The sequence below is a fragment of the Anabrus simplex genome, chromosome 13 (assembly GCF_040414725.1).
Source record: "Anabrus simplex isolate iqAnaSimp1 chromosome 13, ASM4041472v1, whole genome shotgun sequence".
Lineage (NCBI taxonomy): Eukaryota > Metazoa > Arthropoda > Insecta > Orthoptera > Tettigoniidae > Anabrus > Anabrus simplex.
In genome coordinates this window covers 69149164-69213436 of record NC_090277.1, presented here as the reverse complement: position 1 = coordinate 69213436, position 64273 = coordinate 69149164, and the positions used below count along the sequence as shown (strand labels likewise).

Genomic DNA, 64273 nt, shown 5'->3' with positions numbered 1-64273 from the left:
CAAGATAGTAGCGGCTGAAATAGGACCTGGGTTTGCTGTAGCACCTATGTGAGTGAAGGGAGCGGATAACGGAAGAGGGGAGCAAGGGGATGGAATTAAAGGAATGCGCTTAGACCTGCTGTCGTCAGAAGCATGCCCTTGTTGTGTTAAAAGGTATGCCAACTTCGGAACAGAAAATTAAAACTAAAACAGTACTAACGAGAGGACAACGGATAAATACAGTTCAAGCAATACTGATCACTGGAGAAATAAAAGACAGTGCAAAGCTAATAACAATGACAGAACACACTACAAACAGATTATACAAGGTAAATCACACAAATTAATCTAATTTTAATTTAGAGGGTTCTAACTAGCGATGTTATACTTGGAAAACAGATACCTGATATAGTAAAAGATGTGATAGGAAGTGTGTTATGGGAGATTGATGAATGGGAGGGAGGAAGAGGAGAGAGACAGAGAGAGAGAGAGAGAGAGAGAGAGAGAGAGAGAGAGAGGAGAAAGAGAAAGTGAAACTTAACTGTAGTGAATTCCTACTATGAAAGCAAGGGAAGACAATATTTCGGTACTCACATTAAAAGCGAATGTAGTTCTGTACTGATGTGGTGATGTTTGCAGATTACAATCTAGGAATATCACACATGCAGTTGATACGACGCCTAGTACCATCTGCCAACTTAATTATGATATCCCCGTGATCAGTCCAAGTGTTCCTTAGTCCATGAACAGTGATGGCTGCCTTCAGAATTGCTAGACAAGTTGCAGTCAAGTCTTCTCGTATCGTGGTAGGTGTTCCTTTCAGTTGGCGCTTCCTTGTGAAAACCTCTTGCCTGGAGCGGAAGGACGTGAACTTCACAATGATGGGTCGAGGTTTTCCAGGCACCTTCAGTCCTACTCTGTGGCTCCTGTCAATGTCAGTTTTGGTTACCTTGGCGTCCAGTTTATTGCAGAGGCTCACAAAAATGTCGTCTGTGTTCTCACCCTCACTTTCATCAATACCAAACAGACGTAAACTTGACCTCCTTTGGTACTGTTCCAGGGAGTCGCACTTCACCTCAACTTCTTCTTTGAGATGTTTTATTTCTCTTTCGCGGCACTCGAGTTTTTTGTTTAGGTCATTCACCAATTCAGCATTGAACTGGAGACTACGCTCAAGTTCTTTCACCACAATTTCCGTCACCTGTCTTGCCACTGCACTTACAATACTTTCCACGAAGCGTTCGGAGAGCACGGCCTCGTCCAGTACCTTTCTCACCACCTGTTCGATTTCGTTGGCACCACTGCTGGCACTACCGCTGCTAGCTTTGTTAGGATGATGGCCCATTTTTAATATTAAGCTGATATACACAACGATATCGATTAAAACTGGTCTCAACTTGAACCCTGGCACAAGTTCGACAGATCTGCACTTTTACACACCACACACTGCTTCCGTTCACCTACAAAATTCGCTTAAACGGAGAGCCGATTTACTTGCGTGCTTCCATGAGCAGAATGAAAGACAACCCACTTTACCAATATCATTTTTAAAAAATGTTTAGTATAGATTATTTAGTAGTAAATATTTCGAGAAAACATTATTCTCTTCTTCAGCGAAAAATTACTTACCAAAATCCAATGACTTGATTTGAATGACACATTAATTTTTCTTTGCTCTTCAGTGCACGAGCATCTGTCACAAAATTTTTAGATAATTTCTTCCTTCATGTTGGCATTTCTGTTTTGTTTTTAAAAGATATTTGGCTAGATGTTTTACATAATTCGTTGCCAATGATAAATCACCACTTATATGGTATATGTAATGAAAAATAAAGTTTTCCTAGTAGGGGATAGCTGCACAACAGGGGAATTTCAAACTTTTGTCAAAATATGAAAGCTCATTTTACCTTACAATAAATAGCGTGAAAATTGGAATAGTACTAACCCCTTCTGGACTTGGCATTTTCATGCAAATATCTCCTATAGGTAGGAGATATCTGTACGATTCTTTTTTCTTTGTGCTTGCTTGAGCATCTCATGAAAAATATTGTTCGTTTCACGTCAGCTAGCATTTGAGATGTTAAAATTGGTTATATATTATATCATGTTCTGTGAATTTTAAAAAATCTGACAGTCTACTAAGTAAGTACCATTTTCTAAATTACTATTATATTCACCCTATTTTGATCATGTAACAAGTGCATTACAATTATAAAAAAAATAATGAAAATGATATAAACATTATAATTGTTCAAGAACAATAATAATAACAATAACAAAAATGGGAACTCTTATGAAATTTTATTTATATTTTTTTATGCGACGATTGTGTCTCGGAAGGTGATGTTAGCGAATATACTGAGAGTGAAGATGATACTGAAGGTATGTAATTATAATTTTATACACAAATGGAAATATTGACATCCGAATATGAATTCAAAACAGCTTCTTACATTTCATTGTGATAGGAATTTGTTTTACAGAATATGTCTACATATTAGTAAAGTTTTCTGTTTTGTTCCAGATATGAGGGATTACGATTACATAAAAAATCAAAAATATCACTGATCAACACTTGTTTGCCGCAAGAAGTCATGTTTTAGAGCACAATGAGTGACAACATTTACTAACGCACACTCACCGAAAATTTCATAAACTTCTCTGACTTAGACAAATAATACTGCCACCTGTTGAAATACTCTCATAAATAACACGTGGAGAAACACGATGTAGCCGCCAGAATGCGTGCATAGCTCGTTCTCCATTTTTAGTGAATTGTCAAACCTCACTACAGGCTATGCTCGCAGATAGACTGGAAAGTACATTACTATCCCTTTGATTCTGTTACCGTAGGGTACCGCTAGCTCTAGGGCAGCTATCCCTTGTGAACTTTCTCTCTCACCCTCAAGGCACATCATATTATCTCCCATTTTTCAGTGTAAAGAGATAGTCACTGTTTCATCACAAGACTTTGGACAATGCAGCACTGTGCAACCAGGAAATCCACGCCGCGCTACGTAGCAGTAGCACAGGTGCGGTGTTTAGTCATGTGACCAGTCAGTTGTGGTAATGCAGGAGGTGGTTGATACAAAACTGTTTAAATGTGCTACTATCATTTTTTGTGTAAATGAAGTATAGATTTAAATAACTAGCTTGTGTGTTGATTTAAAGACACTAGATGCTCCTTTGTCTGCTTCTAATCCATGCCAACCTAACCTTTATTATGTGAAATTTTCACCTATTAAACCCTCCCCTATTTCTGAATTTGAAAATTAGGAAGGTATGTTAGAGGTGAGTAAATGAGGTACAAGATGAACTACTCGCAATGGTAAATAAATTGTATTGATAAAATGTCTGCTCGTTGAAATTTAAAAATAATATTAAAAAATTACTTTAATTATTTATTTGTGTAAGTGCATTATGTGTGTTCATTTCATATGCAGGAGTAAGTATTTGGGATGAAATATGTACTTACTGATAAAAATTAACACTAACAAACTACAGTAGAGTCCCAAAAATTTTCAATCTCTGAAGTAGATCACACAATTTAAAAATCTGGCCACCTTCAACTTAGATCAATTGAGATTTTTCTTAGATATAAAATTAGTTTCATTTAACCTCAGAAAATACTCATAATTTATGAAAATAAAGCTATTATAATGAAATACATTCCAAGAGCTAACCTGCAACTGTTCAGAAGGACAAGCTGACACTTTGTTAGCAGCAATGATGACACTTAGAGAGTCCAAAACTTCAGATGCTGTCATTCGTTGCTGTGGTTCCAGAACGAGCAGTCGACGTACCAATGCTGTGGTGCTCTCCGATACTCGGCCATCACTAAAGAATATAGACAAAGTGTCCAATTATAAGGTTCGCACAACTATTAATTCATCACTGTCTCCATATTATCTTAGTATAAGAAATGGAAAGGAACAAGCCAAGTGTCAAATCAAGTCATTTACTAGTGTAAAATCAATGACAGGTCAATGTGAGAAGAAGAAGAAGAAGAAGAAATATTTTTTAAAAAATCTAAGACTTTGAAGTTAAAACCAAATTGACAAACCTAATCCATGAAACCTTAACAGACACCATATCGAAAGTGAAATTTATGGGTGAAATAACTGATCCAAACCTTTCAGAATACAAACAGGTGTAAGGCAAGGTGATGGTTTATCTCCACTCCTATTCAACTGTGTCCTGGAGAAAACAGTAAGAATATGGAATGAAAAACTGAAAGAATACAAGCTATCACTAATAACACTGGAAAGATGATGATGATGATGATGATGATGATGATGATGATGATGATGATGATGATGATTGTTGTTGTTTTAAGGGGCCTAACATCGAAGGTCATCGGTCCCTAACACTGGAAAGAAAGAACAGAGGTGTTGAAATAAACTGTCTAGCGTTTACAGCTGATATTGCCATACTTTCAGAAAACCTGAAAAATGCAACAATACAAGTCAATCTCTTGGAGAAAATAGCCAACAGAACAACAGGTTTAAGATTTTCTGTAGGGGAAAAAAAATCAAATTTATGACAAATATATAAAAAAAATCTCCAGGATTTCTAATGTCAGAAATTGGTTGAATAAGGAAAGTAAAGAAATTTAGATATTTGGAGGAAACAACTCAAGAAAATGGTTTGGAAAAGTCTGCTGAAAAAAGAAGGGATACACAAGATGGAAAGGAATATCTACAACAAAAAGTATTTATCTAAAAACCTTCAAACACAACACTACAACACGGTAGTCAAGCCAGAATGGCTATACGCAAGTGAATGCCTAGTATTGAATTACAAGCTGAATAAATTAGAAGTACTGGAAAGAAAAGTTATATGGAAAATACTCGGTCCACTAAGAACTACAGACCAAGCGAGTTGGCCGTGCAGTTACGGCCATGCAGCTGTGAGCTTGCATCCGGGAGATAATGCGTTCGAATCCCACTGTCGACAGCCCTGTTGATGGTTTTCCATGGTTTCCCATTTTCACACAAGGCAAATGCTGTACCTAATTAACACATTGCGGACGGGAGATGAGTTCACTCGTGTTTGGCTGGCCGAGCGTTGTGGACAGGATACAAGTTAACTCGTCTTTACGAGGCTTGTATGTTAGGTGACATCTGTCGAAACCTCTGACACTATCTGGCTGTCAAGGTTATTAAAATTTCAGCGTTGAAGCTTTTGCATATTCCATGCTAGCTTTGCTTTACGTTCTTCTTCTGTTTTATGATTCATTTGCCAAGTTTTCCGACCTCGTATTTACATCGTTCAAGTAGCCATGTGATGGGTAACATAGCGCTTCCCAGACTGAAAAAGAGCGTAGATGGAGACCAGATTTTTAATTAATTATATGCGGATAAGTATTCAAATTGCCCCAGTGATGTTGACGATTGCGAGTTCGATGTTGATAGCTATTCTGACAAAAGTGTCTCGGTTGATAATGATGTGCGCCCTCCAAAACAACGTGAAGTAGTGGTGGTCGAGAACGAGGCTGAAAGTGATGATGTGAGTGTAAATGGAAGTGATATGTCTATTTCTTCTGATCAATGAGAGGAGAATAATAGTTTGCCGACTTTGAAGGATTTACCAGGAGTTCCTGGCATAACGGTAAGACTTGATGAGCCTCAAAACATTGACGAAGTAGTAGGGCTTATTTTTTGTGATGATTTCTTTGAACTTGTTGCCGAGCAGACAAACTTGTATTCAGCGAACTACTTCATTACACAAAATATCCCCTAAGGGCTTGAAGTGGCCTGATGTAACTAGTTGTGTATTGCGAAAATTGCTTGCTTTGTTTATATTGACAGAACAGGTAAAAAAATCATGTAGAAAAGACTACTGGTCAACTGATCTCCTCAAAATTTGCTGTGTGTCCCTTCACGGAGGTCATTGCTACACAGTCTACCACACCAGGAAATATTATTAGGACTCTTACCAAAGGTCTCCAGTAAATTTCACCATAATCAGTAGAAGGTTAGTGAAGTTAGACTAATTTGTTAATGTGCATGCGATGTAGCAGTAAGTTACACAGAAAATGGCTGGGCACAGGGGTTGAGCATTGTGATGAGCACCTGGTCCGCAATGTGTTAAGGCCACAGCCACTTGCTTCCCACTCCTGGGCCTATCCTATCGTCGCCATAAGACCTACCTGTGTTGGTACAACGTAAAAAAAAAACACACACACCCCACTACAGAACTATGGAAATTAAGGAGTAATGACAAAATATACTGGAACATAGGAAACATAACATAAACAATGCAGAAGAGGCGATCAATATTTTTTGGACATTTATACAAATTGGATGACAACAGAGTAACCAAACAGATCTTCAAATATATTTGGAACAAGAAGTCGTCAACAACAACAACAACAACAACAACAACTACTACTACTACTACTACTACCACCACCACCTGGATTCATGAAGTCAAGAAGGATTTGGAAAGAAACAATATAAGAGAAGCAGCAGCAACAGGAAGAGAGATTTTTAGAAAGAAAGGGTTAAAAATGGAAGGATTCCAAGGTTAAGAGGGAAAGAAAACAGGCTCAAAAGGGTCTGAGCAGAGGAAAAGGAGACATAGTGAAGAGATTGAAGAAGAAGAAGAGTCTCTACCGGGATGAACCTATCGTTTGCTGGTATCTACATCACCAACTCTACTCAGGCTTGAAACTGGGCTTGATTTAACATTTCAGGATCTATACAGTCTTCACTACCAGAATTTGCATCAGCGGAAAAACTACTAGAAATTTTAAGCAACATACACAACTGACAAATAATTTACCTTTACAATTCAAGTGGATTAAATCGTGGTTAACGCATGTTCACTTGATGAGCATTTTACTGGGGATTAGGGTCGTAATGATAATACAGTATTACCCCTCTTTTTTAAACTTATCAAGGGACCCAAGGAAATCCCGTGTAAACAGGGGAAAAGTGTAAATCATGGGACACATATGTAAAAATACTATGGAAAAGGATATAAATGTTACACAAATGCACTTACCTCAAATAAAGGTCCAGTGTAAAATAACTGTTGATACACTGCCTTTGTAATTCTGTTCATCCATTGACCATGAGAAGGGTACCGCAAAGTAGGGAAAATTCATGAATGTTTTAGAAAGTTTAGAAATTTATCTTGCTCAAAAAAAATTACTTTGAATTAAGTTTAAATGAAAGAAGTACAGAAGAGAACCCATTGTATATAACTAGCGTTTGATCATTTAAGGAAGAGAAAAAAACTTGAGATCTTAAATGTATTTAGGTATTCTCATTCATCAAAATATTAAAATTTTATGTAATGATAATTTTCATAATATTTCTCACTGGTTGTTTTATTCATTGACATGGTGAATTAGGATACAATACTTCTTTAAATTGTGGTTTAAACAAAAGATAGTGTTATATTGTTTTTTATTCCTTGATTTGACTTCACTGATAAAGGGAATGCATATTGTTCCTGAAACATGTATGATAGAATAAATAATTTTCAATCAATAAAAGTGTATTGATAAGGTGGACCCAACATTATCCATTTTAAACAGTTTCTTTCTTTAATAGATTTAGACAAGTCAATACAGGATCAAATAAAATACCTATTATGGTTAAGTTCATCAACAATGCATAAGAGTAGATGCGAGCCCTGCGGTCCTCACTAGGCCTAAACGACATGCACAAATGGAGAGAGGAGGGGGGGGGGGGGCAGACGGCGTGTGTGTACGAGTGTGGGAGCGGGAGTGAGTGTGAGAGGGAGAGGAAGAGCGAGTCTGAGGTTGTGTGCGTAAATAGTGGGAAGCATAAAATGTTGCAAATGTAACTTTGAGGATTTTAATACATTGCAAGCTTAGGGAATCTGAGGGAACCAACAAAAAATTTGTCAACGACACAAAAACGTAAAATGCGGGACCATAAAAGTGGGGTAATACTGTAATAGTTAAATGTAAGAAAGGGCCTACAGCCCTATGTCTACCACAAGTGAAGAAGTTACCTTTCACCGATTACATCAAACTGTGTTTACTCACTTAGGTATGGTATAGCGGGCAGCCTTGATCTTATTGAACAGTTGAGTGGGACTCGAATCGTAGAATGGAAACTGGCCGTACAGCATTGTGAAGAGCACCACCCCTAACGCCCACATGTCTGAGGGTTTACCTGTTCACAGAGAATGAATACATGTCGCACACTATGCAAGTACCAATTTCATGATCATTAAGCAAGGACAAAAGAACAAACAACTGTCAAATCAAGTCATATATTGGCACCTAAGAATGAAAACCTACTATGTCCTGTTTAACTAATTTTACAGGAAAAGCATAAATGTTTTTCTTTAGATTTCAAAGTTTCTCTCAATAGATTTATTGATAATTAGGTTGCATAACATCTCAGAAACATTAATGTATTGATGACTTATAAAATTAAAAGATAAGAGTTTCATAGTGTTCTGTATTGAAGTGAGTTCACTATTAAGTTGAAAGAAAATATATGATGGTTCAACCTTTCAATACTATTAAAATAAGAAATTAAGTTTTACATTCCTACTTAATTATAATTGGTACCAGTTTTGACCAGTATTCTGACAGAATTATTTAATTTTCATATTTTCTTTACATGTGCATCATCTTTTATACTTATTTGTGATTAGCTGAAATTTCAACACACAGTGCTCCCTAAAGTGTTTTAGTGCTTCACAAACAGCAACTGACGGAATTATTTAAACTTCACATTTTATTTACCTGTGCATTGTCTTTTATACATATTTGTGATCGGGTGATGATGACCAAGAATAATGGTCGAAACCGGTACCATATTATAATTAAGTAGGAATGTAAAATTTACATTTCTTATTTTAATACAGTAGTATTTAAAGGTTGAACCATCATTTATCTTCTTTCAACTTAACAGTGGACTTACAAAATGGCATTAACATGAAAAATCTTTGTATATAAACATGATAGCTATACAACATTTATTCAAATCATGTAGTAACAACCCAAGTAACAGTTGTAACGGTTCCAAACTCAAAGCTAATTCTACTTGTTGTGGCTTTTCACAACTTCGTGACTTCTAATTTCATGTTCAGATTGAAACGCTTTCCCTTAGATGCCGCTCTTATGATATATCAGCAATACAAATGACAACTCTGAGCAAGCCGTTCACTGCCACAAGAGAGCCAACAATACCAAACTTATTTAGTTCTTTTTCCTGGTTGAACTATGATGTTGTTTTCTGTCCATTCCATGTAGTTTGCAGACATTTCGATCACATTGCAGAAATATGCATTTGCACTTGTTCCTTTCCATTAGTTAGTTATACTGACCCGTTGAGTTCCTTTTCTCCTTTTGTCTGCCCTGTGTTTGTCGTCTTTGCCACCTGTAAACTACTCTTGTAGTTTGATAGCTGCCCCGAGTAGGGGTATTTCAGTCGGCTTGACAAAGAATACTGCAATGTATTCAATATGTCAGCAAACTGTATAGAATGTACAGAAAACAACATGATTCGACCAGTAAGAAGAACTGAATAACTCTACACACCGTAGAAGGTTCACATCTGTCAAACTTATTGACAGTTATAAGCGGCAGGTCAAATAAAATCAAGCAAAATGATACATGACATTCAGTATGGCACAGGAACCTATTAAAAAACTTCTGCAGTCATGGAAACCATGCTCATTTTAGTGAGAGTGTTACAGTAATATTACTTGTTTTAACCCTACATTAACCCTTGCCAAGTAGATACATTTTTGTTTGTGAGTGTAATTTTTTTTTTGTAAAAATATGTTTTATTCTTAATACACATGAAAATGCAAATATGTAAGCACACTAAGGTTTATTAAGTCATTCATACCTGATTCCAGGAGGTCAACTTGTAGGTATCCATTTTATCTTGAAAAAATAAATCCTTAACTGCTGGTTATAGTGCAAAAATGGCACAAGGCACAACACAAAGTAGTCCCGATTAAGATCACTAAACAAGTGAGCTGTAATTCACTTTCTAACGTACTTCATGATTCACAATGACTACTGCTATAAATATTGAAATGGCAAATTCACTAATAAACATGTACAGTAACACTCTAACTAGTATTTACTGTATGAGACAATTTTATACACATGATGTTGACTCTTCCCTGACAGTTTAGAAACTTTCACTTGTGTGATACATTTCAAAGCATGTACCAGGGCGTATAACTGGCTTTGCTGTGCAAGGGTTACAATAATAAATAGTCTCTTTTCTTACTTTTTGGGCCTTACATATAACGTAGGCCATAGAACCCTTTTTTCATAGTCTGTGTCTGCTCTGTCGCTTAGATTATTTTTGCACTTTCTTGCAACGACTTTACTTTCCTCGCTTCCCCGCTCATTATCATTCATTTCCGGGTATTCAACATCACTATTTAATAACTGTGACTCTATTTCACTCTCGTTTGAATATATTTCCGCGACATTATGTATAGAAAAGGCAAAACACGAACTTTCACAATGTCAACAAACTTACATGAAGTACACCAGCATAGAAACCGTGCTTCGGAACAAACAACACCTGCCTTTAAATTCCAAATCCCCGTGTTCAGCCTAAATAGAGGCACTGTCTATAAGCACCTGGCATCTATCGGCAATAGGAAATATACGGTTGTAAATGCACATAACTAAAAAGTCCAGATAAACACGTCTTTCGCTCGCGCGGGAATAGACGGGTTCCGGATAAAGATGTGTAACACTTGGCTAAGGTTAAACCACGTACAGTATTTAGTGTTATCAATTTGCTGTCATTATAGCATTAGTCTAGCTACATACTGCACTTGTTTCATCATGGTTCTATTACTGTTATATAGAAAAAGAAAGGAACATCAAAAAGGACACATAATAGGAAAACCTCAATGACATGTCAGTATGAGAACAGGCAGAAACAGAAAGAAAACACATAAGGACACAGGCAACTCCACATTTTCAAACATTGCCGCCTTCCACCAGTTTGTTTCTCTCCTTAATAATCCCAGTTCTTCTATACCAGTTACTTCTCAGCCCCAGCTTCCTCATGAGAATTCAACACTCATTGAGGGACCATCTTAACAGATCTTCAGTCTTGATGTGGGAAGTGTGGGATAAGAAGAAAGCCGGATAAACAAAAGAAAAGGGAAGTGAGGAAGGATAAAGATGAATATGGGCAGCATAGGACAAGCCCTGTGGTGTACGGGTAGTGTGCCTGCCTATTACCTGGAGGACCCGGGTTCAATTCCCAGCCAGGTCACGGATCTTTACCTGGATGTGAGGAATGGTTCAAGGTTCACTGAGTTTACGTGATTACAATTGAGGAGCTATCTGACGGTGAGATAACGGCCCCGGTCTAGAAAACCAAGAATAATGGCCAAGAGGATTCGTTGTGCCGACAACAAGATGATTGCTTGGTAGGTTAAAGCCCTTATGGGACTGTTGCACCATGGGGTTTGGTTTTGGTTTTACAGGTGGCAAAGGCGACGAACACAGGGCAAATACAAAAGGAGAAAAGGAACTCAACGGGTCAATATAACTAATGGGAAGGAACAAGTGCAAATGCATATTTCTTAATTTCTTCTGCACACTGTCCACATTTTTAGTGCACAGAAAGGTAGCTGGCATTGAGTGTAATAAAGAAGCACAGATTTCAGTGGTAGAGACACATTATGAGAATGAACAATGAAAGACCTGCCAGAAAATACTTTAACCTTACTGTCCAAGGCAGAAGACCAAGGGGAAGGCCAAGGAAATGCTACGGAGAGCGGTCTCAATGAGATGTCCTGGAAGACATGATGTGTGAAGACATGGCAACTGCTCATACACCACAGCCAGAAAACTGGAGCTGGAAAATGATGATGATAATAACGATGATGAAGAAGAAATGCAATGATATTTGGAAAAATGATTAGCTCAGTGGCTTAGTTGCTGGCTTCCCACCCAGAAGGCTCTGGTTCAAATCCTGGTCAATCCTGAGTTGAGACTAATCATCATCACCACCACCCATTTCCCTCATCCAGCTCCTGCTGGATTGGGATGTTTATGGCATCTTTCCATCTTCCTCTATTCAACCAACATTCTTCCTCCTTAAATGTGTTCCAATCGAGGTTTCTTCTAATTATACTATTCTTGATCATTTTCAGCCACCTTAGCCTGGGTCTCTGTTTTGCCCTTCCTTCTTCTATCCAGGTCTCCATCATCCGCTTCAGCATCCTTTCCTCTTCCATCCTCTTAACGTGACCAAATCATCTAAGTTCACCCCTCCCCATTGTGTCGAAAAGCTTTTCCACTTCAATTTCCTTCATGACTGCCTCATTTCTTACTCTGTCCTTTCTCGTCTTTCCTATCCCACTTCTTAAAAGTTTCACACTGGGCAAGTTGGCCATGTAGTTAGGGGCGCACAGCTGTGTGCTTGCATCCAGGAGAAGATAGTGGGTTTGAACCCCACTGTTGGCAGCCCTGAAGATGGTTTTCTGTGGTTTCCCATTTTCACACCAGGCCACAGCCACTTCCTTCCCACTTCTAGGCCTTTTCTCTTGCAACGTCACCATAAGACCATCTGTGCCGGTGCGACGTAAAGAAATTTAAAAAATTTTTACTGGCCTGGATTTAATTCTCGTGTCTTTTGGTCAGTGGTGCCAGAAAGGGCATCCGTCTTTAAACCCCCAGCAAAAGGCAAAATGAGCCTAGGTGCTTCCAACAACCCTAGAAATACCTGGAATAAGCCAAAGAAAGTTTTTTAATCCAGGACAGGTGGCGCTCGTTGGTGCAACGTGAGCGGTGGCGTGGGGTACTTTGTGCCCACTATGACTGAACTAGCTTTAATAACAAAATTACTCATTTTTATTCATCATCATCATCATCATCATCATCATCATCATCATCCTTCCAAGTATTGGGCCATGTGTCCCGTTATGGTGTTGCATTTTTCTTTTTGCAAGACTTGAAAGCAATCAAATGTCCTTTCAATGGGTTGCTAGTATATATCACTAGTATCATAATATTGAAGTATTAGATTTATTAACTCAATAGCATGGTATTTTATCGAAAATAAATGTATATATCCAATATTAATTAGCATCACAGCATACAAAATTAAAAACTTGCCATGCTTAGGAATAATTTTTATTAAACACATTATCTTGCATAATGCAGCTGACATGCTTAGATCCTGCTAACTACGTAATGCTATTCCTGCAGTATATCCCTGGGTGGTGGGGAAGGTTTCTTCCAAAATAATTACGCTACTAGAAATAATTATCCTCTTCATGACAATCCATATCTTGAGGTTCGTACAGTGACAATGTTGTGGGTTCAAGTACGTGAGTTTTTAGCAGGAGGAACTTTTGTCCAGTTTGTAACATCATCCTTTATTGTTGTGGTACAAAACCATTGATAAAGATGTAAATAATTGTCACTAGTATTTAATTCTTCATTAGCGCTGTGTCGCGTATCACTGTTAGAGTCTTCTAATAAAAACTAATACTTCTAATAAATTCATCCTCATTCTCAATAAAACTTCCTCCTCCTCCACAAACTGTAAAAGACATAACACACTTGCCTCATACCCTTGATAAATAGTTTCCGCGATAAGGGATTGACTGAATGAATTCCTAACATTGTCACAAAATAAGTCACTGGGTACACTCAACTCTGCTGCTGCTGTACTTTCTACAAACAGGACTGGTGGTGCGGGGTCTAACGAGACACTTCATTGCACCGCTTGACAATAATCCCTCTTTCTAAGAATGGACACCATTCACTACAACACTACTGACCTCAGACAAAAGGCAAGGAGTGTGGGGAGAGGTATGTGGCACCCAAGGTCTCAAGTTTAAAAATAAGTGCAATTGAACAAAATAAGTTTGCGCCACGTCACAAAATACCCTGCACCACTATTCCCGGGTTAATTGCATGCATATTTGAAGCATTTTTAGTGCATACTTATGACCCATACTGTATTTACATGCATTTCATCGTGAGGTGACTCACCCAGATACGGCTTGCCACAGAGTACATCCGGAGAGATGTATGCCGGAGATCCTCGCTGGTCTTTGAGCAGATCGTTCTCGCTGCCCAGATGCTTGCCCAGACAGAAATTAGTGATGGTGACGCGGTGAGTGCCGCGGTTAAGTACCAGGTTACCTAGCTTGAGATCACGATGAACAATATTCCTCTGTTGGGTGAGAACAACATAAATAGTATTAACCTACAAAAACAAGTGAAGAAATATACATATCATATCGAGACATGAATGGGATAAGTTGCCAACAGAAGGAGAAGACATTTATGAACTACAAGAAAAGGAAAGGAACAACTAAATGAGTTATATGTGATGTTCTCCTGTGGAGGTGCAAGGGTTTCAAGACCAGAAATAAAAGAAAACAACTGTACCTCAAAGCAATGAGGTTTAGTACACAGTATTTTACAAAATAGTAAACATTATTACATATAATTTTACAATAGGAACTTTTAATTGCGACCATTTTCATTGACATGGAGGCTCTTTAACATAAAAACTTGATGTGAAGAGGTGGCTGCAGGAGAAACTTGAATCTGAAAGCTGGATGACTGATAGGAAAGCTGTTCATAAAATAACGACAAGATGGCAGCAGCGAGCATTGAATCCTGTATCAATTCGGTGATGTGAACGGAATAAAATGAATCGCATGTCCCATCACTATACAGAACTGTGTTCAATGAAATGTGGTGCTAGCTATCGCTAGGCCGCGCAAGTAGCTGCTAGTTGTTCCCAACCGCAGCTTTATAAAAATCAGCTAGCGAGTCCATTATGGATAAAATATGGCGAAACACGATTTCCAAACCAAGTGGTGTAGTGGAAAGATGTTCTACACAAACTTTGGGGCACCAAACAGGATGTAATTCATAGAGACGAGCTGGTTGTATTGTGTTGTGTTGTACTCTACGACATGGCACGCTAAACCAGATCTCTTTTGGGCGTCTATGGCTAAGTTTTAATGAATTTTGTCGGGTAAACACTAAATGTGTCACTTGAGATCTTTCATACGCTGACATCGTATGACTTGGAGGGTTTCATGGAGTTTTTCTCGTACTATAAAAATAAAATATCTCTGTCCAGTTCGAACCCGTGGCATTGGGATCCAGAAATCGATACTCTACTACTGATCCATAGAGGGAGCTAAAAGTTAAATTACTTGAGTCATGAAAAGAACTTAGAATATGTTGTTTATACAAATAAAATACAAAATAAGGCGCTGCCTACTTCGATGAGACAAAAACCTGCACGGTTTACTTGGAAGGACACAACTTCAATTCCCCATCAGGCAGTCAAAAAATTTAGAAATGAGATTTTTCACTTGAGCCTGCATGGCTAAGGCAGCAACGCACTGGCCTCTCACCGCTGGGTTTCGAGGTTCAAATTCCAGTCACTCTATACGAGATTTGTGCTGGACAAAGTAGCCGACCCCGTGGTTTAGGGGTAGCATGTCTGCCTCTTACCCGGAGGCCCCGGGTTCAATTCCCGGCCAGGTCACGGATTTTTACCTGCATCTGAGGGCTGGTTCGAGGTCCACTCAGCCTACGTGATTACAATTGAGGAGCTATCTGATAGTGAGATAGCTACCCCGGTCTAGAAAGCCAAGGATAACGGCCGAGAGATCAGTTGTGCTGATCACACGTCACCTCTTAATTTGCAGGCCTGTGGGCTGAGCAGCGGTCGCTTGGTAGGCCATGGCCCTTTGGGGCTGTTGTGTCATGGGTTTTTTTTTTTTTTTTTTTTCCTGGACAATGTGGAAGGCGGGTGAGGTTTTTCTCCAGGTACTCTGGTTTTCCCTGTCATCTTTCATTCCAGCAACACTCTACATCTCTCAGTCAGAGGAGTGCGACAGGCTTTGGCAGCTGGCACAACTCCTATCCTCGCCGCTAGATGGGGGGATTAATTCATTCCATTCCTGACCCGACTGAATGACCGGAACAGGCTGTGAATTTTCATTGACACAAAGCGGACATAAAAAACGTCCACGATATCCCTTGCCTGTGGGAAGAAGTAGCAGAAAGGAGAACCCAGAGGGAGTATCAGACAGGCATTGCTCTCACCTACTTGTACCTGGCTTCTCAGTGTCCTCTTTCCTATCAAGCTTCCATGATCAACTCTTGTTCTCTTCTGACCCTAACAGTTTGCGAACCCTAGGGAGTCTTTCATTTTCACCCCCTTCAAGGTCCTTCCGATACTTTCATTCTTTGAAGGGTCAGACTTCTTCCAGTTTTTCCTCCGAGAAGTATCCCGCCTCCAGTTTGTCCAGCACAAATCTCACTTGGAGTAACCAGGATTTGAATTACGGAACCAGCGATGAGAGGTGCCTGAGCCATGGAGGCTCTAAAGGGAACTGAGGCAACAGCACATGGTGTTCCAAAGCAGTCACCCATCCAAGTACTGACTACTCCCAATGTTGCTTAACTGCAGCGATCAGGCGGAACCGGTGTATTCACCCTGGCATGGCCTTCAACTGACAACATTTATCATTTGTTTATGACCCGGTTTCAAGATCTAGACAAAACTTGTCACAGTTAATGGTATGCATTTGAAAAAAGTGAACCGTGTTCAGTTTAGTAAAACTTGGGTAATTCACTGTGATACCAACACCACGTATCGACGGTGTAACTTGTATATATCTACACAAGCAGAGTGAAGGGTATCGTCATTTCTATTGCGATTGTGCGGAACGATGAGTATAAATGGCAATTTATCAGCAAATTTCTTTCTTGTAGTGTTAATATTAGGGAGAACATCACAGTTTGTTTCATAATAGGGTTCAGTTTATGTTGTCAATTAAGGAGTGCATCAGTGTGGATTGCTAAAGAATACTGCGAGTTACAATACCTCACAGTCAGTGTGGAGAAGTCATGTTGGATAGCTAAACTCATCCTAAAGTAAGGCCCAAAGGAAATTTACCAAAACACAGTAGCACGTACACATCCTGAGGGATGAGAAATCGAGGGATCCATTTTGAAAAACTGAAAAGTATGGTGAGAAGTTCAGCGCAGAGAAAAGCAGGACCTTGGTGATAACAATATGAGAAAGACAAGGGAAAGGCAATGTGAAAATTTATGGTCAAAGCCTTGAAAGTGTTGACAGTTTCAAATCCCTAGGGAGTGAATTAATGCAGAGTACAAAGGTGGCCATGGAGATTAGCAAGAGGGTGGAACAGGGCTATGCCTTCTACCAGAGTGTAAGAAACCTTGTCTGGAATAAGGAAGTGTAAAGAGATAATGTACACAATGTATTATGCATCCAGTTTGACTTATGCGGCTGAGACCTGGACTATGACAAGTAGGGACGAGAATAGAATTCAAGCCAGCGAAATGAAATACCTAAGAAATATAATAAGAAAGACAGAATGAGAAACAAAGATGTGAGAAAGGAGGTCGGAATGGAAAGCTTAAATGAGAGAATTGACAGGAGTACACTAAGATGGTTTGGGTATGTAAAGAGGATGGAGAAGGAAAGAATTCCAAAACAGATGAAGGAGATGAAGTTCAAGGGAAAGAGACTGAGAGGGAGACATAGAACAAGGCGGATCGATTCAATAAAGAGGAGTGCAAGAAGAAGAAACATGGACTGCGACAAAGTGATGGAAGAGGAATGGTGGAAGGAGAGAGGAAGGTGGAGAAGTGCCATGAACGCCCTGACCTGGCAGGAGCTGGCTAAAGCGAAAGGATGAGGATGATGATGATGATGTGCAACCACTGACACATCAAGAAAATAACAATGAGAATAGAATCATCTCACCTTGTGAAGACTTTCCACAATGCGCACGGTGTCGTAGAAGATGATGACCGTCTCAAGTTCGGACAGCTTCTTCTCCCTAATTACGTAATGCTGCAGGTTGATGAGATCGGCATTACGCGAGCAGAAGTCGTGAGCACACAGGCAGTCAAGAACCAGACAGAGTCTATGCTTCACACGACCAGTGTACACCAACCGCCCGTCTGGACACTGTCGCTCTTCCAAGGCACAATCCTGACAGAACATTCACTAAATATACAGGATGACTAGGTAAACAGACACAAAATAAGAGGTTGAAAACATACAGCTGAACCTGAGTTATAATGTACATCAAGGTGAAGAACAGATTTTACATATAACTAAGAATTATTTACAAATCAGGTCATATAAAGATTAAAATAATGTTCTCTATTTTCTATGTTTGTTGCCTGAAGTCCTAAGTCAACTTAAAGACATCATATTATGACAAGAAGATCATAACCATAATTTTTGTTATTATATTTATTTTAATTTTATAATTATTCCTGCAACATTGTCTTTGTGTGGTATAAATATGTTTTAGTTATCAAATAATTCATCCACTGACTACAATTCAAAACATGATGATGAAGAATGAATTAATATGAATTTTAAATAACCAGCAGATCGAACAGTGTAGGCAACGTGCGTCAAGATGAGAATGAAATGATGAAGACGACACATACCCCCAATGATGGTTAAAATTCCTGCCCCTGCCGGGAATCAAACCCGGGGCCCCAGTGGCCAAAGGCCAGCACGCTAACCATTCAGCCATGGAGTCGGACTTTCACACATAACACACTGGAAACCCTTCTCAAGCATTCCAGCCAAACTGGATTCTTCTTGAGATTAAACTTTTGAGATTGCCATTGTTGTTTATGGTACAGCCAAGGTATTTAAAAAAATTTAGTGCAAAAAGAAGTAACAATATGCTTTAAACAAGGACGACGGCACTACATAAAACGTTTGCAGACTACAGAACAAAGTTACAGCTAGTAAATTTCATTTTGGGTTTGGTATTGATGCATGTTGATGAGACTCAATTCTTTAAAATAATTTATTAAACAAGTTCCACCTACTGATCGTAATTAGTACATTAAAAATTCATTTAAAATTTCTAGCACATGTCTCAGTCTTTTGTGGCCACCTTGAGCTAAAGCCAAGATCATTTGGGTCACTTGGAAAACTGATATGTTATGAAAAAATTACACATTAAAACATACATACAGTCGAAACTGGTTAAGACGCACTTCTCTAGCACATTTCCCTGGTTATTACGTCATTATTCCTAAGTCCCAGTCCATGTCCTATTAAATACATGCTAAAGAAACCTGGATAGTACATTTACATCACTCCTTAGTTCATTCGCAATACCCACCATGAGAAATTTAAATTAGTGTTCCCGGCCACACTACACGCAGGACGGGCCAGCGACAACTGGCCAGAGTAAGGATTTTTTATTATTATTTACATTTTATGGCCTTCATTGGACCACTCTAGCCAACTTTATACAAAGAATTTTTCAGTTTCCTGTCAGCCCAGTACTTCTTCATTCTCTCTGATCTTATCCTTCTTTCTTCATCGGAAATCACCCTTCCTATTGTCTGTTTCTTGATTCTGATTTGCAGTCTGGTTTGTTTGTCTGTGAGTTTCTCGATTTTGTCGGTTTTGTTTCTTAGGTCTTCCACTGTAATTTGTAGTTCATCCATATCTTCCTTGATTTCTGTAATCCACTTAATGCTGCACTTACTATTCCATAATTTTTCTATTATTTTCCTGATGATCCTGTTCTCTGGTGTCCTGATTAGATGTCCAAAAAATGAAATGCGTTTCTTCCTGATTGTGCTCATTACTGGTTCTATTGCCTTGTAGACTGTTTCATTAGAAGCTACTCTCCAGTGTCCATCTTTTTGGTATGATTTGTTGATGCACGTTCTAATGATTCTTCTCTCTATCTTGAGTATTTTGTCTATTTGTGCAGTGTGAGTTGTTTTCAAGATGGTTTCGCTTGCGTATGTTATTTCTGGTTGAGTGACTGTTTTGTAATGTTTTAATTTTGTTGCTATTGACAGGCCCTTTTCGTTGTAGGTATTCTTGGTGAAATATTGTGCTCTGGTCAGTTTATTTATTCTGTTATGCCATGCTGGCTTTTCATTGAGGTTATATGTTATGATTTCTCCCAGATATTTAAATTTATCTACAATTTTGATTTCTTGGTTTCCTGTGGCAATTTTGTTTATGAATGGTGGATCAGTAAAAATGATTACTCTCTTTTCAAAAGATATTCCAAGACCAATTTTCTGTGCTATTTCCTGCAGTGATATAACTTGTCTGGTTTCCTGAATATTGTTGGACAAGAGAGCAAGGTCATCGGCAAAACCTAGGCAATTTAAACTTATGTTGTCTTTGGGTCTTCCAATTCGGATGTTCTTTGGGTTACTCTTGTACCATTCCCTCATTATATATTTCAAGGCATAATTGAACAGCAGTAGTGACAAGCAATCTCCTTGTCTTAAGCCTGTTTTTATGATGAATGGCTCAGAGAATTCCCCTCTGAACTTGACTTTTGATTTAATGTTGGTTAAGGTGAGTTCAATCAATTTGATTAATTTTGTATGGAGGCCAAAATTTCTTAAAATTTTCAACACTGAAGGTCTATGGATACAGTCGTAAGCTTTTTTTAAAGTCCTCGAAGGTTATTGCAAGAGGTTTGTTTTGCTTCTTATTATATGCTATAACTAATTTTAAAGTGATGATTTGTTCTGCACAGCTTCTCCACGGTCTGAAGCCTCCTTGGTATTCACCTAATTCTTCCTCTAGTTGCTCTAGTAACAACTAACAACGTACGTAAATTAGGCCAACTGTACTATGTATGCAGCTGACATGTTGGTGCTTAATTTTACGTTCGTAAGTGAACAACGCAATAAATTAGGCCTTTTGTACTCATGCATAGTGGTTTGCAGGACATTCAGTTATGGAGAAGAAAGCTAGACAGTTTATACGTGATGAAAAATTCATCATCATCATCATCATCGGTTTGCCCTTCCAGCGAGCCGGGTAGGGTGTTTGAAAACGAGCGTCTTCCAAAGTTGCCTATTCAAAAACATTTCGTTGTCCAAGACAGATTCCCAATTCCATCCTCTTCTCTCCACGTCTTCCCTCAGTTGGTCCATCCATCTTCTTCTCGGTCTTCCAGCTGGTCTTCTACCTGTTATTCTCTTTTCCAAATAAGCACATGGTAACCTTGTGCTATTCATTCGTTTAACATGCCCAAACCATTTAAGTCTAGATGACCTAAGTCTTTCCTCCATCGATTCATTTAGACCTAGGTTAGATCGGATCTCATCATTTTTCACATGATCAAGTCGGGTCTTTTGGAGGGCAGTTCTAAGAAATTTCATTTCACAGGCTTGAATCCTACTATAATCCTTTGATGTTAGTGTGCAGGTTTCCAGAGAATATGTAAGGATAGGAATGAAATATGACTTGTACAGGGTCATTTTTGTTCTTTGTGGGACTTTCTGATCCCATAGTAGGTGTCTAACGATGCTGTAAAAGTTACAGTTTATTGAGAAAGTGGACGCTAATCCACACATGAAACGTGCAAATCGCCCAGATGTAAGACCTTCCTATGACAACTGTAAACATAAGTGCGACGTGTATAGTTTGTGTTTCTAAGAACATTTTTCCTTAATTTTTTACTGTGTTGAGTGTTCTTAAAATGTATTATTTCTTTATTTATTTCATTAATTACAATTGTTTCTTTGTTTTTATGGTAATTATTTTTACGTTCAAATCTAACCTTAAATTTAACAGCAAAATTGCTTTTAATTTTTTAGTATGTTCCCTCTTTATGACATTATTTTTTTCAGTCCCCATAAAAACATCCTAACCAGTTTTGACTGTATTAAAAATGCACATAATTACAAATTAAAATAAAGTGCCACCTTTAAGACGTTGCTTGATGTTTGGTGGCTTGTTCACATCAGTTTTAATTTTATTTCACCAAAGAATATATTAGAACATTTTCTAAGTGTCCAAACAATTTTGATTTTAGCTGAAAATGGCCACAAAAAAGGCAGAAACATGTCCCAGAAATTTAAAATTAATTTTTAATATACTGTAATCATTACGATCAAGAACAGAATAGATGGAACTGTTTAATAAATTCTTTTATAGAACTGTGCCTCACCAAATACAGAACAAAGGTTAAAACATACCTTAAAGAAGCCATGATGGTGTATGATGCCATCTTGATTGTGTAACAAGGAGAGCAGTGAATACTCTGTGTGCAGGAGCATTTTACCTTGACGATCATCTTGTGTTTCCTCTTCTGGATCTTTCAAAGTGAGGATCTGAAACAAAGTGGTGAATATGTAAAACAAAACCTTCCTCAACTTGCAGATAAAAGGAAATGGGGGTGATGGTAGTTTATTTATTTATTTATTTATTTATTTATTTATTTATTTGTTTGTTTGTTCGTTCATTCATTCATTCATTTATTTATTAATTAATTTATTAATTTATTTATTGATTCATTCATTCATTCATTGAATGCAAATATACAGACATTCATCCAATTACAATATTTGCTCATAAATCATAAATCTGGATTGAAGGACATCAAGGATTAACCCATTCTAGCCTGGGCCTTAATATCCCCAACAAACTTTCTGGAGTGGGCATTTTGAAGGATATTTAAAACATTTTATCTCTGTACCTGTATGAGATATTTGCATGATTCTTTTTTCTTTGTGCTTGTTTGAGCATCTAGTTTTGAGAAATACTGTTTGTATTATGTCAACCATCACTTGAGATTTTAAAATTGTTTATATATTATACCATGTTTTACGAATGGAAAAAAGGTCTGACGGATAACTAAGCAGGTAGGCCTACAGTTTTCTGAAACACTGTTATATTTACCCTATTTTGCTAATATAAAATGTGCATTGCAATTACAAAACAACAATAATGAGTACGATAAAAAAAATTCAATAATAACAGTAATAATTACAATAATGAAAATAGAAGCTCTTATGACATTTTATTTGAATTGATAAATTTTGTCAAAAGTTACTCAAATGTAGAAATATTGTTCCATTTACCACAAAAGACTTCTGAGAAAGAGAAAATACAGTCTTCTAAACAGACAACTTTACTAATATGTAGATGATCTTACGTATTCATGCAAATTTGAAATACACGGGAACATGCACTAGGCCATAAAACGAACTCCAATCATAATGAAATGTAAGAAGTTGTTTCGAATTCATATGTCAATAATGTGTTCATTTGCGCATGAACTTAAAATATATCATAAAATATTGAAAATATCAGTTTCGTCAAGCACATGTTTGCCGCTAGAAGCCATGTATTAGAGCTCACTGAGTGACAACATCTACTGATGCATGTTGATCGAAAACATCGTAAATTCTCTGACTTAGACATATAATACTGCCATCTGCTTAAATACTCTCGTAACTAATACATGAAGAAACACGATGAAATCACCAGAATGCGTGCATAGCTCGTTCTCGCAGTTAGACCGGAAAGAGTTAATGGTAGGACTATTCCTTGATTCATTGGAATTTTTGAAAACAGTTTGGTTTAGTGTAAGAAAAGACCTAATGGCCTTAACTAACTCAATAAAGATATTTAATTTAGATGTTCCAGAACTGCAAACTATTTCTTTATTAGCTTTATTTCATTGTTCAGAAATCACTGCTACATGCTATAACTCTTGTAATTTAACCCTAGAACTGGCAATGTTAAATCTTGTGGCAGCTTTCACTTGTCTAAATAAAATAAATGAAACAAATGAAATGAAATAAATCTACAAAGTTTTATGTATCTATGTAAAGCGAATACACTGAGGATTGTCGTGGTGATGCGGATTTACATAAATGTTTTGACCAGAAAAATCTACAAGCAGTCTGTTCAAAAAGTGTAATTCCTAAATTCAAAATAGTAATAAAACTTCTGATCATATGTACACAAAACTGGAACATGTCAGAAACAAACTGAGATATACGGATTGTCAATAATGTAACTGTAATGCACTAGCAAAAGTTTCATCAATCTGAGATGTATATTCTTGAAAATATTAGGGAAAATATATTGACATGCAATCGTTTGGAGGCGTGACCTTAGACCACACTGTTATGATAGGTTGGTTTATGGGAGGTTCGTCATCACTTTCCCATATTGATGCAAAGAAACAGCCATTAAACATTCCAAATCTGACTCTGAAACTGTCAGTTCATTGTCACTAACCTCAAAGTCAGATGCGTCACTTTCATCTTCCAACAAATTTCGCACTACTTCATTACTCACTTTCCGTAATGAAGTGAAGATGCCATATTTAGAAACACACTGTACAAAAAATGTATATACTCAATCAAATAACAATTTATATATAAAGAAGTAATTTACACACGCCAAATGCAACATTACTAAATAAAATTAAATAGAATAGCAAAGCGGAGCCCGTGAAGGTCTGTTTACAAACACTAAATGGTGCTCAAAACATATTGGCGGAAAACTGCACTCATTTATTTCTGTAAAACTGCGCCCAAAGAGGTGGTAAATATGAATGAAACTGAACTCGTGGCTGTTGTGGACATTGAGAACAACAAGAAGTAGACTGCCATGACATCTGTTGAAGAAATGAAGAAATTGCGAGAAGAAATATGAACATGTCGAATATATTCGACAGTTGACAGTTCTAGGGTTAAGGACGTGATAAGAATAATGTGATCAAACAAAATTATAAATGTAAGCCACATTTCATTGTTTTTGTTATAATTTGTCCATTGTAGCAACCTTCAACTGAGGGAAGTTTTGTAAATAATAAAGAAATACAAAAAACAAAAATACAATAACAAACTGGTAACAAAAGGAAAATTCTGAAATAAATAAAATTTCCTCCTCTGCAAACCATGTGACCTTGCCACGGTGGGGAGGCTTGCGTGTCCCAATGATGCAGATAGCCGAGCCGCAAGTGCAACCATATCGGATGGGTATCTGTTGAGAGACCAGACTAACGAATGGTTCATCGAAAGGGGGGTAGCAGCCTTTCGGTAGTTGCAAGGGCGGCAGTCTAGATGATTGACTGATACGGCCTTGTAATAATACTCAACGTGGCTTAGCTGTGTTGATACTGCTACACGGCTGAAAGCAACCGGAAACTACAGCCGTAACTAACTCCCAAGGACATGCAGCTCTCTCTGTATGAATGATGTATTGATGATGGCTTCCTCCCGGGTAAAATATTCCGGAGGTAAACTAGTCCCCCCTTCGGATCTCCGTGTGGGGACTACACAAGAGGGGGCGATCATCAGGAAGATGGATACTGACATTCTGCGAGTCGGAGCGTGGAATGTTAGAAGTTTGAATCGTTGTGGTAGGTTAGAGAATCTGAAAAGGGAGATGGATAGGCTAAAATTAGATGTAATTGGTATAAGTGAAGTACATTGCCAGGATGAACAAGATTTTTGGTCAGGCGACTACCGAATTATCAACACAAAATCAAACAGGGGAAATGCAGGAGTTGGTTTAATAATGAATAAGAAAATAGGGCAGCGGGTAAGCTACTACGACCAGCATAGTGAAAGAATTATTGTCGTCAAGATAGACACCAAACCAATGCCCACCACAATAGTGCAGGTCTATATGCCTACTAGTTCAGCGGATGATGAAGAAATCGAGAGGATATATGAGGAGATAGAAGATTTAATACAATATGTAAAAGGTGACGAGAATCTAATTGTGATGGGAGACTGGAATGCAGTGGTAGGCCAAGGAAGAGAAGGTAGTACAGTAGGAGAATTTGGATTGGGACAAAGGAACGAAAGAGGAAGTCGGGTGATTGAATTCTGCACTGATCATAATTTAGTCCTTGCCAATACTTGGTTCAAACACCGCAAACGGCGGCTGTATACGTGGACGAGACCTGGAGACACTGGAAGGTATCAAATAGACTTCATTATGATTAGGCAGAGATTCAGAAACCAGGTGTTGGATTGCAAAACTTTCCCAGGAGCAGATGTGGACTCTGACCACAACTTGTTGGTCATGAAATGCCATCTGAAGTGGAAGAAATTTAAGAAAGGAAAGTATGCAAAAAGATGGGATCCAGACAAGTTGAAAGAAAAGAGTGTGAGGGATTGTTTCAAGGAACATGTTGCACAAGGACTAAATGAAAAGCCTGAAGGAAACACTATAGAGGAAGAGTGGAGAGTCATGAAAAATGAAGTCAGTAGGGCTGCTGAAGAAATGTTAGGAAGGAAGAAAAGATCAACTAAGAATCAGTGGATAACCCAGCAGATACTAGACCTGATTGATGAACGACGAAATTACAAGAATGCTAGAAATGAAGAGGGCAGAAAAGAATACAGGCGATTAAAGAATCAAGTGGATAGAAAGTGCAAGGTAGCTAAGGAAGAATGGCTTGAAGGAGAAGTGCAAGGATGTCGAAGGTTGTATGGTCCTAGGAAAGGTCGATGCTGCATACAGGAAAATCAAGGAAACCTTTGGAGAAAGGAAATCTAGGTGTATGAATAGTAAGAGCTCAGATGGAAAGCCACTTCTAGGGAAAGAAGACAAAGCAGAAAGATGGCAGGAGCATATCCAACAGCTGTAGATAATTTGGTTCTGGAACATGAAGAGGCTGTTGATGCTGATGAAATGGGAGACCCAATTTTGAGGTCAGAGTTTGACAGAGCTGTGAGTGACCTAAATAGGAACAAGGCACCTGGAATTGATTACATTCCCTCTGAATTACTGACTGCCTTAGGAGAAACCAGCATGGCAAGGTTATTCCATTTAGTGTGCAAGATGTATGAGACAGGAGAAGTCCCATCTGATTTTCGGCAGAATGATGTTATACCTATTCCCAAGAAAGCCGGTGCTGACAGGTGTGAAAACTACCGCACCATTAGTTTAGTATCTCATGCCTGCAAAATTTTAACACGTATTATTTACAGAAGAATGGAAAAACAAGTTGAAGCTGAGTTGGGAGAAGATCAGAAGAAACGTAGGGACACGTGAAGCAATCCTGACTTTACGTCTGATCTTAGAGGATCGAATCAAGAAGGACAAGCCCACGTACATGGCATTCGTAGATCTAGAAAAGGCATTCGATAATGTTGATTGGACCAAGCTATTTATGATTCTGGAGATGATAGGGATCAGATACCGAGAACGAAGAATTATCTACAATCTGTATAAAAATCAGTCTGCAGTGATAAGAATCGAGGGCTTTGAAAAAGAAGCAGCAATCCAGAAAGGAGTGAGGCAAGGCTGCAGTTTGTCCCCTCTCCTTTTCAATGTTTACATAGAACAGGCAGTAAAGGAAATCAAAGAGAAATTTGGAAATGGAATCACACTCCAAGGAGAGGAAATCAAAACCTTGAGATTTGCCGATGATATTGTTATTTTATCTGAGACTGCAGAAGATCTCGAGAAGTTGCTGAATTGTATGGATGAAGTCTTGGGTAAGGAGTACAAGATGAAAATAAATAAGTCCAAAACAATGGAGTGCAGTCGAACGAAGGCAGGTGATGTAGGAAATATTAGATTAGGAAATGAAGTCTTAAAGGAAGTAGATGAATATTGTTACTTGGGTAGTAAAATAACTAACGATGGCAGAAGTAAGGAGGACATAAAATGCAGACTAGCACAAGCAAGGAAGAGCTTTCTTAAGAAAAGAAATTTGCTCACTTCAAACATTGATATCGGAATTAGAAAGATGTTTTTGAAGACTTTCGTGTGGAGCGTGGCATTGTATGGAAGTGAAACATGGACGATAACTAGCTCAGAAAGAAAGAGAATAGAAGCTTTTGAAATGTGGTGTTACAGAAGAATGCTGAAGGTGAGATGGATAGATCGAATCACGAATGAAGAGATACTGAATCGAATTGGTGAGAGGAGATCGATTTGGCTAAATTTGACAAGAAGAAGAGATAGGATGATAGGACACATCTTAAGACACCCAGGAGTTGTTCAGTTGGTTTTTGAAGGAAGTGTAGGTGGTAAGAACGGTAGGGTTAGACCAAGGTATGAATATGACAAGCAGATTAGGGCAGAGGTAGGATGCAATAGTTACGTAGAAATGAAAAGTTTAGCACAGGATAGGGTGGCATGTAGGGCTGCATCAAACCAGTCTATGGACTGATGACTCAAACAACAACAAATAAAATTCAGTTCATTCAGTATTCTTGTCAAATGTATGAAGTGAGAGCTAGACAAAGAGGATGGAAAAGGAAAGTAAAGAGCAGTACACTTACCTTCAAAGTATAAAATTCATCAGTGCTCTCCTTCCTGGCCAGGCACTGCACAATACTTCTAACAGGAGAGCTACCTAGTGTCGGGCCTAGTAGATATGGCCCTGCTCTTTTGATCACCTTCGTCTCTACAGGAGTTCCTTCACCTGGAACTAAACACGACAGTCAACTCTCAATTATCCGTGCTAATGCCTGATATCAACCGCATGGATAAACAAAACAATTACAATTTGCTTTACGCTGTACCAACATAGATAGGTCTTTGGCGACTAGGGGATAGGAGTGGAAACGAAGCGACTGTGGCCTGGGGAAATCTGTACACAGGTGAATATAATTTTTCACCACTAGCTTAGTGTGTAAGATTCATGATACAGGAGAAATGCCATCTGATTTTTGGCAGAATGGTGTTATAGCCTACCTATTTCCAAGAAAGCCAGTGCTGACAAGTTTGAAAACTACCGCACCATTAGTTTAGTATCACACGGCTGCAAAATTTTAACATGTATTATTTACAGGAGAATGGCAAGACAAGATGAAACTGAGTTGGGAGAAGATCAGTTTAGCTTCAGAAAAAATGTGGAAACACGCGAAGCAATCCTGACTTTACGTTTGATATTAGAGGACCGAATTAAGAAAAACAAGCCCACGTACATGGTGTTTGTAGATCCAGAAAAAGCATTCGATAATGCTGATTGGACCAAGCTGTTTGAGATTCTCAAGGTAATCGGGATCAGATACTGAGAAAGGAGAATTATCTACAATCTGCACAAAAATCAGTCTGCAGTGATCAGAATCGAGGGCTTTGAAAAAGAGGCAACAATTCAGAAAGGAGTGAGGCAAGGCTGAAGTTTGTCCCCTCTCCTTTTCAATGTTTACAAAGAACAAGCAATAAAGGAAATCAAAGAGGAATTTGGAAAGGGAATCAAAGTCCAAGGGAAGGAAATCAAAACCCTGAAATTTGCTATGATATTGTTATTTTATCTGACTCTGCAAAAGATCTAGAGAAATTGCTGAATGGTATGGACAGTTTGGGGAAGGATCACAAGATGAAAATAAATAAGTCCATAGAACAAATGTAATGGAGTGCGGTCGAGCGAGGTCGGGTGATGCAGGAAATATTAGATTAGAAAAAATGAGGGAAGTGTAGGTGGTAAGAACGGTTGGGGTAGACCAAGGAACGAATATGACAAGCAGATTAGAGCAGATGTAGTAGTTATGTAGAAATGAAAAGGTTAGCACAGGATAGGGTGTTACAGAGGGCTGCATCAAACCAGTCTATGGACTGATGACTCAAACAACAACAGCTTAGGAGATTTTTATTGTGTTGTAGTTAGTGATGATATCTATCTGTACTGACTTCTGGAAGTGACATCACCCTGTATAATTCTCAGGCAATGGCAGTGGCTACTGCGCCAGTGGTCACACGATTTACAATATTATGTTATAAAATTAAACATATTTCGGGGGGGGGGGGGGGGGTGCTCGGCCTTGACAATGAACACACCACTCTCTCAGATGTTATGCGGCCAAGATCATCTAAAACCAAATTGATCATAAAAAGAAAGGAAAATTGAAAGGATCACAACAGGAAAAACACAATGACAGGTCCGAGTGGAAAAAGGGAGAAACAGAAAGAAAACACAGAAGGACAAGGACAATCTCCACATCTTCATATGCCGGGTGCTGTCTCCTCATCAATCCAAGACCTACTCCAATCCTCAGACCTCAAGGGTCTGTCAAACAGGAAGCGGATTGTGCATGCGGACTGGTCGCTTTCATCCGTGCAGACTCTGTACACTGTGATATTACATCATCCTGGTAGCTGCCCCTGTGGATCAGTGGTGGAGTGTCGGCCTCCGGATCCCAAGATAGCGGGTTCAAACCCGGCAGAGGCAGTCAAAAGTTTTGAAGGACGGAAAAAACTCCATTTGACATTCCACGTCGTATAGTGTCGGCTTGTAAAAGATCTCTGGTGACACATTTGGTTTTGAACTGACAAAATTAATTAAATCTCAGCCATAGACACCCAAGAGAGCTTCGGTCTACACAGTCTGCCATCTAGTGGGCCTAGAGTAAAACGGAACGTCAAAATTGATAAGAAGACAGCCTGATGTCATCAAATTGAAATGTCTGCACATGGTAGTTGAGGCCATATTATTTTTATTTTTTTTTATTTTTTTTTTTTTGCTAGGGGCTTTACGTCGCACCGACACAGATAGGTCTTATGGCAACGATAGGATAGGAAAGGCCTAGGAGTTGGAAGGAAGCGGCCGTGGCCTTAATTAAGGTACAGCCCCAGCATTTGCCTGGTGTGAAAATGGGAAACCACGGAAAACCATCTTCAGGGCTGCCGATAGTGGGATTCGAACCTACTATCTCCCGGATGCAAGCTCACAGCCATATTATTATTATTATTATTATTTTTTTTTTTTTTTTTTTTGCTAGGGGCTTTACGTCGCTCCGACACAGATAGGTCTTATGGCGACGATGGGATGGGAAAGGCCTAGGAGTTGGAAGGAAGCGGCCGTGGCCTTAATTAAGGTACAGCCCCAGCATTTGCCTGGTGTGAAAATGGGAAACCACGGAAAACCATCTTCAGGGCTGCCGATAGTGGGATTCGAACCTACTATCTCCCGGATGCAAGCTCACAGCCGCTATTATTATTATTATTATTATTATTATTATTATTATTATTATTATTATTATTATTATTATTATTATTATTATTATTATTATATATAAGAACATTATAAGAAATCTTTCTCATTAAGATACTTTTATGGTGTAATTTTTTAGCCAAAACAACAATCTATGGTACAGAAGGTTCAACAGCTATGTACTATTCTCAAAATATATGTAACATTAGAATTTACGGGATAATCTCACATGTTGTGTAAATAATTCAGGGCCCTGACCTAAATTTTAAAAGGTTAAATTGGCTGATGATGCTGGCAAGGACAAGTGAAACATATACCATAACAACTAATGTAAAATAATTATATCCTGAAAATAAGAATTATCTAGTATTGAAGAGATGGATGATGATAAATTACTTTTTCATTTAATGAATGCTAAGCAGTCTGTTGTGATCCCCTTGGAATTGGTTCCTATTCTTAGTGGACTGTAGTTGGTTTCCTGTAATCTCACCCGCTAGGTTCTGATGATCTTTTCAAGAACGCAGTTGAAGTGTATCGGGGATAGCCCATCACCTTGTCGGACTCCTGTTTTGATGTCAAAGGAATACGAGAAACATCCGTGGAACCTCACCTTGGATTTTGTATCCGTCAGGGTGGCTCTAATTAATGCCAACAGTTTCAAATCAACTCCAAATTAATTTGTTTAGCAGGACTTCCTGGTCAATGGAGTTGTACACTTTCTTGAAGTCCACAAAGACAGACATACACTGCTTGGACCTTAGTGTACAATATCTGATGATCGTTTTGAGATTTTGGATCTGTTCGGCTGTTGAGCGACTTTTTCTGGACCCTCTTTGGTATTCACCTATTTGATGTTCGATTTGTGGTTCCAAACACTCCAGGATGGCAAGTGATAGAATTTTGTAAGTCATGGATAGCAACGATCTTCCTCTGTAATTGTTGATGTTCTTCATGCTACCTTTTCTGTGTAATGAATGGATCAAAGCTATTTTCCAATCTCCAGGTAGGTCTCCTTGCTCCAAATTTCTTCTATTTGCTTTTGCAAGATATCATGTGATTCCTCAGGGGCATATTTCCATAGTTCTGCTACCACTGAGTCTTCCCCCGGCGCTTTGTTGCTTTTGAGATGGGCAATGCGGCGCTTGATTTATTATTATTATTATTATCATCATCATCATCATCATCATCATCATCCTAGTCAAACAGAAGGCGGCCTACCGCAGCGGACCAGACTAGTTTGCAGCGGACTGGCGTACAGCTGTAAATTTTCAGAGAGTTCACGCAGCCAACACTGGACAATGTCTCCAGAAGATACAGAGAAATCAGCTGATCTAGTGCGTGAGACACAGCACATCGATTACAAAAATCACAAGTAGTCTCATGGTTCTAATGTCATCATCCCTTGGTCGCCCTTTTTAGTCGCCTCTTACGAAAGGCAGGGGATACCGTGGGTGTATTCTTCGTCTGCGTCCCCCACCCACAGGGGTTGGTGGACATTTGATTTAAACAACAAAATGATAACACCAGTTCAAGAAATTAAAAAATTGAGTCGGTACGCATTTGATTGCGACTGCTTTCACACTGGTTCGCCCTGACTTGTGAGCATTCTGTGTGACTACCCCAGTCCACTTCCTGTTTGACAGAAACTTTAATGCCACTCTCGATCGTTCCAAAATGGCTAATTGAGAAGCCGGGGATGTTCGAAACGTGGGTTTGTTGTTTCATATGCAGTCAGTATAATTTCATGAAAGCTGACGATAAATGTTAGTTTCTTTGTAGAATATAAGTGTGCGAAGACTGAGAAGGAGAAGTTAGATTTTACACCGTAGACTGAGCATTTTAGTGGAATAAGTGAAAAGGCTGAAGGAAACACAATGGATGAAGAATGGACAGTTGTAAAGAAGATCAGTAGGGGCTGCAGAAGAAAGGTTACAAAGAAAGGAAAGATCAAGTAAGAATCAGTTACAGTGAGGTGTGAATGCATGGTGTGGTATACTGGGTGATCCCAACATTGGTTCCCATTTCCTTGAGGGGCATTTGATGGGAGATCGCTATCTATGGTTCTCATTTCACATTTTTATGCAAAAATATCTGATAACCTTACTTACGTTCACAAACCTATGTGGATTCAGCAACGTTTGAGCTATGCATGCATACCTTGTTTTCAAAATTGGAGCAAAACCACTAACTTTTACAAATAAATAAAGAGAGGAAAGTGGATTAGGAATGTACATCGTGACTAATTTGAATTAGATGATAAAACAGTAGTATGCATTTCATCATTTTGATCTTCTGATTCATGCTGTTGTTAACTGTTATGAAGCAGAGTACATCAAACTGAAGTTCGTCCAAGTAGGTTAAAGACATCAGTGGTTAGAGTCAATAGAGTTTTTGCATTCATGTACCTTAAGGGGTAAAGACCTATTATATCTTTATTGTCTGAACGTTTCATTACTAAGTTTACCATCACTGCGTGAGGTGCTGCAATGACATATGTCAACATATGTTTTGAGAGTTTCCAGAAGGGAAAGCTTAACATCGCCAGGGTCATTAATTGTTTTAGCTTCATCATTTCGGGTGTACTTTCCTTTCATAACGTGTTGAACTTCAGAAATTGCCCACCACTTTGAAACTAAGCCAACATGTTATGTTTTATAGTTCTCATGAGGCTGAATACATAGGAAATTCGCACCTTCATTTATGTTTAAACATTTAAAATGATGTTGTAAATATCATTTTAACAGTTTTATCATGTATTTCCATCAATTCAGTGATGTGAAACCCAAGAGAAAACGTTATTTGACTAAGTGAAATTTCTAAATAATCAGCTTTATGTTCTCTGTGGGGCTGTCCATCTATTCTAATAGAATATATGTTATTCCAGTTTATTATATGTGATCGGTAATTGTTGGCGAAACGTATACATATATGCAACAGTGATTTTCCTTATGATGTTACATTTATCATGTTAAATTACTGCCAATGGTATAAGTTATGTGATATTTTCGTGTTAACCAATACCAGCTACTTCAGTCGCCATATTTTTTATTATTTATTATTATTATTTGCTTTACGTTGCACCAACACAGATAGGCCTTATGGCGACGATGGAATAGGAAAAGTCTACGAGTGGGAAGAAAGTGTCCGTGGCCTTAATTAAGGTACAGCCCCAGCATTTGCCTGGTGTAAAAATAGGAAACTACGGAAAGCCATCTTCAGGGCTGCCGACAGCGGGATTCAAACCCCCTATTTCCCAGATGGAAGCTCACAGCTCTCTTAGTCCAACCCTTCGTAAGGGTGTAGTGGCATCACGCAACAATCCTTTTGGTGATCTTCCTCCAGGAGTCTCTGCTTTGGGCATGGTGACTTGCTTGCTGTAAGCTCATCCTGGTCAAGTTCTTGATCTGGTCCATCCATCGTAACGGTACACGTCCTCTAGGTCTTCGGCCTTCGACTTTTCCCTCTATGATAAGTACCGTATTTCCATTGCCTCCTGTTTTCTGGCAATATGACCAAAATATCCGAATTGTTTTGGGTTGATAAGGGTCGACAGTCTTGTTCTGATGCCGAGCTGTTGCAGGATCGATTCATTAGTACGGTGTGCTGTCCATGGTATTCGCAGTTATCTCCTATAGCACCACATTTCTAGAGCATCAATCCTGTGGCGATCCACTGTCTTCATCGTCCAAGTTTCTGATGCATAGGTCGCGATAGGGAAGATCAGAGTTTGCATGAGGGTGAGCTTTGTCTTGGAAGTGATTGAGGTGTCCTTTCAGATGCGAGTAAGTTTTGCTGTTGAATATCTCGCAATCGCAATGCGCTTGCGGATCTCAGGTTCACAGTCCCCAGTATTTGTGACAATAGATCCTAGATACTCGAAGCGACTGACAACCTCACAATCCGCAATTCTTGTTATGGCAGGTCTGTTGTTATTAAAATGGTCTACAATCATCACTTTGGTCTTTTTATTGTTGATTTCAAGACCATATTCTCTGCTTCACTTGTCTAACCTCCACATGATGGTTTCTAGTTCTTGATCATCTGTTGCAATAATCACAGTGTCATCTGCATATCTAAGATTGTTAATTTTCCTGCCACCAACTGTGATGCCGTCACTCCAGTCGTCGAGAATCTCCCTCATAATATACTCACTGTATACATTAAATAGGAGGGGGAAAAGAATGCAACCTTGTAGCACTCCAGCACAAGTAGAAAAGACGCCTGAGAGGTCGCCATTAACTCTCACTGTCGCAGTGTTCGAAGAGTACAATTGTTGGATCAGGTTTTTTCTGTTATGGTCTGTGTATTGGAGTCTGTCTTGATCAATCCTGGTCCTCCTACATCCATTTCTTCCAAGCCCCTTCTTAGGAGTTTCCTTCCAAGGTCACAAACCCTCCAAACATGTATGTATGTATGTCCAACTTTGACCAGTTAATCTATGAGGTCGGGTATGAAGCGAGATTAATTTTGCAGCGAGTTTTTTTTGACAGGATACCTTTCCTGACGTCAACCTCAACTGACGAGTTAATGAGATGAAATGAATGATGTGTTACTTGACAGTAAGAAGGGAGAGGGTGAAACCCGGTGCTGGCACATAGCCTACTCCTGTTCAAAGCTTAACGCCGCCATCCAATGGACAACTCACCATCAACAGCGACATATACCTTCACTTCATATGAACACTGCGGAGAGGTTTGGAATTGAATCCAGGCTTTAGGTACGCAATCTAGTGATTAGAAATTGTATATCACCACCTCTCCTACCCTGCCGGTCAACATTCTGATGATGTCAAAATCAGCTGCATTTCTATGTAAATGGAAGCCCATCAAAAAGTTAACTGAAATTTCACACTCTGTTCCAACACTGATGACCGATAGTAGATGACATTTCTATTGTAAATAGTCTACCTGATTTCAACGATATTCCTCCAGCCAATCACTTTTTCACATGTACAGATAATCTGTATATGTGTAATCTGTCAATACGGAAATTAAACTCATAAATAAATAAAAACCACTTTTTTATTCAACTCTGGACTTATTTCTAGTCAAGTAAGTACTAATTTTAATCACAGCAAGACTGGAAAATTATGAATATTCTAAACCTTCTTCCTCACAAAACTGAGTTTTTATTTTATACTGTAACATTATCTTTCTCATTAGTTCTATTCTTATGTACTACTGTTTTATAGATATGGCTTATTTCTTGTATAACAAACTGAAGATGACCTTAACATAGGTTGAAACATGTCCTTTAGACATAATGTTTACACAGGCCATTTCATTTAAGTGGTTAATATTTTATTGTACTGAACAGGCAGACAATGTAAATTTTTACTAAGAATTTTTAAATATATCAAAAAAGCACATGTCGCTGAGGAAGACCTCCCTTACACTATTTATTGGTGCCATGGTAAAGCTTTACAAACGGAGGTGCAAAAGAAAGGTTAGAAATCCATCACTGCGTAGCCCGTACGATGCCACAGCATGCTACACAAGCCTGCTAGATGTAACAACTTAGGACCGGCTAGTGAGAAAACCACTGATCTAGTCTGATTTGGTAACATCACTGGCTAGTGACAAGACCGTTGGCCTGTGGACAAGTAAAGGGGGTTTGAGCCACAAAGTGGCCCGCAGTCCTTTAGAATCCCCTGCAACAGCAGCTCGTTCTATGTTCGACAGTGGACAAAACTTAACAAATAATGAAGAAGTATCCCCTGGGAAATTAGCACATTCTATATTCGGCAGCAGGCTAAAGTTGACTTAATGAACAATTATTCAATGTTAACACTGATGCTTTCACAGGCCGTACTTGTAGACATGATATGGGCCTTTGCGCTTATGCCGTGTTAAGAAAACAAGGTGAAACTCATTATGTTTCACAGAGAACTTTGCCTTGCATCTTCAGAAGAAAATCTTGATTGTAGACTAGGAATTCTTCTGCAATAATGAAGGTTTGAATTTAAGATTGGGCGAAAGTTGACACTGTGCAGCCCAAAGTTTGTAACATTATAAGGAAATGAAAATAATCCAAATTTACTTGGAATTCCTTTTAGAGCAGAGATGTGTTCATTGCGATGTCTAGGGACCCACCATCCCGCCCCCAGAAGTACATTTACTTTTATAACCTAGTAAAGAACAGCACCCACCATCGTCCATGGCTGAAGTTGCTACTTGCATTCCTATTGGTCAATTTGAACAGAATGTGACATCATTGCCATCAATGCTGATAATTAAATTGCAATACCAACCCCGGCTGAATAAAAGGACAAAGAAAAAACACCATGTAAAGGCAACAATCGCTTTGTCACTAGCCGGACCTAATCAATCCAGACCAATCGCTTTGTCACTAGCCGGAGCTAATCAATTCAGACCAATCGCTTTGTCACTAGCTGGACCTAACCAATCCAGACCAATCGCTTTCTTACTGACCCAAAATATAAGTTATTTCATCTTTTGCACACTGTCCAACATAGAATGCGCTGAAAATGAAATGAAATGGCATATGGCTTTTAGTGCCGGGAGTGTCCGAGGACAAGTTCGGCTCGCCAGATGCAGGTCTTTCGATTTGACACCTGTAGGCGACCTGCGTGTTGTGATGAGGATGAAATGATGATGAAGACGATGCATACACCCAGTCCTGGTGCCAGCGAAATTAACCAATTATGGTTAAAATTCCCGACCCTGCTGGGAATCGAACCCGGGAACCCGGTGACCAAACGCCATTTAGCCATGGAGCCGGACATAGAATGTGCTGTTATTGCCCTACAAAACGCTACACCTAAAAGCCGCTTTGCGGCCCCCACCAGACCCCACTTGCTCGGTCACAGTCCAATGGTTCTGTCAATACCCAGACCTAACCAACTGGGTTGAGCAGGGTCAGCTATTGATTGTTTTACCGTTGGAGCTACAGTGATATGCTCGCTCATCACCAGGTGGCTCCCTGTATGCAAGCACAGCGCTCCAAGCGGGAGCTGACGACAACATTAAGCTCCAATTAAGATGTTCATCACACCCTGTGTGAGGAGGAGTAACAGACAGGACATCACACAAATCAGGGACGAATATGGTGGAAGAAGTAAATAGAAACTAATAAAATAAAATGCAATGAAAGACACCAGGATAGAATAGAACAGAGCTGAAGAATGAAAAGAAAGTAGGCTTATGTGGAGAAAATAAGAGGAGGATAATGATGTGAGACGGTGTGAGAGGCAGGGGAGCATACAGCTGTGCTTGCATACAGCGAGCCACCTGGTGGCGAATGAGCGTACCACTACAGCTCCAACGATAAAACAATCCTAAATTCAAACCCTCATTATTGTATTCCTCGCATACAGTCAAGATTTTCTTCTGAAGATGCAGAGCAAAGTTCTCTGCGAAACGTATAGAGTTTCACCTAGTTTTCTTGACACGGCATAGGCCTAACCCCAAATACCCATATCATGTCAACGCTAATTTACCTTTAGTATGGCATTACTTATTAAAAAATTGGTGAAATTAATTTGTTCCGTACTTAATATGTTCATGCTGCGGGTACAGCATTTGCATCCGGCACACGCCATGACACTTCCAAACTTCACGGTTCATTAATTTCATCAACTGTGGCAACCCTGCAGTCAGCTATGATGCAAGCTCTATTGGAGAAAAGAGCAAACTGCTCTTCATTACATGCCAGCCAATACAGCTAATAGAAACACAGAAAATGGCTGCATTTTGCTGACTTACACAGTCTCCACTTTAATTTTCCTATGTAAGTAAGAATGCTTCCAGGGGATGGTTGATGGGTGCCTGGCATGCATAAAAGAAGGTTCTCTCCTCTATGCTACTTCAGGTATCGTTTCACATCATTTTTACATACTTTTATCGTTGATACATATGCAACCATATTACAGTTAACTGCTACTGAAATGAAATGGTGTATGGCTTTTAGAGCCGGGAGTGTCCGAGAACATGTTCAGCTCACCAGATGCAGGTCTTTCAATCTGACTCTTGTAGGTGACCTGCGCGTCGTGATGATGATGAAAACGACACATACACCCAGCCCCGGTGCCAACCAATGATGGTTAGAATTCCCGACCCTGCCAGGAATTGAAGTCTGAACCCCGGTGACCAAAGGCCAGCACAGGCCAGAACAGGTGTTACACTAAGGTGTAATATTTAGACAAGTTAACCTGGAATCCACACATAGAAACATAACCCAGGTTAAGAACCTATTATATGCATGCAAGTGGGCAGTCGGGACAACATGGGGTCTAAAGTTGGCAATGGTAATGTGGATATACACAATGATCATTAGACCACTGATGACCTATGCAGAATGTGATATAGATGTTGATTCCCATAGGGAACCTGAAATATTTGTCCTGAATGAGTAAATTTATAATATCCGTTATTGGACATTATAAATTTTCCAGCCAACTCATTCCCGGTGGCAAGCAATAATTGCTTTCATCCACCAAATGAGTGCTGCATAGGTAATACCAATATAAATGGTCCGTTATTGGACATTATAAATTTTCCAGGTAACTCATTCCTGGTTGCCAGCGTTTCACCCCCGTGTGCTAAGATGGGCTCATCAGTTGGTACTTAGCACACCCACCAAGATGCGTGGCTAGTGCATACCGTGGAAAATTTATAATGTCCAATAACGGACCATTTATACTGGTATTATAAATTTACTCATTCGGGACAAATATTTCAGGTTCCCTATGGGAATCAACATCTATATCATCGGATGAAAGCAAATCAAGGAAAAGTCAATAGCAAACTAAATAGCCTTCAGAGAATGGCATGCATAGCCATAACTGGGGCAATGAAAACTATGCCGACAGAAGCCTTGAACACTCTACTAGATCTCCCTCGATTAAGTAACTTTATAGAGAGACAGGCTAGAATGAGCTCATATCGACTGCAGCAAAATGGTTGCTGGAAGGCTCCAAAGCCCAATCTTGATCACTGTAAAATTAACAGAGTAATAACAGGGGAAGATTTACACATGCCAGCTGATTATATGATTCCAAAGTATATCTTTGAGACACCACTTGAGACCCATCTGAGGATTGAGAAGGGAACAGGAGGAGGGATCAACGGGGAAGACCTGAGAGATCAATCCAAATGAGCCTAGGCAGACAAACTATAGTTTTCCAAGCTGAAGTGATAGCCAGCATTACATGCCTTGAGGAAAACCTGAAAATGAACTACATAGATAAGAAAATTTTCATATTTACAGATAGCCAAGCAGCCATTAAGGCACTTGAAACTCTCCGGGTTACATCCAAAATTGTTTTGTATTGTCATACACTTCTCCTGAAGCTCTCAGAGTACAATGTTGTTAAAATAATATGGATACCTGGGCATGCAGACCACCCCGGTGAAAGTCTAATGGGATTTATGGTTCCAATCTGTAGCTATCTTCAAGTAGTTTTCGTCCCCGATTTTAGATGGCGCTGGAGGTCATTCACAACGTGTAGATAGTTGTAGACAGGTTCTGTAGATGACACGCAAGTAGGCATGAAATGAGCGATATCAATAATTATAGGCAGTTTGCCTCGAAGTGAAGTATTTCAAGTCAAACCTCGATCAGTGGGCACTTCCGACAAAGAATTAGTCGTATCATGTCAAGTATTATGGAGATAATATTGCTGGATTGCTTTGAATCCGACTTTACCCAATCGATTGACCTTGTTCGAACTTATATCGATTTTAAGCGATAGTTCCCATATTCTATCCTCTTTGGTTCCCATGATGCTATGCTACAGTATTTGTGTTGTTTGAATTCCAAGTGCCCATGTGCTTGTAAAGTAAAACTTTGTTCCTTGGGCTTGTTTATTAGAAATATACCTTCGCCATTCCGCCTGAAATCCTGTATTTCCTGTTTGAGTACACCTCAGGGGCTGAGCTGAAAGCTGAATGGTTCTGTTAATGTAGTTCTATATATTTCCTGTCTCAGTGCATTTAATTCTGTTATTTTTATTTTCGTGTGGTACTTGGATATTGATGTGATACCCCATTCTCTTGCATATGGTGTGCTGTGCTGTCTTGCTTTTGAAGGGAATTTCTTATTTGTTATAATGTCAGCTTTGTGTTAATGTGTCAATCATTCATTTGAAGTTAAAGCTGCTTTGAGGTGGGAGGTTATGTTCTCATTAACATAGTATGCCATACGAAGTAGGGGTATCAGATCATTATTTACAACATAGTAAGTAGGTACTTGGAAATACAAATATATGAATTACAATGTATTGGGCATGGAAGTAGTAGAACTGCATTATAATCGATAAGGAGGGGGGCAAGGGAAAGGAGGGGCAAGAGGGGAGGGGGAGCTGTAAGCATTAATCGGATGTGCGTCACTGTGCCGGATGTTACTTCGCTGCTCTATCTGTTGATAATACCAGAAGGTATTGCACAAAATGCGCACTGTAGCACTATCTCTGATCGGGGACTGAAACTACTAGAGCCTAGTGGCTTGGTACCGAAATTTATTATTGAGTTATATCTCTATTCTATTCTATCCTCTTTGATGCAGACATAGAAGATAAAGAAAAAGCAGATAAACACGCAAGAAAAGGGTCAGAAACACCTTTTGTGGGCCCAGAACCAATATGTGGGATCTCTTATAGACAAGCCCGCATCTACATAGGTAAATGGGTACAAAAGAAACAAATGGAAAACCGGAATAATGCTCCAGGATGCAGGCTTGCAAAAGAACTAATAAAGAGCCCAAACAAGAAGCATACTACGGAACTGCTGGAACTTGGCAGAGAATATATAAGATGAGTAGTAGGACTACTGACTGGACACTGCCATCTTAAAAAACACCTATAGGCTATAGATTTGGAGTAATAAGAGACAATGTATGTAGGAAACAACGATGCAGAAGAATCAGCTGAACACACACTCTTTGAATGTGTGGCACGGGGAAGAATTAGGATTTCCACACTGGGATTACCTGGTGAAGAGAGAAGAAACATCCGAGAAGACACAATAAGGAGGACCTGCAACTTTTTCAAGGCAGCGGGTATAACTAGGTGGAAATGAAGGTAAACACATGGTAGCAAAAGATCTTCGAGGTCTATGCTAAAAGGGACTTTTAAAGAGAGATCGTAAATAAAGGAGGAACAAGAAGCAGAACTTCTCCAACAAATTTAGATGAAAGACAAAATTTAATTATACAGTAACAAACGAGCTTCTGAAAGTTGCAGCAATGATTCTCCCACTAATATAGGCCTATAGAGTTTGTAAAAACAGACAGTAAGTTACGTTTTACAGATCAATACCACTGAAATCCCAGATTAAATTTCTGGAACAATCCAGCTCATTGGCTGAATGGTCAGCGTAGTAGCCTTTGATTCAGATCGCCTCCAGTTTCAACACTGGCCCGGTCGGGGAATTTAATCTTAAATGATTAATTCCATTAGCTCGGCGACTAAACGTTCACACTGTCCCCAGCATCCCTGCATCTTGCACAGCACATGCAACACTGTCCTCAATCACAATTACATAGCACTTCCTATACACAACAGATGACACTCACCCTTGCCTGAGGATCTGCCTTACAAGGACTATACCAGACAGGAAATGAACATGAAATTATTGCCATTGATGCTTTCATGGCCCATACTTATAGACATGATACTGTATAGGCCTAAGCTTTTGGGCTTATGCCGTGTAGGAAAATAAGGTGAAATTCTTTACATTTTGCAGAGGCTTTCTTCTGATGACGCAGAACACAGTTAGTTCTCTGTAAGAAGCCTTTCTCGTGGACAGTCGAGATTTTCTTCTGATGGCGCAGAGCACAGTTTTCTGCGAAACGTAAAGAATTTCACCATATTTTCTTAACATGGCATAAGACCAAAAACCTATACAGTATCATGTCTATGAAATTATTATTTCTGTTACCCAGTAGGGCAAAAAATACAGTCGTGAATAACAATAATGTTATTCATTTCATATCAATTCTAATAACTAACAGTCTTGACACACAGCATCTTAACAGCTTGAGACAAATTCTCGGTAAATCTGTTCCAAAGCAACTCAATTCATCAGAGACTTTATTCCTAATCCATGATTTAATTGGAGACAAAACAGCATAATTTTTCACGTTAATTTTTATGCAAGAATGTATATCCCTGATAATAATCACATGCTATTGAATCTCTCTGCTCTTCGATGATTATTTACCTGTCATTTCACCTTTCTCAGACAATCAAGATTGAATGTTTCACTGACTATTACAACTTAAACTCATATGGTTGCACAACAAGCAAGTCAAAGTGAAATCTAAATTTTATTATCTAACAATGTGCAAGACCATGCAAATATATATCTTACAAATATTATAAGACACAGTGATTACTTACTTTCATAGGAAATTTTCTTGTTTTCCTTAATTCTGTAATCTGCTCGGATATCAACTTTCACCCGCTTAGATTTTGGGTGGTATTCTTCTTCATTCGACATCTCACACTCCGGCACCTCCTGCATAACTTCAGCTGATGAACGAGTTTTGAAGGGAAGGATACCTTTGTTATGTACTTCTTGAGATCCTGAGTAAGTGGCATTTTCACCCTCTTGAAATGTAGAAAGAATAAAATTTGTACCCTGGGTTGCATGTGATGAAAAGTTTTCCGCATTTTCTTCTGCAGAAGAACAGTCCATTTGTACTTCACTTTCTTCTATACGGACAGACGAAGAGGAAGACGAACCACCCTCATTATTCATAGTGAGGTTAAAAACTAATAAATTACGAATGAAATGTACTTCTACAAAGGTCACAAAATCATTGTAGCGGAATAATATTTTGTTCAATTATGAGTAATTTAAAATGTCTAATACATTGTAATAATCAAACACGCCTATCTACCCAAATTATTGATATTTAAACGAAAATATAAAGAAATGTTTCTCAAGTTGCAAGAGTTGACGACACGAACACAAATCAAAATAGCAACATTAGCGAGCAGATGCGGGTCATAAAAGACCCAATACGAAACCAATAAACATAATGTTAATAACCAAAAGGATTAACACAACTTCATTCAGAGAATTTCCCACAAAATTTGTTAAAAGATAAAACAATAACAAATCATAAGAGGTTATGAGCGATACATGACAACATGAAAGAAAGAACCAGGAATCGATATGTGTAGGAGTCGATAGTAAACTGAGCCATTCATAATCCTTCGCGGAAAACTACGCGATGACGAAGCATTATTTAGTTAATTATGAAAGATTTCACCATTTAGGCTCATATTTCTAGTAATAAAATGGTCTTTGGCCAGCAGAACAGGAGTATTTCTGGCTATTCAAGATAAATCGCCCTATCTCGAGAAATTTGGATTCGTAATGAGATACGATTTCGGTTTATACTTCGATTGCAGAAGCAGAAACAAGAGTTGAATCGAAAATATTCGATAGAAGCTAGAAGAGCCAGACGCCCAGACAGAAGATCAGAGTCGTCAGAATGAGGGACATTTACCACGGACGAAAGAAAGATCGACGAGATTTTTTTACAAGTTGCTTTACGTCACACTGACACAGAGAGGTCATATGGCGACGATGGGACAGGAAATATATATCAATATCAATCAATCAATACTGATCTGCATTTAGGGCAGTCGGCCAGGTGGCAGATTCCCTACCTATCTGTTGTTTTCCTAGCCTTTTCCTAAATGATTTCAAAGAAATTGGAAATTTATTGAACGTCTCCCATGGTAAGTTATTCCAATCCCTAACTCCCCTTCCTATAAATGAATATTTGCCCCAATTTGTCCTCTTGAATTCCAACTTTACCTTCATATTGTGATCTTTCCTACTTTTATAGACGCCATTCAAACCTATTCGTCTACTAATGTCAATCCACGCCATCTCTCCGCTGACAGCTCGGAACATACCACTTAGTCGAGCAGCTCTTCTTCTTTCTCTCAATTCTTCCCAACCCAAACATTGCAACATTTTAGTAACGCTACTCTTTTGTCGGAAATCACCCAGAACAAATCGAGCTGCTTTTCTTTGGATTTTTTCCAGTTCTTGAATCAGGAAATCCTGGTGAGGGTCCCATACACTGGAACCATACTCTAGTTGGGGTCTTACCAGAGACTTATATGCACTCTCCTTTACATCCTTACTACAACCCCTAAACAGTCTTGCCTAAGCCACGGACGAAGGAGGTCGCAGTGAGCTGTGGGTCCCAGGAGGGGGAGTGGAGTTCGAAAGTGTGGAGTGCTGGAAGGTCGCCGAGAAGTGGGCCGACAATGATTGGCATAGAGCAGTACAGAGTGACGATAGGAAGATGGCAGAGGAGAATGAAGAAAGAAGAAAAGAAGCCAGGTGGGTGTAAAATGGATATGGAGAGGAAAGGAGAACTATTGTTATCGGCAGCAGTGATTATAATTTTATTATGTATTGGGGGGGTCGAGTTGAACCCAGGCCCGTCATCTGGTAGAAATGAGGATAGGGAAAATATGGACGCAATCAAAAGAGCTGTAAGAGAGGTGTTGACAGAAGTTTGCCCTTTCGGGCAAATAAAAGAGATGATTGAAGAACAAACCAGTAAGATTGAAAAAATGGAAGTATGGATAAGAGAAAAAACGGACGACATAGTTGCACAGGCGAGAAATAACACCGAGGAAGTGGTAGCATTAAGGGAAAAAGTAGGAAGACTTGAAGAGGAGAATTGCAAGCTGAAAGCAGAAGTGGAAGCAAATACTTTATACAGAAGGAAGAAGTGCTTGTTTATTTATGGAGTGCCTGAGGAGTCGAGAGAAGGCAAAGTACTTACTACTTATAAAGTAGTGGACCTTATACAGGGGAAAATGAAAATAAATTTTAGTGAAGTAGATATTGACGATGTGCAGAGAGTGGGGAGAACTAGAGGCAACAGGCCTATAAAGCTACAATTGTTTGCAACGTTGATGGCGGATGTTGTGTTAACAAATGCGGGAAACGTCCAGAGGGAGAAAATATGGATAAAGAGAGACGTTGGAAGTGACGCGATCAGAAATGAGAGGATACTCAGAAAACACAAGATACTGGCTGTAAAACAGGGGCTGAGGGCAACTATTAGAGGTCAAAATCTAGTGGTGTCAGACAGAAGCTGGAAGAGGATCTGGTCTGCGGATAGATTGATGGATTTAGAGAAGTCAAGACAGGCCGAAGAAAAAGAGTGTAGTGCAGCGATTAGTGGAGATGATAGGCAAAATACCAGAAGTAACAGTGTACCGTGTGAAGAGAGGCAGGGAGAAATGCCAAGTGCTAACGGCAAGGAAAGAGCAGTGGACGGACAGTGCAGTGGAGAGGCTGAAGAACAAATGGGTGATGGGGACAAGAAGAGTGAGCAGCAAGAAGCTGAGAGAGCCGAGTGTAGTGGTGTAGTAAGGCAAGATCAGGGTAAAAAAGTAAGGTCAGTGTTAACCCGGGAGATTTTCGAGCAGAATCAGAGTTTTAGCGGAGGGAGGAATAGAAGCTTAAGGGACATGTGGAGAGTTGCGAAAAGTAATGAGGGTATTGTAACAAGAAGCAAAAAACAATAATATAGCGAGTAAGTAAATAATGTATGTATGAGTATATGGTATTTGTAGATGGAGATTTATTTGATGGTAGACGAGTGTGTGCTAGGGCTGAAATGTGGTGTTGGAAGTAGAGGTGGTATATGTTGAAATGTGGTGTTTGAAAGGTATGGAGAAGTGAGGGTGTACTCATGAGTAAGTTGTATCTAATGTGATGGTATATGAGTGGGTGGTATTTGTAGATGTTGAAATGTGGTGTTGGAAAAGTATGAAGATGTAGTGATGTAATTTGGCTATTTGTATGTGGAGTTGGTGTTGTATGAGGTGTTATGTGGTGTGGGAGAAGTGGTGATATAAGATAGTGGAAGGCAGAAGGTGAGTGTAATTGTCGGAGAAGTAGAAGTGGTATATATAGAAATGAGGTGTTGGAAATGTGGTTATGAGGTGATGTATGGTTTGGTATTGAGATGGTTTATTTGCGGCTGAATTCGTAGGAGTTGGGAGGTGGTATTATTGTATTGGTGTCTGGTATGAGTATTGAATTTTTGGAGTTGGAGAGATATGATTTTATTATCATTTTGTAAATTTTGGTTTGTTTGTGTGGAAGGGACGAAGAAATATGATGTTGGAGAGGTGTTGGTATATGATTGCCGAAATTTTTTGGAGATGGAGAGGTAATTTTATTATGGAGTGTTATGACGGAATGAAATGAAATGAAGCAATGTTACCGAGGATTTGTAAAAGTTGTGGTATGGTGGATTGGAATGTAATGACGGAATATTGTTGTTATTATGGCTGGTTTGGTATGCAATCGTGTAATGTTGCTGAGGTAGTTTATTTTGGAGTAGGTCAGGGAACAATAAAGGTGATGAAAATGCTGAAGGTAAACATAGGCATGGTTGGCCTGAGCACACCAAAGCAGAGTAGGTCAAACAGAAAAACAATGGCGGTGTGGGAATGTGCTGAGTAAGAAAGGACAGTTGGTGGAAGGTGTAGTCTTGCTCCGGGATCGCATATGTGATATTTTAAGTTTATTATTTACTGCAAGTAAGGCAAACGGTTCATAGAGGGAATCTACCGTTGGCCAGTTGATTATTAATATTATTATTACTTTATTATTATGATTATTACCATTATTTTATTATATTATTATTATTATTATTATTATTATTATTATTATTATTATTATTATTATTATGATTGACATCACTATTATTATTTTATATGGGGGTAGGGGGTATTTTATATTTAGTTATTTATTTATTTATTCAAATAATTATTTATATGACGTGATAGTGTAGAGTGGCTTAGGAATTGAGTATTTTTTAGAAGGGAAGCATGGACGTGCCATGGGGAAAAAAGGATGGCTGCCGTGGTGACCTATATTTGAAGGCACGTTTCCGGAGCATCTGATGGACTCCATGGCGCGCCCAAAGGAGTGCAGGATGGCATGTGGTTTTCTCTCCCTAGTCATGTATAAAGACGGAGTGGGGGTGGGCCCATTCCGAATGAAGAAGGGGGTGGGAGGGGCCCACGCAGATTAGAGTTAAGAAGATAAGATGGGAATAGAGGAATAGGAGAAGGGAGCGGCGCCAGTTAAGTGGATGGGCCGCATTGGATTGGTGAGAGGGAATCACATTGTCATCTGTGAGGATTATGGGGGTCCATAGTTAGACCCCAGGGAGAGGGCCGGCCATGTCATCGACGGGAGGGTGGCCTTTCTCTCACCAAGGGTGATGACATGGCCGGACAGTAGTAGTAGTAGTTAGTTAATATTATGCTCTATTGTGAACATGTATTGGGGCTAATAGCCTGTGTTGTTCATTAATAAATACTAATACAACCCCTAAACACCCTCATAACCATGTGCAGAGATCGGTACCCTTTATTTACAATCCCATTTATGTGATTACCCCAGTGAAGATCTTTCCTTATGTTAACACCTAGATACTTACAATGATCCCCAAAAGGAACTTTCACCCCATCAACGCAGTAATTAAAACTGAGAGGACTTTTCCTATTTGTGAATCTCACAACCTGACTTTTAGCCCCGTTTATCAACATACCATTGCCTGCTGTCCATCTCACAATATTTTCGAGGTCACGTTGCAGTTGCTCACAATCTTGTAACTTATTTATCACTCTATAGAGAATAACATCATCCGCAAAAAGCCTTACCTCCGATTCCACACCTTTACTCATATCATTTATATATATAAGAAAACATAAAGGTCCGATAACACTGCCCTGAGGAACTCCCCTCTCAACTATTACAGGGTCAGACAAAGCTTCACCTACTCTGACTCTCCGAGATCTATTTTCTAGAAATATAGCAACCCATTCAGTCACTCTTTTGTCTACTCCAATTGCACTAATTTTTGCCAGCAGTCTCCCATGATCCACCCTATCAAATGCTTTAGACAGGTCAATCGCGATACAGTCCATTTGACCTCCAGAATCCAAGATATCTGCTATATCTTGCTGAAATCCTACAAGTTGAGCTTCAGTGGAATAACCTTTCCTAAAACCGAACTGCCTTCTATCGAACAAGTTATTAATTTCACAAACTTGTCTAATATAATCAGAAAGAATGCCTTCCCAAAGCTTACATACAATGCACGTCAAACTTACTGGCCTGTAATTTTCAGCTTTATGTATATCACCCTTCCCTTTATACACAGGGCTTACTATAGCAACTCTCCATTCATCTGGTATAGCTCCCCTGACCAAACAATAATCATATAAGTACTTCAGATATGGTACTATATCCCAACCCATTGTCTTTAGTATATCCCCAGAAATCTGATCAATTCCAGCCGCTTTTCTAGTTTTCAACTTTTGTATCTTATTGTAAATGTCATTGTTATCATTTGTAAATTTCAATACTTCTTTGGCCTTAGTCTCCTCCTCTATCTGGACATTATCCTTGTAACCAACAATCTTTACATACTGCTGACTCAATACTTCTGCCTTTTGAAGATCCTCACATACACATTCCCCTTGTTCATTAATTATTCCTGGAATGCCCTTCTTGGAACCTGTTTCTGCCTTAAAATACCTATACGTACCCTTCCAATTTTCACTAAAATTTGTATGACTGCCAATTATGCTTGCCATCATGTTATCCTTAGCTGCCTTCTTTGCTAGATTCAATTTTCTAGTAAGTTCCTTCAATTTCTCCTTACTTCCACAGCCATTTCTAACTCTATTTCTTTCCAGTCTGCACCTCCTTCTTAGTCTCTTTATTTATCTATTATAATAAGGTGGGTCTTTACCATTCCTTACCACCCTTAAAGGTACAAACCTGTTTTCGCATTCCTCAACAATTTCTTTAAACCCATCCCAGAGTCTGTTTACATTTTTATTTACCGTTTTCCACCGATCATAGTTACTTTTTAGAAACTGCCTCATGCCTGCTTTATCAGCCATATGGTACTGCCTAATAGTCCTACTTTTAAGACCTTCCTTTCTATCACATTTTTTAAAAGAGCTTCATGATCACTAATACCATCTATTACTTCAGTTTCCCTATAGAGCTCATCTGGTTTTATCAGCACCACATCCAGGATATTTTCCCCTCAGGTTGGTTCCATCACTTTCTGAATCAGCTGTCCTTCCCATATTAACTTATTTGCCATTTGTTGGTCATGCTTCCTGTCGTTTACATTTCCTTTCCAATTGATATCTGGCAAATTCAGATCTCCTGCTACAATCACATTTCTTTCCATGTCGTTTCCCACATAGCCGACTATCCTATCAAATAATTCCGAATCCGCGACAGTGCTACCTTTCCCAGTCTGTACACTCCAAATATATCAAGTTGCCTATTATCTTTAGAAATGAGGCTTACACCTAGAATTTCATGTGTCTCATCTTTAACTTTTTCGTAGCTTACAAATTCTTCTTTCACCAGAATGAATACTCCCCCTCCCACCATTCCTATCCTATCTCTACGATACACACTCCAGTGCCGTGAGAAAATTTCTGCATCCATTATATCATTTCTCAGCCATTATTCAACTCCTATTACAATATCTGGTAAATATATATCTATTATATTACTTAATTCTATTCCTTTCCTTACAATACTTCTACAGTTCAACACTAACAATTTTATGTCATCTCTACTTGATTTCCAGTTCCCTGTTCCCTTATCACCGCTCCCTAGGCCATCCTGTTTCCCTGAATGTACCTCCCTATTACCCTTCCAAACAAATTCCCTAACTTATACGTACCACTGCGGTTTAAATGAAGGCCATCTGAGCGCAGATCCCTATCTCCTACCCACCCATTAGGATCTAGAAATTTCACTCCCAGTTTTCCACATACCCACTCCATAGTCTCATTTAAATCCCCAATCACCCTCCAGTCAGTATCCCTTTTACACAGTATTCCACTAATAACAATCTCCGCTTTCTTAAACTTCACCCGTGCTGCATTTACCAGATCCCACACATCTCCAACTATGTTGGTACTTATATCAGCTTACCTTACGTTGTTGGTACCAACGTGAAACACTACCACCTTCTCCTTCCCCTCCTCCCTCTCTTCTACTTTCCGCAACATCTGCCTCAACCTAATTCCTGGATAACACTCTACCCTGGTACCCTTTCCTCCACACACTTTCCCCACGTGTCTAACGATGGAATCCCCCATGACCAGAGCCTCAAACCTACCCACCTCATTTGATCCCCTCCCCTCCTGGTCAGCCCTATCTTTCCTGATAGCTGCAGAAGATACTTGCTCCTCCCTTTTCTCCTTACCATGACCCTGTTCCACCTGTCTTTTCCTATCCTATACTCTACATTTCCCTTTCCTACCTTTTCCCTTCCTCCTACTTCCACACATCTCAGAACAGTTCCCTGTCCCTCATCTTTCCTCTGGAGTGACTCGTGCCGATTTCGCACAGACACCTGTCCTGAATTCTGATCCTGAATAGAGACCTTAGCCTGCAATCTCCTTCCCCTTAGAACATTAGACCACCTGTCTTCTACAACTCCCCCCCTTTCCTTCCCCTCCCTCTTGTACACCTACTGTAACCTGTACATTGTTTGAGGGAGTCCTATCTTCCTTCCTGTCTTCTGTGAGAATCCTAACTATCTCCCTCAAACTCTCCAACTCCTCCCTCATACCCCTCAATGCCTCGCCACACCCACAGTTCGTACAATCGCGCTCCTTAGCCATTCTTTACGGAAAAGTAAAAATAAAATAACTTTATTTGCAAAAAATAAATGAACGGAGGGATATATTGTCTGGGATAGTACTCACACAACCATAAGGTAATTAATATACGACTACACTACAATACTACTTAGTCGTACACTATTTTTTATCCTACAACCCCTAACAGGATAAAAACTGCTGTTAATTACTGAATATCGAAAGTAATACACAAGAACTACACAATTCCAAACTGCAATTAAGCCTATCCTAATTACAACGACAGAAAACTACTTTCAAACGTATCCTAATTACGATACTGGTACCTTATGTCACTACTAAGCACAAACAGAAGTGAAATTTGGAAGAATTACTCCTACTCAAAGATTACCAACAAAGCTAAATGCTTAGAATTTTTTGTATTAATACTACGCTCTAATAGATACACACGTAAGATAACACACGAATATAGCAGGCAAGATACGGCACTATCTAAATGTACTGTATTTATACTACAATGTATCTACACTACAATTTTCAGCTGAAGTGTGGTTATATGAACTTTTACCGCTGGTGGATTAGTATTATTTTCCCTACTACGCGGGACGGAGAATAAAAGTGTCCTCAAATGCTGAGAATAAGATGTTGTCTACTATAATTTCTGTCAAAACCACGCCGGGGGTTTGAAGTGCAATATTATTGGGATATAGGAATTTGATTATTAACTTTTACTCGATGAATAAACGAAGGTGGAAGTACAAAGTATGCAGGGAACTAAGACTACAAATTATCGGAATAATGAATCAGCTGACTTTGTATTTATTTACACTACTATCATGTGCATGTAGCAACAAACGTCAACAATCAAGAAAACTGTTAAGTACCGTAATTATCCAGTGAAATTACCGTGAATTAACTTCTCTTTAAATCGATGTATCAGGCTTATCGTGTTATTTATTATTACCTTCGTGATAGTTTGGACGGATATCTGTACGAAATATCGGAAAAGTGGCGGCGGAAATTACAGTGAGTTACAACACCTTATGATAATCTGCCTTTGTAAGTATAATATCAACGAACCTATAGATATTTAAAAATATTGTTTTAAAAGTTAATATTATTACCTAAAGTATTTCCTAAACCTAAATTCGAAACAAACTACACCTAGCTAGCCTACTTAACCTAGAAAACGTAATCTACTGAACACCAAATGGATTACTTGTTATAAAATACAAATAAAATAACACTACTCCCAATTTCTACCAACAACAACAAGCACTAAACATCAATATACAAATAGCACACGCACAAAATTTAAATTATTTCAATAGATTTTAACTACTTTTTCACTACAATAATGCAAGAGCTCTCTCAACAGCCGAAGTGGCTGTGGCCTTAATTAAAGTACAGGGGCCAATGACCTTGATGTTAGGCCCCTTTAAACAACAACAATCATCATCAATTAAGGTACATCCCCAGCACCTTCCTGGGTGAAAATAGGGAACCACGGAAAAAATCTGTAGGGCTACCGACAATGGCGTTCGAATGTGGAAAAAGGGGAACTTTAAAATTGAAAAATGTTTGTAAAACGAGGATAATTCAATATCGCCGCTCTCGAGTTACATAAAATATTACTTAGTTTACTAATATGTTAAGTCAAATGAACTTCTCTTAAAATGAGAGCAATAATATACGTCCTAGTATAAAGCCAAACTCCATGAGCCTTGGCTTTCCAAGCCACCTCTGCTCAGCCTTAAGGCCTGCAGATGACGAAGTGACGTATTGTCAGTAAGACGAATCCTCTCAGTCATTATAAATCGTTTTTAAGATTCAGGGTCACCATTTCACCGTCAGATAGTGCCTCAACTAACCGTAATAGCGTAGACCTAGTGGATCCAACGCAGCGGTCCACGTAAAAATCCCTGATCTGAAATCGAACCCGGGGCATCAATCATCAATAATCGGCATTAGGGCTATCAATTGTTTACCTAGCTTTTTCTTTTCTTAAACATTTACAAAGAATTTGCAAGTTTATTGAACATTTGCCTTGATAATTTATTCCAATTCCTTACTCCTCGTCCTATAAATCAGGGTGTTAAATCCGGGGGGGGGGGGGGTAATAAATCCAATACATCCCCTCCCCGACGATTTCATCTCAAGAGTTCCTACCCACTAAAATATAAAATACTGAGGAAAATGTATAACATAGGTATATATAACGCAAATTAATGTTTTTACTGAGCATATTTTCATAATAGCATCAGCAATAATACACATAATCTATGTACTGTATTGTCCCTATCACGAGTCAGAGGCTCATGGGACTTTTTTCACCAATAAATAAATAAATAAATAAATAAATATAGAAATAATAGAAAGACTGCCAGCAGTGGCATATAATGAGGGCTACCAAGCCTATCAGTGAAGCACAAACCTCAATTGAGAACGATGGGAGTATAAAGCACATTATAATGTAAGCATCTGACACACTGTTCCATTTACAAAACTTCAAAGCACGTATTTCTGAGAGCTAAGCATCGGGGCCTCCTCTGCGAACCATGTGACCTTGCCGCGGTGGGGAGGCTTGCGTGTCCCAATGATGCAGATAGCCGAGCCGCAGGTGCAACCATATCGGATGGGTAGGTATCTGTTGAGAGACCAGACTAACGAATGGTTCATCGAAAGGGGGGTAGCAGCCTTTCGGTAGTTGCAAGGGCGGCAGTCTAGATGATTGACTGATACGGCCTTGTAATAATACTCAACATAGCTTAGCTGTGTTGATACTGCTACACGGCTGAAAGCAACGGGAAACTACAGCCGTAACTACATCCCGAGGACATGCAGCTCTCTCTGTATGAATGATGTACTGATGATGGCTTCCTCCCGGGTAAAATATTCCGGAGGTAAACTAGTCCCCCATTCGGATCTCCGGGTGGGGACTACACGAGAGGGGGCGGTCATCAGGAAGATGGATACTGACATTCTGCGAGTCGGAGCGTGGAATGTTAGAAGTCTGAATCGTTGTGGTAGGTTAGAGAATCTGAAAAGGGAGATGGATAGGCTAAAGTTAGATGTAGTTGGTATAAGTGAAGTACGTTGGCAGGAAGAACAGGATTTTTGGTCAGGCGACTACCGAATTATCAACACAAAATCAAACAGGGGAAATGCAGGAGTTGGTTTAATAATGAATAAGAAAATAGGGCAGCGGATAAGTTACTACGACCAGCATAGTGAAAGAATTATTGTCGTCAAGATAGACACCAAACCAATGTCCACCACAATAGTGCAGGTCTATATGCCTACTAGTTCAGCGGATGATGAAGAAATCGAGAGGATATATGAGGAGATAGAAGATTTAATACAATATGTAAAAGGTGACGAGAATCTAATTGTGATGGGAGACTGGAATGCAGTGGTAGGCCAAGGAGGAGAAGGTAGTACAGTAGGAGAATTTGGATTGGGACAAAGGAACGAAAGAGGAAGTCGGCTGATTGAATTCTGCACTGATCATAATTTAGTCCTTGCCAATACTTGGTTCAAACACCACAAACGACGGCTGTATACGTGGACGAGACCTGGAGACACTGGAAGGTATCAAATAGACTTCATTATGATTAGGCAGAGATTCAGAAACCAGGTATTGGATTGCAAAACTTTCCCACGAGCAGACGTGGACTCTGACCACAACTTGTTGGTCATGAAATGTCATCTGAAGTTGAAGAACTTGAAGAAAGGAAAGAATGCAAAAAGATGGGATCTAGACAAGTTGAAAGAAAAGAGTGTGAGGGATTGTTTCAAGGAACATGTTGCAAAAGGACTAAATGAAAAGGCTGAAGGAAACACAATAGAGGAAGAGTGGAGAGTCATGAAAAATGAAGTCAGTAGGGCTGCTGAAGAAATGTTAGGAAGGAAAAAAAGATCAACTAAGAATCAGTGGATAACTCAGGAGATACTAGACCTGATTAATGAACGACGAAAATACAAGAATGCTAGAAATGAAGAAGGCAGAAAAGAATACAGGCGATTAAAGAATCAAGTGGATAGAAAGTGCAAGATAGCTAAGGAAGAATGACTGAAGGAGAAGTGCAAGGATGTCGAAGGCTGTATGGCCCTGGGAAAGGTAGATGCTGCATATAGGAAAATCAAGGAAACCTTTGGAGAAAGGAAATCTAGGTGCATGAATATTAAGAGCTCAGATGGAAAGCCACTTCTAGGGAAAGAAGACAAAGCAGAAAGATGGCAGGAGCATATCCAACAGTTGTATCAAGGTAACGTCCGACTCGTTGGCTGAACGGTCAGCTTACTGGCCTTCGGTTCAGAGGGTCCCGGGTTCGATTCCCGGCTGGGTCGGGGATTTTAACCTTAATTGGTTAATTCCAATGACACGGGGGCTGGGTGTATGTATTGTCTTCATCATCATTTCATCCTCATCACGACGCGCAGGTCACCTACGGGTGTCAAATAGAAAGACCTGCACCTGGCGAGCCGAACCCGTCCTGGGATATCCCGGCACTAAAAGCCATACGACATTTCATTTTTTCAAGGTAACGATGTAGATAATTTGGTTCCGGAACTTGAAAAGGTTGTTGATGCTGATGAAATGGGAGACCCAATTTTGAGGTCAGAGTTTGACAGAGCTGTGAGTGATCTAAATAGGAACAAGGCACCTGGAATTGATGATATTCCCTCTGAATTACTGACTGCCTTAGGAGAAACCAGCATGGTAAGGTTATTTCATTTAGTGTGCAGGATGTATGAGACAGGAGAAGTCCCATCCGATTTTCGGCAGAATGTTGTTATACCTATTCCCAAGAAAGCCGGTGCTGACAGGTGTGAAAACTACCGCACCATTAGTTTAGTATCTCATGCCTGCAAAATTTTAACACGTATTATTTACAGAAGAATGGAAAAACAAGTTGAAGCTGAATTGGGAGAAGATCAATTTGGCTTCAGAAGAAATGTAGGAACACGTGAAGCAATCCTAACTTTACGTCTGATCTTAGAGGATCGAATCAAGGACAAGCCCACGTACATGGCATTCGTAGATCTAGAAAAGGCATTCAATAATGTTGATTGGAACAAGCTATTTATGATTCTGAAGATGATAGGGATCAGATACCGAGAACGAAGAATTATCTACAACCTGTATAAAAATCAGTCTGCAGTGATAAGAATCGAGGGCTTTGAAAAAGAAGCAGCAATCCAGAAAGGAGTGAGGCAAGGCTGCAGTTTGTCCCCTCTCCTTTTCAATGTTTACATAGAACAGGCAGTGAAGGAAATCAAAGAGAAATTTGGAAAGGGAATCACAGTCCAAGGGGAGGAAATCAAAACCTTGAGATTTGCCGATGATATTGTTATTTTATCTAAGACTGCAGAAGATCTCGAGAAGTTGCTGAATGGTATGAATTAAGTCTTGGGTAAGGACTACAAGATGAAAATAAATAAGTCCAAAACAAAAGTAATGGAGTGCAGTCGAACGAAGGCAGGTGATGTAGGAAATATTAGATTAGGAAATGAAGTCTTAAAGGAAGTAGATGAATATTGTTACTTGGGTAGTAAAATAACTAACGATGGCAGAAGTAAGGAGGACATAAAATGCAGACTAGCACAAGCAAGGAAGAGCTGTCTTAAGAAAAGAAATTTGCTCACTTCAAACATTGATATCGGAATTAGAAAGATGTTTTTGAAGACTTTCGTGTGGAGCGTGACATTGTATGGAAGTGAAACATGGACGATAACTAGCTCAGAAAGAAAGAGAATAGAAGCTTTTGAAATGTTGTGTTACAGAAGAATGCTGAAGGTGAGATGGATAGATGGAATCACGAATGAAGAGATACTGAATCGAATTGGTGAGAGGAGATCGATTTGGCTAAATTTGACGAGAAGAAGAGATAGAATGATAGGACACATCTTAAGACACCCAGGACTTGTTCAGTTGGTTTTTGAAGGAAGTGTAGGGGGTAAGAACGGTAGGGGTAGACCAAGGTATGAATATGACTAGCAGATTAGAGCAGATGTAGGATGCAATAGTTACGTAGAAATGAAAAGGTTGGCACAGGATAGGGTGGCATGGAGAGCTGCATCAAACCAGTCTATGGACTGATGACTCAAACAACAACAAGCATCGGGGACTGATATCGCAGCCCAGACTCTCGTCCCTCTCCGCGCAACTCACCAACAGCGGCTTGCTGCCGTATATCGGATAGGAGCGGTGACCAGAGGGGATAGGTATGCTAGGCTTCGGTCCGTCAGATCGCCACTGCTATCAACCATGCGTTACTCATCGTATATACTTCTTCATCTCATACTTCTGACTTAACCATATAGATAACAGAGTGATGGTATTTCACTCCCGTTTCCTTCTACATTCTTGTAGGAAGACACAGCAGGGCTGCTGTTATAGGAGCAATATAGTTTTATTTTTATACGTACAACACCTAAAATGAAATGCAACTTTCAGGTTCTCTTTTGTTGGTTGGAATCGAACCCGTGATCTTGGGTCAGACACCAGCACTGATCTCCCGAGGAAGCTAATAAATCAGTGAATGATGGGTACGACCGCTGTAAAATTCAGCATTTGTATTTAATAATAATAATAATAATAATAATAATAATAATAATAATAATAATAATAATAATGGTGCATGGCATCTGTATAGGGTTGGTTATATCCTAATGAGGATAAAATTAATGGGGAACACGTCATAAACATCCAGTCCCCAAGCCAGGGGAATTAACAGTATGAGGAGGTTGATTCTGAAAATTGATCCGGAGCCATCGAACCAAAGGCAAGCATTCTATCCATTTAGCCACAAAGCCGGACTTTAATTTGCTAAACCTTAGGCTACCAGCTCCTCTGATCAGGTGTTGAGTATTGGCAGTAGCAGTGGCCAGGGCAGTAGTTTGTGAAGCAGCCTTCACAATACAGCAGGCTTCTCCGTTGGCTATTGGCTGCAGCTCAAAACGTTGAAGGCTTGACGTTTACTAAACCAACCATCGAAAAGGGGTAACCTAAGTCTACTGGTAGCCCACGTCTTGATCCCAGCATACGCCACTGATCATTCAATCAATCAATCGCCACTGATATGCATTTAGGGTAGTCGTCCAGGTGGCACATCTCCTAGTCTCTTCTTAAATAATTGCAAAGAATTTGGAAATTTATTGAACATCTTCCTTGGTAAATTGTTCTAATCCCTAACTCCTCTTCCTATAAACGAATATTTGCCCCAATTTCCTCTTGAATTCCAACTTTATCTTCATACTTCTTTCCTACTTTTAAAAACACCACTCAAGCTTATTCGTCGACTTACATCATTCCACGCGACCTCTCCACTGACAGCTCGAAACATACCACATAGTCGAGCATCTCGTCTCCTTACTCCCAAGTCTTCCCAGCCCAAAATTTGATGATGATGATGATGATGATGATGATGATGATGATGACGATGATGAAGCTTGTTGTTTAAAGGGGCCTATCATCTAAGGTCATCGCCCCCCTCCCCCAAAGGTTGTAACATTTTCGTAACACTACTCCTTTTCCAGAACAAACCGTGCTGCTTTCCTTTGAATTATTTCCAGCTCTCGTATCAAGTAGCAGGTCTTCGGGCTGTAGTGCCTTGGGGTTTGTTTTTTGTTTTTCTCGTTTCAAGTAGTCCTGGTGAGGATCCCACACTCTGGGGTCTTACCAGAGACTTATACGCCCTCTCCTTTGCATCCTTACTACACCCCCCAAATACTCTCATAACCATGTGGAGAGACCTGTAACCTTTCTTGACAACCTCCTTAATAAGATTTCCGCAATATACCTTGCCCTGTACTATTCGTTAGTTTCTACTCAAGCAACCAATAGTAACAACGTTAATATTACGGGGAATTACCTCCAGAAGACCAGAGATGAATGCTAGTCGAGATGTGAAGCTCGCCATGTCAGTTATTTCTCTTCTACCACACACGTAAAGTTTGTACGAGCTTTAATATACTCTAAATTGCCGTGTGGGTGGAGGCAGTAGAACAAGGCCCACCATATCCCCTGCCTATCGTAAGAGGCGACTTAAAGGGATTCCAGGGTCTCTTAACTTGGGAGCGTGGGTTGCGACCATGGAGTCTTTAGCTGAGCCCTGGCATTGCTTGTGCCAGGCTCCTCAGTTTCATCTGTCCTACCCGACCTCAGTTGATCAACTCTTGTTCATTTCAGACCCCGGCGGTATTAGGTCACGAGGCCTAGGAAGTCTTTCATGTTCATGCCCGTAGTGGACTTTGCCTTTCTTTGGCCGATACCTTCATTTTTCTAATTGTCGGATCCCCTGTACTCACCACCCCCTCTCTGCTTAGTGTTATCGGATGATGATTGCCCAGCTGTACGTCCTCTTAAAACAATATTCACCACCACCACCACCACTGTAAAAACAATGGTGTGGCACCTCGTTCTCTATGTGGTCCGTCCTTAAAGTTATAAGTGGCGGCTGCAATAATATCCTAATTTGTAGGGGGTATGCGAAGTGGCTCCTTTGGGAAGAGCTTTCGCATTACTGGCCATCCGCATGGTCATTTGCAAGACTACTTTTTATTTATTTATTCTCTCTCGACCGCGCGTCAAAATTTCCTTTTTTATTTTATTACCATCTCCATTTTCTACCTTGAAAGCCTTGCAGGCGGCCATGGACCGGGGGTGACAGTGGCTCTTGAGCGGCAGTGGTCTAGCGCCGGGGATGTCTTGGTATGACCGCGACAGGGTAACCAGCGCCGAAAGGAGATATGGGATTGCCTGGTGGGTTTAGGGAGGTTTCTCATAACTTCTCCTTTACGGAGGGGTGGAAGTAGCTGGCAGAAGACTAGCCTTTGCACCTCAAGTTATTCTGTACTCTTGTACTAGGCTATGTTCCTGCGTTAGTACTCGCTTGTCGGTCATTTGTCCAAACAGGTAGGTCACTATGGGCTGTGAGGCGGGGCGGAGCCTCACGGCACCCCCCCCCCCCCCGCCAAAAAGACACATACTAATACAGTTCTATTATCTCACCTAGAAAAAGGCAAAAATTGTCGAGCTCGGCTGAGCGATGACCGTCCGACAAGGCCTCCAGTGACTTCCATCTCTTCGGATCGTTGATGAAGCACGGGGATGAACGTCATGACGTGGCTTCAGAAACTGGAAGCAGATTTCTGTCTTGCCAACATTGATGACTTGATGTAGAGGAGCAAGAGCTTGGATAAAAATAGTGAGTATGTTGAATAGCAATATGTACTACCATGTATCCTTTTATCTGCCTGAAAAATAAAGTTTCTCCTTACAAGATCGCGTTTCATTATATTTTAAAGGTACATTGTACTTATAACACATGGTACCCGTCATCGCTGAAGGGTCTACCTTACAAAGGCTGCATCACTCTTGGTAATAAGCCATACAAAATACACCCTGGGGTGTACAAAATTCCCTGTACTTGCGGCAAGGTATACATTGGCCAAACATTGCGGTTCCATTGGTACTCGTATCAAGGAACACCAACGTAATATCCGTCTCAACCAGCCAGACAAAATCAGCAAGAGCTGAGCACGCCCTATCAACGGATCATGATGTCGCGTTCCGAGATATTCCACTACTACTAACATGTTTCCATTCCTCCCTTGAAGAAGAATGTGAGCCTTTTAGACGGTCACGCCGTCTCTCAGAACAGCAGATGCTTGGAGAAAGTGAGGGGGTAGGCTTTCGTTGCCTATACTAGGAAATGTGTCGGCATTCACCTTAGTGCAGGAAAATGGAAAACCACGGAAAACAACTTTCAAGACAGCCGAAAGTGGGGACCAGCCCTTCTCCGTCTCCCGAATTCAGAGGCGTAGAGCCACGGTAGAGCCGTGGACACCCCTCCTCTGCTCAGTTGGCCGGTCAGAATGCAGAGCTGCCGGACCATGGACCAGCCATGGCGACTTGTGGACAACTCATCCTGCATCCGTCGATCAGATGTTCGAGGTCTTACCCTCGCTAAACACTACAGGTCTGAGATTATACGGGAAGCTGTGGAAATACATATTTCAACAGGGACACTGTCTGTCACTTACGTAATACGTAGTTGCCAGCCATTAAGAATTTATATAGGTAGTTCTCTTCCCCGTCCTTTCACTATTATTATTTCTTTCCGATTTTTCCAAATTCGTATTCTCCTCATCACGAGATGATTCACACCGCACACAGGGAGCGAATATATATACCTAGTGGCGAAGGAGAGTCCCACTTACAGTAGATACACAAACTATTATTATCTATGTAATTTTATCATCATTCATTGTGTCCGACTCGTTGGCTGAATGGTGAGCGTCCTGGCCCTCGGTTCAGAGGGTCCCGGGTTCAATTCCCGGCCGGGTCGGGGATTTTAACCTTCATTGGTTAATTCCAATGGCCCGGGGGAGGGAGCTGGGTATTTGTGCTGTCCCCAACATCCCTGCAACTCACACACCACACACAACACTATCCTCCACCACAATAACACGCAGTTACCTACACATGGCAGATGCCGCCCACCCTCATCGGAGGGTCTGCCTTACAAGGGCTGCCCTCGGCTAGAAATAGCCACACGAAATCATTATTATTATTATTATTATTATTATTATTATTATTATTATTATTATTATTATTATTATTATTATTATTATTATTATTATTATTATTATTATCATCATCATCATTCATTGTACAAAATTTGAATCACCAGTATACCGTATTTCAAGTAAAGTGTGTCGGTAGATACAGAGTGGGTCTCGGCCCTCAAGTGGCCACGGCTGGTCCGTGGTCTAACAGCTCTGCACTCTAACCGGCCAACCGAGCAGAGGAGGGGTGGCCACGGCTTCCCCGTGGCTCTACGCCTCTGCATTCGGAAGACGGGACAGGGCTGGACCTCACGGTTGGCCCCAACCGTCGGCTGTCCTGAGATTGGTTTTCAGTGGTTTTCCATTCTCCTGCACTAAGGTGAATGCCGGGACAGTTCGTAGTATAGGCCACGGCCGCCAAACCCCCCAGCTTCTCCGAGCATCTCCTCCTTCACCGTCACAAATCACGCGGCCTGAGAGACGGCGTCATCGTCTAAGAGGCCCGCTTCCCCCTTCTGGGGAGGAATGAAACCATTTTAGTAGTAGCAGAAGTGGAAAGTGTATGTTTGATGGTTACTTACACTAACGCCTGTATTTCATGTACATCTTTTAATTGGTCAGTTTCATTTGTAAATGGTCTGAAGGCCTCGGAAACCTAACACCGTCGGGACAGAAAAAGAACAGTTGACCAAGGGAGGTCGGATAAGAAATATGAAAGCGAGTATCCTGACACAAATAACTGGAAGCAATGTCAGGCTCAAAAATGCTACGAAAATGGAAGCCTCTGGGACCCCTTTCAGTTGATTTTACGACAGGCTAGAGATACCGTGAGTGTATTCTACCGGCCCCACCCACGGCCGGGAAGTGACATTACTATTCCTGTCCTATTACTAAATTCAGTAGTCAGCCCGTACCGTAGTTAGGTCTAGTTTTACGGCTGAATATCCTTCCTGACGCCAACGCTGTGTGGTGGGACGTCGTTGGTATTACGGTACATGTTTCTGTGGTGGATGGTAGTGTCATGTGTTTTGTGTATATGAAGATAATAATAATAATAATAATAATAATAATAATAATAATAATAATAATAATAATAATAATAATATCAGGGGTTCCCGGCTATTTAAACTGCGCGCCTTGTCTACGGCCATCTATGCCAACGGACTTGAACATTTAAACTCCCAAATTATTTCGTCTTCTACAGTTAGATGGCTCCAACATCGATTTGCTAGTTCACCCTCACGCACTAAAAACGAACCTAGAACTTAGGAAAATTCATTCTTGTTATTAGTAAACCTTTTTTCTGAAGACTATTTTTTTAATGTACCGAAGTTGTCGACACTTCAGCTGGTTCCTCCTCTAATGTAATCTAACTATCAGATGCTTGTAAATATGTTCTCTAGCCAATCAAAACCGGGGCTGTGTACAGGAATCCAGCCTATCAGCAAAGTGTGGTTCAATTTAATCGGGAAGCTTCCCCTTACGGAACTATATAAGCAGGGCACTTTAGGGCCGTCTTGTCTGAATTGCTCCAGTGCCTGGGAGTGTGACTTGACGGAGGCCTAGGAGGCAGGAGCGCGGCCTACTTGAAGAATATCCAGCGATACAAGGTAATGACAGAATTTTCCTAAACATGTGATAGCGCCTGCGGTTAGTTTGAGGGGAAGATTTTAGCTGTTTTCTTTTAATGTAATGTTGTGAACTGGTGGTTTAAATGTAGGATTTTCGGCGAAGTTAGAGGATTCTGTTCCTATTCCCTACCGGGAAATATGTAATGTAATGGAAAGAAGAGTGGTGACCCTCTGCCGACTCCCATTCAACCTTACCATTGGGCGACTAGTTTTCAAACTCTAAATTTTGTAAATCCCGTCTTGGCTTTAAAGGCTCCTCCTTTAGTCATCCTCTTGTAGTATGGGATTGACCTCTGTATCTTTGGACCGTAAGCCCACTTTGGTTTTTAGTAATTTCTATAAGGAGTGTTGGAGTTTCGCCTCCTTGCCTTTTGTTAATGGCCGGTTATGTGGAACCTTTTCTCTTTTCTCTTCAGGCCATGTAGTACGGATAATTATGCCCCTGTTTATCCTGTGTTGTCCCTAAGGTAACTGTTCTTCGTTGCAGCTCAAAACGCAATCTTGGCATTCACTAAACCAACCATCGTCAAGGGGTAACGTAAGTCTAGTGGTAGTCCACATCTTGGACTCAGCATACGCCACTAACTGCCAGACCTTGAGCAATAAAGCACCGTAGCGGTGGTATCACCGCACATGAGACCTATTTTTCATGTTTCACTCTGGCAAGTCCATCTGAAACGTGGGAATAACAGCATTATTGTTACAA

At 39.8% G+C, this 64273-nt stretch overlaps 1 protein-coding gene across 1 annotated transcript; it reads right to left on the bottom strand.

Moving 5' to 3' along the window:
- Positions 1–3662: 3662 nt before the first annotated feature.
- LOC136885087 (serine/threonine-protein kinase 40) lies at positions 3663–43795 on the bottom strand (the record flags this gene model as incomplete). Its single annotated transcript, XM_068229988.1, is given in 7 exon segments — positions 3663–3816; positions 8003–8132; positions 13964–14147; positions 17742–17972; positions 21977–22111; positions 28043–28191; positions 43055–43795. Coding segments are annotated over 7 exon segments (1344 nt in total), but the record flags the coding sequence as incomplete, so codon positions are not given.
- Positions 43796–64273: the final 20478 nt, after the last annotated feature.